A 72,089-nucleotide genomic window follows, 5' to 3' on the forward strand; every position below is an offset into this window, starting at 1 on the left:
TTCATTACCTACATTGTGCTATTTCATGTTATCCCTTTTGAGCGCAACATCGTTGTTAAAAAATATTCCTAAATTGGGCATGCCTAGGAGTTGGGCAATTGAAGACATCTAGGGTTTATGTTAAATGTGATTGTGTTCGATGAAAATGACAGACCTTTGAAACGTTGTATGTGTAACAGTATAACTTTAGACCGTCCCCTCGCCCCGACACGGGCGCGAACCAGGGACCCTCTGCACACATCGACAACAGTCACCCACGAAGCGTCGTTACCCATCGCTCCACAAAAGCCGCGGCCCTTGCAGAGCAAGGGGAAACCCTACTTCAGGTCTCAGAGCAAGTGACGTAACCGATTGAAATGCTATTAGCGCGTACCCGCTAACTAGCTAGCCATTTCACATCCGTTACACTCACCCCCCTTTCAACCTCCTCCTTTTCCGCAGCAGCCAGTGATCCGGGTCAACAGCATCAATGTAACAGTATAACTTTATGGCGTCCCCTCGCCCCGACGCGAACCAGGGACCCTCTGCACACATCAACAACGGTCGCCCACGAAGCATCGTTACCCATCGCTCCACAAAGGCCGCGGCCCTTGCAGAGCAAGGGGAAACCCTACTTCAGGTCTCAGAGCAAGTGACGTAACCGATTGAAATGCTATTAGCGCGTACCCGCTAACTAGCTAGCCATTTCACATCCGTTACATATGCAATATTATCGGCAAGTGACTTGATAAAAGGGAGTTAAGTTGTTAAACGGGGTGCCAAGTGTGTTGATATAATGGTAACATTGTCAAAATTCCGCTTTTAACAACCATCAGAATTGGTTAAATAAAGGTCATGCATGCCAACAAATTAGGCAAAAATCTGGCAAAATTTATATCAAACGTTTTACCATGCAACATTCACCTTGGTTGGCTGAACCATGCCATAGAATTCACAGCGGGTGATGCCTCATCGCGATTGGTTATTAATTTGCAACAATGTCAATGAGCATCGTCACTATCTTTCCTTGGCAGTACCTCAAACTTTCGTGATTACCAGCTGAGAAACCTGTATGCGTTGATTTTACTCCTGGACTCAGAGTTTGTCTGTGCAGTGTCTTAACGTCATCCTAAAACCTACTCTGAGCTGGGAGTTTTTGTCTTCTTGATGAAACAGGTTTTAACAGGATTCCTATGGTCTTTTCTGAGATGCTTTGTGGATACGGGCCAAGATCGTTTTTACACACACACACACACACACACACACACACATTTATAACCAGATGATCCTAGTACCTGTCTGATGCATTTAAATTACTAGACACCAAAAACCCTTCAGATTAAAATATGGGCTACCTAATTTGACATATCTTTGTGTGTTATTTAGTGCATTTATTGAGGTAACGGCAGTAATACGCGCATGTTGATTTTGTCTATCCTACCAGACGCGTTCATGACACACAGGTTAAAATACCAAAACCAAATGTGAACCACAAGTCAAAACACACATGAAACATTCATGGACATTTAGCTAGCTTATTGTTGCTAGCTAATTTGTCCTAGGAGATAAACATTAGGTTGTTATTTTACCTGAAAAAATAAGAAACCCGCACACTGCTCTTGTTAGTATCACTGCTCTTTATTAAGATTTACTTTTTTTGCTGGATCTTTGTAGAATTTTGACCCGTTTTTAGTCATACAAAATCATGTGTTCTCTACTCTGACAATTAATCCACAGATAAAAAGGGAAACCTAGTTTGTTTTCTTTAATCTCTCCTACATCTTTCTTCATGTACTTCTTCTGTGGATTTTATATCGCGGTTGACAACCAACTTTAAACTGCATTACCACAACCAATTGTAGTGTGGCCTTCTTCGTCTTTCGTCTTCTTTGCTGTTTAACGGCGTCTTCTTTGCAGTTTAAATTCAACATCCAATATGTTGAATTACCGCCCCCAACTGGACTATAATATAAATCCAGTTTACTTTGTATGTAACATCTGCTTCCAACTCACACCCTCAAACACGTAGATCCCCTGAACGCAGCTCACTCTCCAGATCCCAATCACCTGAATTCTGATCACCTGTTCACACACCTGTATGTCATTATCAAACACTATTTAGTTCAGTTCTTTGCACTCCATCACTGTGAGGTATTGTTTATTTTGTGACACGTCTTTCAGAACGCTGGGTTGCCTGTGATTTATGCATTCTGTGTATGATAGATTTGCCTGCCTCACTAACAACGCCTATTCCCTGCCTGTACTTTAGCCTATCGGATTGTCTGTTATCAACCTATTGCCTGATCTCCTGGACTACGTTACTAGCCTTTTCCCTGCCTGTAATGTTGCCCTTTTGGACCCCCTGTGTATGACCTTCTGCCTGCCCCTGGACCCAGCTACCTGCCTCCTCCTGTGGTCCTTTGCAATAAACACCTGCTGTGCCCTGCACTTGAAACCAGCTCTCTGTCTCCCCTCGTGTTCATTACATTGTGATACAAAGTGGAAAAGGTAAAACTTAACTAAAAACTAAATTTAAAAAACACCCTTCCAACTAACCCTAAACTCATTAAAAACTCATGGAACACCACCACTCAACAGACCCTGTAACTCTTCAGAAGTCAAATCTCGTATACTCAAATACTTTACATTTAACATTTAAGTCATTTAGCAGACGCTCTTATCCAGAGCGACTTACAAATTGGTGCATTCAATTGGTGCAATACTTCTCTGCAGCTGCCATCACAACATCTATTTTCTGTGATTTACGTTCCATTTCTGCGGTACAGTTGATAACTATTGCTAAGAATGCTAACTCTCTTTCAATCACCCAAGTGGATATATGCTTGTCAAAATCAATCAGTAGATGGGCGAGGTGAGACTTGCGGCGAGGTGAGACTTGCAGCGTGTCAAGCGTCTAAAATACTGGCTATGCGGACGCACGTTAGCAGTTTGGATGAAATTATTGAATAACATGTATGTGTACATTTATTTTGCAACGCTATCGCACACAATATGGTCAACATGTAAGTTTCATCAAATCATTTTTACACATTTCTGTCTTATACCCCAGGTGTCCTGAAATAGAGAAGAAAATAGCTTGATTGCCCATGTTAGTACGATCTTAAAACAATTAAATGTCTTAGGGTAGAAGATATAAAGAAATCGCATAGAATTTTTGGGGTGTGTTTTGAATAACAAAAGCAAAAGAAAAATACCCAAACGATCCCCAGAGGAAGAAGTTTAAGAAATACTGAAAGAAACCATGTTTCCTAGCTTGAAAGCAAGTGTAAGCAGACTGCGGCCAGTAAAGGACTTAAACTCAAACACTCATAAAAACATGAAAAGGATAGCCTATATCAAATAATGTATTTTTCGCAAATAAAATGCTTTCATAGAAATTATAGAAATGGATAGAAAGATTTCACAACAATTTAACATTTTGGAGATATTTTTTACACAAAGACACCTGGAACCAACTCAGTGGCCTTGTGGTTAAAGTGTCCACCCTGATTCCTACCAAAGACTCTAAAAATGTGACTTGATGCCTCTATGCTTGGCATTGTTACAATGTTAACTTTCACTGCTATTTGGATGACACACAGCTGTACATTTCGATGAAACATGGTGAAGCCCCAAAATTGCCCTCGCTGGAAGCCTGTGTTTCAGACATAAGGAAGTGGATGGCTGCAAATGTTCTACTTTTAAACTCAGACAAAACAGAGATGCTTGTTCTAGGTCCCAAGAAACAAAGAGATCTTCTGTTGAATCTGACAATTAATCTTGATGGTTGTACAGTCGTCTCAAATAAAACTGAAGGACCTCGGTGTTACTCTGGACCCTGAGCTCTCTATTGACGAACATATCAAGACTGTTTCAAGGTCAGCTTTTTTCCATCTACGTAACATTGCAAAAATCAGAAACTTTGTCCAAAAATGATGCAGAAAAATTAATCCATGCTTTTGTCACTTCTAGGTTAGACTATTGCAATGCTCTACTTTCTGTCTACCCGGATAAAGCACTAAATAAACTTCAGTTAGTGCTAAACACAGCTGCTAGAATCTTGACTAGAACCAAAAAATTTGATCATATTACTCCAGTGCTAGCCTCTACACTGGCTTCCTGCTAAGGCAAGGGCTGATTTCAAGGTTTTACTGCTAACCTACAAAGCATTACATGGGCTTGCTCCTACCTATCTTTCCGATTTGGTCCTGCCTTACATACCTACACGTACACTACGGTCACAAGACGCAGGCCTCCTTATTGTCCCTAGAATTTCTAAGCAAACAGCTGGAGGCAGGGCTTTCTCCTATAGAGCTCAATTTTTATGGAATGGTCTGCCTACCCATGTGAGAGACGCAGACTCTGTCTCAACCTTTAAGTCTTTATTGAAGACTCATCTCTTCAGTAGGTCCTATGATTGAGTGTAGCCTGGCCCAGGGGTGTGAAGGTGAACGGAAAGGCACTGGAGCAACGAATCGCCCTTGCTGTCTCTGCCTGGCCGGTTCCCCTCTCTCCACTGGGATTCTCTGCCTCTAACCCTATTATAGGGGCTGAGTCACTGGCTTACTGGTGCTCTTCCATGCCGTCCCTAGGAGGGGTGCGTCACTTGAGTGGGTTGAGACACTGATGTGATCTTTCTATCTGGGTTGGCGCCCCCCCCCCCTCCCTTAGGTTGTGCCGTGGCGTAGATCTTTGTGGGCTATACTCGGCCTTGTCTCAGGATGGTAAGTTGGTGGTTGAATCTGGAGTATTTCTCCTGTCTTATCCGGTGTACTGTGTGAATTTATGTATGCTCTCTCTAATTCTCTCTTTTTTTTCTTTCTTTCTTTCTTTCTTTCTTTCTTTCTTTCTCTCTCTCTCAGGACTACCTGGCCTGATGACTCCTTGCTGTCCCCAGTCCACCTGGCCGTGCTGCTGCTCCAGTTTCAACTGTTCTGCCTGCGGCTATGGAACCCTGACCTGTTCACCGGACGTGCTACCTGTCCCAGACCTGCTGTTTTCAACTCCCTAGAAACAGCAGGAGCGGTAGAGATACTCTCAATGATCGGCAATGAAAAGCCAACTGACATTTACTCCTGAGGTGCTGACCTGTTGCACCCTCGACAACCACTGTGATTATTATTATTTGACCTGGTTGGTCATCTATGAACATTTGAACATCTTGGCCATGTTCTGTTATAATCTCCACCCGGCACAGCCAGAAGAGGACTGGCCACCCCTCATAGCCTGGTTCCTCTCTAGATTTCTTCCTAGGTTCTGGCCTTTCTAGGGAGTTTTTCCTAGCCACCGTGCTTCTACACCTGCATTGCTTGCTGTTTGGGGTTTTAGGCTGGGTTTCTGTACAGCACTTTGAGATATCAGCTGATGTAAGAAGGGCTTTATAAATACATTTGATTAATCAACGAGGGGCTATGCATTCTATGAAAAATAATGAAGGCTGTGAAGGTGTGTTCTACGACGCGCGATAGCGAAGTGGAACTGACCTTCCACAGTTGCTGTAACGCTCGTCTTCCTCCTCTTCTGAGGAGGAGTAGTAGGAAGGATCGGAGGACCAATGCGCAGCAGCATAATAGGCTAATACATTCAATATGCTGTAAACTATTGTATATTTGTTGAACTGTTCCACTTTCTCATCCCTCATCACCCTAATTACTATAACACACCCCTCACTGTGGTCATTGGCTGCACTAATTGCAGTGTTTGTCTATACAACAAGGAGCAAGCACTCATGATATTACTCTGAAGAAAGCACTGTAAAACGTTGGTGGTTTACCCAATACATTACTGGAAGCTTATATATATTGTGTGCAACTCTCTATTTATATAGCTTGAAAATACAATCTACACAGGACTTTCTAATCAGCAGGGCTGCGTTCACTACATTTCTACGTTCTGGAACGTTCAATTGAACGGAAACGGGGCTGTACTGAACGACCAGTTGAAAAACGGGGAGGGTTTGGGGAATGCTGTCAGCATGGCCACTACCGTTTAAACACGTCACTCATTGCTTCAAGCCAAACCTCGCCACACCCACCAAACGGAAACAAACGTAAGTCGAAGTCTGTTCAAAAACGTTGTGGGGAAACGGGTCGTTCCGTAAAAACTGTTATACTAAGATAATACGATTATTGAAATGCTGTGCTGGTGTTATGAGTCGTCGGAAGTGTAATGGACAGTTTTAGCCAACTGAAATGTGAGACAAATAAAAGCGCCCCCAGCAGCTTTAATAGATCATAGCCTACTGTAGATAACTAAACATTTAACAGTTTTACGAACTGTAATTGAACGCCTAAATGTTTATTTTCTAGCATTTTAATATGATTTCACCAGATAAATCATACTTAGCAAAGCCCGAGGTAACAGCCAACTCTGTCACAAGCGTGTGAGGACTGAATGGTGCTTTCAGGACAACTGACAATTCAGGGAAAAAACGAGGCCAAATCATGATGTAAGTGATCTTCAGGTCGGAATTCCGAGTTGGATGACGTTCAAACGATTTTTCTAGTCGGAGCTCTTTTTTCCTAGCTACCAGTTGTCTGAGATTTCCGAGTTCCCAGTTGTTTTGAAAGTGGCAACACGGTTATACATCTGAACTTTGCATCGATCTTGTCCTGCGTTTATTATTTGTACTACCGACAATACACCACTAGAGGTCAGGTGATGAACGGTAATCATTGATGCAATCAAAAACTGTGGCGCACTACGAATACCGTACGTCTTTGTGGATGATCTCATTTTATGTAATGTGAGCAAAGAAAGCTTTATTTGGGGAAAAGGAAAAAACAAAGCGACACTCAAATAAAAGTAATGGACAGAAAATGAAAGAAATTCAGTCAAACTCGAGTCTAATTTCTCTCAATTGTTTCAATTTCACTATTTCAGTGCAAAAAAATAGGCTACAATGTTTTATTATCATGTAGGCCTACACATGTCCCATGCCTTTGGTGATTTACAGGCTAATAACGAATATGTAGCCTAATAATTACAATTAATTCCTCGAATCTCTCCGTGTTGCCTGGTGTGCAATTACGCAATGGACACAGTGGAGTTGAAGCTGCCGCCAGCAGGCAGCTTCTCTCTTATTGTTACATAACCCATCTGATCAACAGACCCAAGGCATCCATCCACTACACCAGGGCTCTTCAATCCTCTTCCTGGAGATATAGTGTCCTGTAGGTTTTCGCTCCAACCCTAATCTAGCCCACCTGATTCTAATAATTAGCTGGTTGATAAACTGCATCAGGTTAGTTACAGCTGGGGTTGGAGCTAAAACTTACAGGAGGGTAGCTGTCCAGGACAAGTATTTATGACCACTGCACTGTAAATAATACTCTACTGCTCGCAATGTTTACTCACTGGTATGGGGGGTGATATATGCCAGAATTAAGCCTAGGCAACCATACCACCACGTGGCTGTCGTTTACCATTGAACGTCTGACTGAAATGACATGATACCAACGTCTTCGCGACACCTGCGTGTAACTAACATGTCGTCATACCAACGCCTTACTAACGTCTATGTGACGCCTGTGTGTTAATGAAAGTCATAAGATGCATAGTTTATATTAATATATTTAATCTCAATCATAAATGTTCAAGCTGACATTCCGAAGTAGCCACCTTGAGCAATAGTGTAGCCTACAGCTTGTGTATTTCCTGTTATCGCTAACTGCCTAGAAAAGATTATGTCCAATCTATAGGTCATCTGTCTTTCCCTCAACACCTCATGGCATGTTATTTTATCTCACTGTATACATTCTAAATGTTGTTAACCAATCACAGACTGAGTTGTTACCAGTTCCCAGTAGGCTACATCAGACAACCAATAAGAGTTGTGTCCATGGCTTTCAGTCGAATAGAGGAGTGCTATTCGGGATCCTTGGGATGTCCATAGGTCAATCAAGTATAAATGTAAAATGGTTAAGTTAAGTTTTAGTTAAGGGTTATAGTTTAGGGTTCAGGGTAGGGACGTCCCAAGGAAACCGGATAGATGTGACCGTTCATAGAGTGAGAGACAGGCACGGTATTTGAGAACTCTGCGCAGACATTTGTTTTGTTTTTCTACAAGCAACAGACATGATTTTCAAGAGTGTCTGCCCCAGATAGTTTCCTTAGAGACGATGAAAAGAATTACCAAGATGTCCTTAATCCGATTGAGGAGTAAGTAGGCTATATTTAAGTTTATAATATCGTTAGAAAATATTTAGGCCTACTGTGTTAAGGCAAATTTGGTTAATTTGAAAATAATCACTATGTTTATAACGTATTGTTGAATGCACATAGGCAATATTATTTACTGAGTCAATAGGAGAGAAGCCTAGTGTACAATAATAACGTAATTTGATGTGCTAGTATTATTTATTTCATGGATGAATTAAATTATAAATGAAAATATACACACATGGTGCTATTGGATATATACAGTGCCTTGCGAAAGTATTCACCCCCTTGGCATTTTTCCTATTTTGTTGACTTACAACCTGGAATTAAAATAGAATTTTGCGGGGGTTGTATCATTTGATTTATACAACATGCCTAACACTTTGAAGATGCAAAATATGTTTTATTGTGAAACAAACAAGAAATAAGACAAACTGAACTTGAGCATGCATAACTATTCATCCCCCCAAAGTCAATACTTTGTAGAGCCACCCTTTGCAACAATTACAGCTGCAAGTCTCTTGGGATATGTCTCTATAAGCTTGGCACATCTAGCCACTGGGATTTTTGCCCATTCTTCAAGGAAAAACTGCTCCAGCTCCTTCAAGTTGGATGGGTTCCTGCTGGTATACAGCAATCTTTATGTCATACCACAGATTCTCAATTGGATTGAGGTCTGGGCTTTGACTAGGCCATTCCAAGACATTTAAATGTTTTCTCTTACCACTCGAGTGTTGCTTTAGCAGTATGCTTAGGGTCATTGTCTTGCTGGAAGGTGAACCTCCATCCCAGTCTCAAATCTCTGGAAGACTGAAACAGGTTTCCCGCAAGAATTTCCCTGTATTTAGCGTCATGTATCATTCCTTCAATTCTGACCAGTTTCCTAGTCCCTGCCGATGGAAAAACATCCCCACAGCATCATGCTGTCACCACCATGCTTCACTGTGAGGATGGTGTTCTCGGGGTGATGAGAGATGTTGGGTTTGTGCCAGACATAGCGTTTTCCTTGATGGCCAAAAAGCTCAATTTTAGTCTTATCTGACCAGAGTACCTTCTTCCATATGTTTGGGGAGTCTCCCACATTCCTTTTGTTGAACACCAAAAGCAATGTCTTTTTTCTGGCCACTTCCATAAAGCCCAGAGTGCACGGCTTAAAGTGGTCCTCTGGACAGATACTCCAATCTCCGCTGTGGAGCTTTCCAGCTCCTTCAGGGTTATCTTTGGTCTCTTTGGTGCCTCTCTGATTAATGCCCTCCTTACCTGGTCTGAGTTTTGGTGGTGGCCCTCTCTTGGCAGTTTTGTTGTGGTGCCATATTATTTCAATTTTTTAAATAATGGATATAATGGTGCTCCGTGAGATGTTCAAAGTTTCTGATATTTTTTTATAACCCAACCTTGATCTGTACTTCTCCACAGTCCCTGACGTGTTTGGAGAGCTCCATGGTCTTTATGTTGCCCCTTGCTTAGTGGTGTTGAAGACTCTGGGGCCTTTCAGAACATGTGTATATATACTGAGATCATGTGACACTTAGTTTAGCACCAGATCTTATTTAGGGTCTTCATAGGAAAGGGGGTGAATACATATGCACGCACCACTTTTCAGTTTTTTAGAATTTTTTTAAACAAGTTCTTTTTTGCATTTCACTTCACCAATCTGGACTATTTTGTGTATGTCAATTGCATTAAATCCAAATTAAAATCTATTTAAATTACTGGTTGTAATGCAACAAAATAGGAAAATAGAGTGAATACTTTTGCAAGGCACTGTACATATTTTACATTGTAATATACTACTGTCACGCCATGACCATGGAAAGCTGTTTATTCTCTGTTGGTTGGGGCGTGATAGTGACTAGGGTGGGTCATCTAGGTGAATTGTATTTTTATGGTGGCCTGATATGGTTCCCAATCAGAGGCAGCTGTTTATCGTTGTCTCTGATTGGGTATCATATTTAGGTAGCCATTTTCCCCATTCTGTTTGTGGGATCTTGTCTACGGATAGTTGCCTGTGTGCACCAATAGCGTCACGTTTTATTGTTTTGTTCTATGAGTTTCGATTTATAAAAAATGTGGAACTCTACGCACGCTGCGCCTTGGTCTAATCATTACGACGAGCGTGACAACTACCCCTACATGCCATTGTCCACTGTCAGTAGGCCTACACATTCACACTAACTGAATTAAATGGAGGATGCAAAAATACTTTTTACTGAAGAAGGGAACGAGGTACGACATACAACTTCGATCGAAGACCTTAAAATCATGCCTGACAAAACCAATGAAATCATAACGGTATCCTAACATAGTGTGGATACAGGAGTAGCCTATTCTACAATAATGTAACTATGTGCTTGTATTATTTATCTTATTGAAAATGTGGATGGTACGCTACTTAATTTAATGATTACAGTATTGTACAAGGTAGATACAGGAGTAGCCTATAGTCTACAATAATAATGTCATTGAATTTACTTTCGTATAATTTATTTAATTGATGAATGAAATTGTAAATGGGGATGAGTGACTACTTCATTCAGTGATTACTGAATGTCTTGCTATCTCTGGGAGTATGTTAATGAAGGCTTTTCAGCTGTTGAACTATGGCAAGGTCAAACTAATTTCTAAATCTATCTTTCTTTTAGTCAAGAAGTGATGTGCCATAACTACCCACCACCCACACTGCTCTCCCTCCACAAGCAACCACATCCTCTTCTCCTGTTCAATTAATTTGCCACTACACTGAAAAGTACTGTACATACTTACCTCTGTGCCCATCTCATTGCAACATGATCCATCCAAGGCCAAGCTATGTATGGATGGAGTTCCAAGAAAAGACATGAGAAGATGGCAAAGGAGATATATCTTGAGTAACAGGCAGATGTTTGAGTACAGAATGAAAAGGTGTAAACTTAACAGGCTAAACTTACTTGTTGAGTACACTCAGAAAGGGGTTCCAACAGGGTTCTTTGGCTGTCACCAAAGGAGAACACTTTTTGGTTCCAGGTAGAAGTCTTTTTGGTTCCATGTAGAACCCTCTGTGGAATGGAGCCCAAAGGGGTTCTACCTAGACACAGAAGGGGTTCTACTTGGAACTAAAAAGGGTTATCCTATGGGGACAGCGGAAGAATCCTTTTAGTTTGTAGACAGATGGCATCCCTAGAGGGGGGTGTGTACTGTCACACCCTGATCTGTTTCACCTGTCCTTGTGATTGTCTACACCCCATCCAGGTGTCGCTTATTATCCCCGGTGTATATATCCCTATGTTTCCTGTCTCTCTGTGCCAGTTTGTATTGTTTGCCAAGTCAACCAGCGGTTTCCCTTGTTCCTATTTTTCCCCCCAGTCTCTTTAGGTTCTAGTCCTCCTGGTTTTGACCCTTGCCAGTCCTGACTCCAAGCACTCCTGCCTGACCACTCTGCCTGTTCTGTCTTCAACCCTGCCTTCCAACTTGTACTGTTTGGACTCGGATCTGTTTACTGAACCCCTGCCTGGCCTGACCTCGAGACTGCCCTTCGTCTGGTACTGTTTGGACTCGGACCTGGTTTATGAACTCTCGCCTGTCCACCACCTACTTTTTGCCTACCCCTTGGATTAATAAATATCGGAGCTCAACCATCTGCTTCCCGTGTCTGCATTTGGGTCTCGCCTTGTGTCCTTATAACCTGATGTGATCAATACGCCTTCGAGGACCACCTTCAAGTATGGGCTGAGAAGGATGTGGAGGTATTTGACCAGGTAAAAATTATTGTCCGCTGTTAATTTATTTGCTGGTCTTCCAAGAGATATATATATATATATATAACAGATGTATTTGTAATAATATGAAATATAATTGCATTTATTTCTATTATCAATCAAGGTGAGACTGAACATGGACAGGGCGCAGGAGAAACAGAAGGAGAGCCACCGGAGGAGAATCAAGGGGACCAAGTGCTTCAACATCCAACAACTTCTTAGGGCTAGTTGTCTCGTCAGCAGGACACCTGACGACAACATCCGGTGAAATTGGAGGGCGCGCAATTCAAATAAATAATCAGAATATTAAACATTTATGAACATACAAGTACCTTATATCGGTTAAAAGCTTAAATTCTTGTTAATCTAACTGCATTGTCCAATTTACAATAGGCTTTACAGCGAAAGCATACCATGCCATTGTTTGAGGACGGCGCCCTACATCAACATATTTTTCAACCAGCACAGACTTCATAAAATCGCAAATAGTGATTTAAATAATCACTTACTTTTTGAAATTCTTCCTTTGTTTGCAATCGCAAGGGTTCCAGCTACAACATGCATGGTCGCTTTGTTAGATAAAATCCTTCTTTATATCTCAAAAAGTCTGTTTAGTTGGCGCCATCGATTTTCAGTAATCCAAGTGTTCAACATGCAGACAAAGGAATCCAAAAAGCTACCGCTAAACTTTGTTAAAACAAGTCAAACTACGTTTCTATTTAATCCTTAGATACCCTAAAATGAAAAAAACTATAATATTTCATACAGAAAGAAGTATGTTCAATAGAAAAGTAAAATTAGCAAGTGCACGTCCTCTTCGTCACGCGGACTGATTTCCTACTGTGACTCTTTGTACCAAAACTCAAAATTCTTCCTCGTTTTGGAAGAAACAAGCCTGAAACCTTGATCAAAGACTGTTGACATCTAGTGGAAGCCATAGTAATTGCAATCTGGGAGCTGGAATTACATAGGGCCCATAGCTTTCCATTGAAAGAGCATGGGATCTCAACAACAACAAAAATAAATCTGGTTGATTTTTCTTTGGATTTTCTGCTACTATATCAATTGTTATAGTCTGATACATTATTTTAACATTTCTACAAACATCAAAGTGTTTTCCATCCAATGATATCAATTATATGTATATCCTGGCTTCTGGGCCTGAGTAACAGGCAGTTTACTTTGGGCATGTAAGTCAGGCTCCAGTGGTCATGACACCACCCTGGAGTTTCTCTCACATCTCATCTCTCTTTCCTTTTCCAGGGACATCCCTTACCTCCCTCATCAACCCCACTGACATAAAACATTTCAGACATGTAATCCTTTCTTTTCTGTCTGCCATTAACATGATTGCATGTCTAATTAAATAAAACAATAACTGTACTTTTACATACCTGATATGCCTGTAACCTGTGTGTTTGCTTGTTATGGCTGTTTCCTACCATGTTCCCTTTACTCTGCTCCTGTTCTCCAGGACCTAGGGGTTCTGCCTAACACCCAGACATGGATCCACTTGATGTTCTCCATTCCCAACCACCCTCCAGCTTTTCATTACATCAGCTACTGTTATTGTCATGTTGTCATTATCTGCTACGAAAGAGCAAGAAAACTATCATACTGGGCACATAATGTGAGATGCACAGATTAGCGAAAAACACTAGCATTGCAAACACTCAGAACAAAGAGAGCAGCAGCGCCTGGACTTTGCAGTCTCCCTCTTCTGAGACTGACTGCCTGTTGAAAACAAGTGACAGGTAGAACCTCTCATCCACACAGCACCCACCTTCTCCCTATCCCACACACCAGAATTAAGTATTTCAGTCTGATTGCCATGTGAGTCTACAAAAATTATGTAAAAGTAAATTGACACATGTAATTAAAAAAAATCTACATTTATATATTTAAAATATTGCCAGATTGGTTTTCACAGCTGTTTCAAATGGTGTTAATTATTGTAAATTGTAACGTATCCCTCGATGGTATTTGTTTGTTCAACATTATTCATTGTTGGATCATAGGACATAAAATAGATATATATATATATTGAACCATAAGGGTTGTACTAATGAGCTATGATTTAAAAAAAATATCATAATAGAGGACTACTAAAATAATATTATTTCAGTGTAGATAAGGGATGGCTTGTTTAAATGAAAACCAGCCATACAAGCCAGTGTATAAATCAAATGTATTTGCATATGAATGGAGTGGAAATTAGATTACTTTGTGATCTGTAACATAAGTAACATTAATGTGGGGGGGGGGGGTCGAAATTATATTATTTGTTTACCCTGATACCTGTTTATTCATAAAAAGCAGAAGATGGTAAATAATTTTAATCGCATATGCAAATTAATAGCAAAACAAAAGCTTATTAACAGGAATAGATTTAGCCTAATTGGTAACAAATATGAAGTGGGGAAAAGTGAGAATCCTAGTCAGGCAATTTTTTTATCAAATCTAGATTAAATATAGGTCTTCATGTGTATCAAATCTGTAGGCGATTGTGGGCTAAATCAATGACAAACAGCTGAAATGTTGATCTGTGATCAAAACAGGCTGGGGTGTTTTCGGTTCCGTTTAGGCGTAAGAACGCAACTGCACTGAAATGAATAGCCTAAGCAAACAAGCGGTAGCATATGCTTTTTGCCTGTATCTATAACAAGGGTTAATCCTATATCCACACATACCCCCTCAATTCGAGACCTGATTTTAACCATAAGACACCACCACAGAAATTGAGGCCTAAGGATTGCATGGTGACAGTGAATTTTTTAACCTTTATTTAACTAGGCAAGTCAGTTAAGAACAAATTATTATTTACAATGACAGCCTACCAGGGAACAGTGAGTTAACTGCCTTGTCCAGGAGCAGAACGACACATTTTTACCTTGTCAGCTCGGGGATTCGATCCAGCAACCTTTTGGTTACTGGCCCAACACTCTAACCACTAGGCTACCTGCCACCCCATGTCTATTGTGTCTATTAAACTGGGAACCTGGGGGGGAAAAAACGAGGTAAAATCATGACATCAGTGGTTTTCAGGTCAGAGAAAGATGCCAGAGTTTCTGAATTGGAATTCCGAGTTGGATGACCACTCAAAACAAACATTTTCCCCAGTCTGAGCTGGTTTTTTCAGGGTTTCCAATTGTCTTGAATGCACTGAAGTCGGAAGTCAGAGATTTTCGAGTTCCGAGTTATTTTGAATGCGCGTCTAGAGACCTAAGCTCCCTCTTATTTCTGAATAGGGCTACCCCGAACAAAGAAGCCCTTGTGTCTGTATTGAAGTGAGAAATAGGCATATCTATACAGTAATGGTGGCTGGCTACGATATCAACTAGCCTAATAATTTTTGTATTGAGGTGATATGCCTATTTGAGCTAAATCGATAAATGAAATTGATTAGATTACTCCGACAATGAATTTTTTTTTTTACAAAATCATGTACATGTAGATGTTTGTAAGGTGTTCATGGTGAGATCTTCAAAAATAAACTAAACAGACACTTAAACTAACACTTGACTCGTAACACATGTAGACTTTTTTAAGGCGTTCATTGTTAGATCTTTCATAATAAACTTACAAGCAAGCAGACATGTGACCTGTCAATGCCACGTCTACGTGACGTGTATGTGTCACGTAACCTGAACGTGACATGAACGCGACTGCAGTTTGAAGCCGTAGGAAAAACTTGTCTCCATTGACAGTCCATGTTAATTCGTGGCGGTATTTTATGGCGCTAGGAAGACTTTAGGTGACTTGGTGAGAGGTATCAGTAGCTTCACAAAGCTTCATTCTGGCACGAATCACCCCCTACACACTGATGAGCGTAGTTTCTCTTTGGTAATAGGCTATTCACAGGACAAGAGATCCCTGATCTGTTATTGTTATTGAGCAATGTATCAAATATAGCCCTTTATTTATAATGGTACAGTTCAGTTGTATTTTTCCTGAATTATGTATATTGTATGTGGCCTATTGTCTCTAACAGTTTTTTCTTAGGGAAAACCTAATCCATTAAATTAGGTAATACTATTATTGATCACATTTTAACCCGATTTGTAATTATAATTTCCTCATCAAAATTATTGTAACTGTTTTTCTCAAAATGTGCTGCTGTTTTACAGCGAGACTGACTGTCCCATTGTTGTCTGAATATAAGAATGTACGTAAATCCGTGGAGCTGTTCTGCGCTAGGCTACGTCAGAAATCGTGCCCAGCCAAAACACAACAAACCAAGCCACGCTGTCCACTGCCAAACCAGTGGCTGCTGCGGGCGCCCACAAATACTGACCCGGAATCAGTTCAAGCAGCCGTCATCGGTCATCCTATCCCTTCCTACAGGGTTATAATCACTAACACTGATCTCTTATCAGGGCTAGCGTTGACTCCAGCTCAGACCGAACAAGGCTTGGCTAGCAGCGGTAGTCACACCCCTCTCTTGTATCAAATGGGTATTTAGGGTTTTTGACGGACGTTTGCAGCGACTACTACGGATTCAAGGCTGCCCTAGCAACCCGCTGGATGAGCCAACCACAGTGGCGCAAGGCTTGACCCTCTGCGGCTACTGGAGACGTGCCTGCTTGGAGAGCGGAAACGACAGTCATCCGAGAGAGCTGCGGAACAGCGTGGCTGGCGTTCCAAAAGCAGGACTATAAAAAAAAATAACACTTCTGGTACTTTAAAGGCACGGTAGCGTGAATGAATGATTTATGGAAAGAAGATTTGAGCACAGGAAACAGGTTCGGCGTGAGCGGCAAGCTTTGATGTTACAGTGGATTACACTGTAGATGTAGGCTCATTTTTATAATTGTTTTATTACATTGTGTTGTCACTTTCGGTGACCAATTTGACACCTGTAGCTTTCGTTCAAGCTCCTAATTTGGAGACTTTGGGAGTTACCAGATATTATTTTTGAATCGTAATATAAACAGTCGAAAAACACCACATTCAATTTGACTCTCTTCTTTGCTACTTTGATTCGTGCGTCACACAGCTCAAATCTCGAGTTGGCGGAGAAACGGAAGAAGTGATCGAACAGTCGTGTACACGGTGTTCCATGATGGAACATAATCATTCTTCACCGTGAGGATGAACCACAGAACCAGCCCCGCCAAGGCTTACGATTTTCTGCTCAAGTTTCTCCTGGTCGGGGACAGCGATGTGGGAAAGGGGGAGATACTTGCGAGCCTCGAGAACGGAGCCAGCGAGTCTCCATATGGCTACAACATGGGTGAGTGTCCAGTTTACAACAGTGTAAATACAAAGAAACAAACAATACATTTTCAAAAATATATTTATTGAAAAGGTTTAACATTACTTCTACACCGTGCTTCTACATCTGCATTGCTTGCTGTTTGGCGTTTTAGGCTGGGTTTCTGTACAGCACTTTGTGACATAGCCTGATGTAAAAATGGCTTTATAAATACATTTGATTGATTGATGTTATGATCACCACGAATCGAAATATTGAAAGGAAAATATATTGATTGCGCAACACAAACCAGTGGTCACACGCAGCCCATTTTATGCACAACTCGTTATGGCTGGTACAGTACATGTCATCTGAGCCCAGAAAAGCGCAGTGCTCGTCATTCCTTAGCTAGCCAGTGCACATTCTTTAAGTTTAGGCGGTTATATTTGGGATTAGTGGACTAAGACCATGGCTGGGCATGTCATCTTGGACGTCTGAGAGTAGGTGTGTCCCAAATGGTGCACTACTTCTGTAGTGCACTATTATAGTGACTAGGGCCCATATTACTCCGGTCAAAAGTAGTGCCCTATTTAGGGAATATGATGCCATTTCGGACCAGAGTATGGATGATCATCATGAATGGCAAGACGTTTGATGATGTCACCCACCAGTGTCAGAGCTTGACAGTCTTCTCTTCTAGGGGGAAAAACAATAGATGTTTTATTACTGGAGATATTGACTGACTTGTTGCACTCTGCCATAAGAGGTTGACTCTGTAATATTACAGTTATCTGTCAGAGAACTGGTTGTCTCTCCCCCATCTCTCTCTCTCTCATCTCTCTCTCTCTCGCCCTCTCCCCATCTCTCTCTCTCGCCCTCTCCCCATCTCTCTCTCTCTCTCTCGCCCTCTCCCCATCTCTCTCTCTCTCTCTCTCTCCCTCTCCCCATCTTTCTCGCTCTCCCTCTCCCCATCTTTCTCGCTCTCCCTCTCCCCATCTTTCTCGCTCTCCCTCTCCCCCATCTTTCTCGCTCTCCCTCTCCCCATCTTTCTCGCTCTCCCTCTCCCCATCTTTCTCTCGCTCTCTCTCTCTCTCGCTCTCTCTCTCTCTCTCTCTCTCTCTCTCTCTCTCTCTCCCTCTCCCCATCTCTCTCTCTCTCCCTCCCTCTCCCCATCTCTCTCTCTCTCCCTCCCTCTCCCCATCTCTCTCTCTCTCCCTCCCTCTCCCCTCTCTCTCTCTCCCCATCTCCCTCTCTCTCCCTCCCTCTCCCCATCTCTCTCTCTCTCCCTCCCTCTCTCTCTCTCTCTCTCTCTCTCTCTCTCTCTCTCTCTCTCTCTCTCTCTCTCTCTCTCTCTCTCTCTCTCTCTCTCTCTCTCTCCCTACCCCCATCTCTCTCTCTCTCTCTCCACACCTTAACAATGTAACACATGTGCCATAATGTACCTTATACCTGAACATAACAGGAGTGTAATGAAATCTTGGCCATATAATGTCTCACCAACCATTGCGTTTCACAATGTATAACTTAAGTGTGCTACCCTAAAGGTGGTAGGTAGATGTTGATTTCAGGCATGTCTGAGCTTGTTTCTGCAACCGTGGGAAAACTCTCTCTCTAGCGTTGGTTCGAAGGCACGTTCAAGCTTGTTTCTTCAACCGTGGGAAAACTCTCTCCAGTGTTGGTCGAAGGCAGCTCAGGCATCAGACAGCTATTCAGGCAAAGCCCACACCAATGCTTTCCAATAAGTCAATACCTCCAGTACTGCCCGAGCCACAGTTTTTCCACAGCAATCATCACACACACTGCAAGAAGAATAATGAGGGAAACAGAAGAGCTACTGCAGGGCATGATATAATAATTGGGTTGTGAGCATAAATGCATATTTCTGTTCTCTGTAAGTAAAAAAACAAAACAATAAAGTGCATCTTATGTTTGTATTTAATACAGACTTGCTCATCCTGGATATACAGATAGCTGACTCTGCCCAGGATGTTGTGGACATGTTAATGAGGTATATGAGAGCAGAGTGTACCTCAGGGACTGACTCTTCTAGTTCCAGGCCTGGGGAGAGAGTACCTCAGGGACTGACTCCTCTAGTTCCAGGCCTGGGGAGAGTGTACCTCAGGGACTGACTCCTCTAGTTCCAGGCCTGGGGAGAGAGTACCTCAGGGACGGACTCTTCTAGTTCCAGGCCTGGGGAGAGAGTACCTCAGGGACGGACTCTTCTAGTTCCAGGCCTGGGGAGAGTGTACCTCAGGGACGGACTCCTCTAGTTCCAGGCCTGGGGAGAGAGTACCTCAGGGACGGACTCTTCTAGTTCCAGGCCTGGGGAGAGAGTACCTCAGGGACGGACTCTTCTAGTTCCAGGCCTGGGGAGAGAGTACCTCAGGGACGGACTCTTCTAGTTCCAGGCCTGGGGAGAGAGTACCTCAGGGACGGGCTCTTCTAGTTCCAGGCCTGGGGAGAGAGTACCTCATGGACGGGCTCTTCTAGTTCCAGGCCTGTGTACCTCAGGAAGAATGTTGGGTAGGTTACTTTCTAAGTGTAATCTGTTAGGTTCTAGTTACCTGTCAAATTTTTATTAGGAAAGTAACTTTTGGATTATCCAAACTCCATTAAGTAATCTGATTACTTTTAGACTATGTTCCCCTTAAGAGGCATTAGAAAAATACAAACATTTACATTGAATGACATCTATATCTAAGATAAATCGATGTTAGAGTTGACATAGCTGGCCATAAATTTGTTGCATTTTACTTTATGCGTTGGTTATGTAGGCTTCATTGCTTTGTACTACAGATAATAATAATAAGAAGAAGAAGAAGAATAGGATTAGACTGTCTTTACATTAAAAACCAAAGTCTGTCAGATTTCCAGTCATTCCAATTCATTTCATAGGCCTACCCCTTGATCTAAAAGTATAGGACTTGGAAATATAGATGAGCCAAATTGTTTTACCGGAGCATAACCCAAAAACTATGGACTTATTAGCCTACTCTGTTGTTTATGACTTTGTTGTCATGGAGAACTGATTGGGCTTATTGCTTCCAGTTGAAAAATAAATGCTGCTCTCATGGAATAGAATCCTTTAAGTTTCAGCACTACCGAAATGTGCTATTTGCGTGTGAAAAATGTATGCCATATGCTGCATTTGCTATAGACCTAATGTTTACGTTTTTTGTTGGTGACACTTTTTGACAAGTCGATAGTTTGCAGCTTTTTTAAGTCTTATCAAATGTGTACGAGTTTTAGCATGTGTCTGTAAGGCCTAAGAATATTTTTGTGGAATCAGCACAAATTCGATTGAGCAATAAAAGCCCCACCTTAAAATAAACGTGTTTTTGACAGTATGGAGCACTATAACACAGTGGAGTTTAGAAGGGAGGAACTACCTCAAACTTTGATTCCATAGGCTGGGATCCGCACTATGCAGCTGTTGCCAGAGCGCATATTTCGCAGGTTGACGTTTATTGGCATGAGTCTCGTCCTGGAGCCAGAACTGAGCGGTTTCCACTAGATGGGAAAGCTGCAAAGTCAAAATTGGCTGTATTGTAAAAATGTATGAAAACAAAAATTCGCTTTTTGGTCTTAATTTAAGGTAACAGTTAGGCATTATTGTTAGCAGTGTGGTTAGGTTTAAAATCTGGTTTTATGACTTTGTGGCTGTGCCAGCTAGTGACCACCCACTGGGCACACCACGTCATTTCAACATGGATAATATTTGGCTGAGACGTTGATCAATGAGATTACAACCTATATTCACCCACGCAAAAAGACAGCCAAACGTTAGTTGAATTACCAAAGTGTTAACACTATGCGTTCAACCATCTAAAAGCACTACCAAATGTACGATTTTTGGTTTAGTTGTCACAAAATGTCTATAACTGTGCTTTCCACCATTTTTAAAAGCACAGGAAAATTCAAAATGGTAATACAATGTCAGATTTTTGGTTTATTTATTCAACAGATTGTGTTATAACTGTGCTTCATCTGATAGCAGAACCAAATTACCTGGATTACAGTTGAGATTACATTAAAACTACATGGTGCAAGTGATCAATGCCGTTCGAGATTCTGTACAGATTATCACAGTCCTGTGACGACCTATGCATGCTATCTTGAACATGCACACTTTATATGATTATATAAGGTATTATATATAGTTACGAGTAACCTCAATGTGGACATGTATGTTTTATTCAATTACGGTTGAATGTTACATTAGTTTGTAAAATGGCCTTAACATCAGGCTATTTACTGGATTACAAAAGTAATATTGTGTTTGGTTGACAACGCAACCAAATGTCAACATTTAACTGAAATGTATTTACTGTTTGGATAGTTCCATCTGAGCCACTGGCTTAATCCCATTCTTTAACTTTTATTTTAGGTTGAGTTGGAGATATGAATCCTTGTTAATAAGATATTTATTGTACTTCAAAAATGATATTGAATTGTGTTTGGTTGTCAACGCAACCACATATCAACATTTGAAGGAGTTTTATCTTCTGCCTGGATAGTTCCAGCTGTGCCACTGACTTAGACTGGCTTCAATTCCAGTTTGTCTACAAATTGTTAATTGATATGTTGGATTCCCTTCTCCATCTCAATCAAAAATATAACTTAAAGAATAGGACTAAATAAATTTAAATAAAGTTTGTAATTTAGTCCTTTTCTTTAACATGTGTATATTTACTAAATTATATATACTAAATTAAAATTAAAAACTTTTTATATCTGTAATTTTTATCATAGGTAGACTTCAACTGTGAGAGACGGAATCTAAAACAAAAATCCAGAAAATCACATTGTATGATTTTTAAGTAATTAAGTAATTAATTAATTAATATTTCCCTCCACTTTTCAGGGAAATCTGTTCACTAGATGTTGGAACATTGCTGCGGGGACTTGCTTCCAATCAGCCACAACAGCATTAGTGAGGTCGGGCACTGATTTTGAACGATTAGGCCTGGCTCGCAGTCGGTGTTCCAATTCATTCCAAAGGTCTTTGATGGGGTTGAGGTCAGGGCTCTGTGCAGCCCAGTCAAGTTCTTCCACACCGATCTCGACAAACCATTTCTTTATGGACCTCGCTTTGTGCATGAGGAAATTATCATGATGAAACAGGAAAGGGCCTTCCCCAAACTGTTGCCACAAAGTTTGAATCACAGAATTGTCTAGAATGGCATTGTTTGCTGTAGCATTAAGATTTCCCTTCACTGGAACTAAGGGGCCTAGCCTGAACCATTAAACCAGACCCAGACCATTATTCCTCCTCCACCGAACTTTACTGTTGGCACAATGCATTGTGGCAGGTAGCGTCCGCCAAACCCATACTCGTCGGTTGGACTGCCAGATGGTGAAGCGGGATTCATGAGTCCAGAGAACGCGCTTCCACTGCTCCAGAGTCCAATGGCGGTGAGCTTTACACCCCTCCAGTCGACGCTTGGCAGTGCGCATGGTGATCTTAGGCTTGTGTGAGGACGTTGCTTCAAGAGGCAGTTTGGAACTCGTTCTGTGAGCTTGTGTGGCCTACCACTTTGCGGCTGAGACGTTGTTGCTCCTAGACGTTTACACTTCACAAAAACAGCACTTACAGTTGACCGGGGAAGCTCTAGCAGGGAAGAAATTTGACACTGACTTGTTGGAAAGTTGGCATCCTATGATGGTGCCACGTTGAATGTCGCTGAGCTCATCAGTAAGGCCATTCTACTGCTATTGTTTGTCTACGGAGGTTGCATGGCTGTGTGCTCGATTTTATACACCTGTCGGCAACAGGTGTGGCTGAAATAATAGCTGAATCCTTTCTTAATTTAAAGTAATCCTAGAAGTAATCATCTAGTTGTTAAAAAGTATCTGTAATCTGATTTACAATATTTTTTTCTGGTACTTTTTTTTGTAATCTGTTACTCCCCAACCATGCTCATGGGAGGGCACAGGAAAGAGCAGACCTCTCTGGTAACCTCTTTGTTCTCTTTCGGTCTGGCTACTACACACTATTCTATTACAACTAATCTATTAGATATTGTGGGAAACCACTAGGTACGTTTATGATTTGGTGGCTTTGATGCTAGGTCTATTAGTGAACATGTATTGAGTAATAAGTGAATTTGTCCAAATATATGTATGATATCTTCAACTGAGGGGACTAGATACATAAAGTAATTTAATTTCTAAATGATAAAACAGATGTGTATAAAAATACCCTCAAATGAAATCCAATGGAATGAGGGTAGGCAAGTGAGTGTTGAAAAGATGTTGACAATGAGAAAGAGAGACAGAGGGACAGGGACAGAGATAATAGGGCGAGAGAGGAATAGAGACACAGGGCCAGAGATAATAGGGCGAGAGAGGAATAGAGACAGAGGGACAGAGATAATAGGGCGAGAGAGGAATAGAGACAGAGGGACAGGGACAGAGATAATAGGGCGAGAGAGGAATAGAGACAGAGGGACAGAGATAATAGGGCGAGAGAGCAATAGAGACACAGGGACAGAGATAATAGGGCGAGAGAGGAATAGAGACAGGGGGACAGGGACAGAGATAATAGGGCGAGAGAGGAATAGAGACAGAGGGACAGAGATAATAGGGCGAGAGAGCAATAGAGACAGAGGGACAGAGACAGAGATAATAGGGTGAGAGAGGAATAGACACAGGGACAGAGATAATAGGGCGAGAGAGGAATAGAGACAGAGGGACGGGGAGATGATGGGAGAGTCCGTTGTCAAACTACTACTAATTTGCTGGGAATATTCTAGAAGCTTGTACAGCCTCCATGATGTCTATTAACAGTAGAGTTCCCAACCCACTGACTATTACAACCTACCCAAACCAGAAACCGTGGACAGATGGCAGCATTCGTGCAAAACTGAAAGCGTGAACCATCGCATTAACCATGTCAAAGTGACTGGGAATATGGCCGAATACAAACAGTGTAGTTATTCCCTCCATAAGGCAATCCAACAGGAAAAAGGTCAGTATAGAGACAAAGTGGAGTCGCAATTCAACGGCTCAAACACGAGACGTATGTGGCAGGGTCTACAGACAATCACGGACTACGAATGGAAAACCAGTCACGTCGCGGATACCGACGTCTTGCTTCTGGACAAGCACCTTCTTCGCCCACTTAGAGGATAACACAGTGCCACCGACGCGGCCTGCTACAAGGACTGTGGGCTCTCCTTCTCCATGGCCGACGTGACATTTTAAGAGTGTTAACCCTCGCAAGGCTGCCAGCCCAGACGGCATCCCTAGCCGCGTCCTCAGAGCATGCGCAGACCAGCTGGCTGGAGTGTTTATGGACATATTCAATCTCTCCTCATCCCAGTTTGCTGTCCCCACTTGCATCAATATGTCAACTATTGTTCCTGTACCCAAGAAAGCGAAGGTAACTGAACTAAATGACTATCGCCCCGTAGCACTCACTTCTGTCACCATGAAGTGCTTTGAGAGACTAGTCAAGGATCATATCACCTCTACCTTACCTGACACTCTAGACCCACTTCAATTTGCTTACCGCCCCAATAGATCCATAGACGATGCCATCGCACTGCAAACTGCACACTGCTCTATCCAATCTGGACAAGAGGAATACCTATGTAAGAATGCTGTTCATTGACTATAGCTCACCATTCAATACCATAGTACCCTCCAAGCTCATCATTAAGCTTGGGGCCCTGGGTCTGACCCCGCCCTGTGCAACTGGGTCCTGGACTTCCTGACGGGCCAACCCCAGGTGATGAAGGTAGGAAACAACACCTCCACTTCACTGATCCTCAACACAGGGGCCCCACAAGGGTGTGTGCTCAGCCCCCTCCTGTACTCCCTGTTCACCCATGACTGCATGGTTACCACGCACACCTCCAACTCAATCATTAAGTCTGCAGACAACACAATAGTAGTAGGCTTGATCACCAACAATGACGAGACAGCCTACAGGGAGGAGGTGAGGGCCCTGGGAGAGTGGTGCCAGGAAAATAACCTCTTACTCAACGTCAATAAAACCAAGGAGCTGATCGTGGACTTCAGGAAACAGCCCCTATCCACATTGATGGGACCGCAGTGGAGAAGGTGGAAAGCTTCAAGTTCCTCGCCGTACACTGAAATGATCCACCCACACAGACAGTGTGGTGAAGAAGGCGCAACAGGAGGCTGAATAAATTTGGCTTGGCCCCTAAAACCCTCAAACTTTTACAGATGCACAATTGAGAGCATGCTGTCGGGTACCTGGTACGGCAACTGTACCGCCCGCAACCGCCGGGCTCTCCAGTGGGTGGTGGTGTCTGCCCAATGTATCACCGGGGGCAAACTACCTGCCCTCCAGGACACCTACAGCACCCGATGTCGCAGGAAGGCCAAAAAGATCATCAAGGCCATCAACCACCTGAGCGAGGTCAGTACAGGTGCATCAAAGCTGGGACCGAGAAGCTGTTTTTCAGTCTATCTCAAGGCCATCAGACAGTTAAATAGCCATCACTACCCAGCTTCCACCCGGTTACACAACCCTGCACCTTAGAGGCTGCTGCCCTATATAAATAGACTTGGAATCACTGGCCACTTTAATAATGGAACACTAGTCACTTTAATAATGTTTACATACTGCTTTACTCATCTCATATGTATATACTGTTTTCTATTTTACTGTATTTAAGTCAATGCCACTCCGACATTGCTCAGTCTAATATTTATATATTTCTTAATTCCATTCTTTTAGATTCGTGTGAATTCTTAGATATTACTGTACTGTTGGCGCTACAGTAGGAACACAAACATTTCGCTACACCTGCAATAACATCTGCTAAATATGTGTATGTGACCAATAGAATTCGATTTACAGACAGGCCTTCCCCATTCCCCTGGTCGGGGAGCTTTTCCAGGGTGAAATGAGTCTGTCATAGCCTGCCCTAAACAGAGAGGGTATACATCCTAACTGAGGACTTTACAGGGGGTCAGAAAGTTTTAAAGAAAGATAATGTTCATATTTTTTTTACAAACCCAGGAGCTTTTTGCGTTCATTGCATTACGAATTCCATTCTGTGAGCGGTGAGGCAGACAGGCTACCAGCACACAGTGTATCAGGAAACGGTCCATTATGTAAGGACAACAACCAGGTAGATGGAGAAAGTGTTTTACAGTGATTGTGTTCCAAATGGCAGGGCTCTGGCCAAAAGTAGTGCACTGTGTTCTTGTTTTTCTTCAATATTGTGTTTTTTCTGCTCTGCGACATTCAGAATGTGTCACTCTCTATTAACACACCTCCTGAGGGAGACTTGCCAACATGCAATATGAAGCACTTTGGAGATTCAGGGAAAGTGTTATGGGGTATAAATGTAAAACATCATCATCAACAGTGTTTGTTTTTATTCTCTTTAACTGATCTTTGTTTGACTGATTCCTAGAGGGAGCTGTATAAAAGGCAGTTAGTATGAGTCCCAAATGGTACCCTATTTCCTATGAGCCCTGTTCAAAAGTAGTGCACCATATAGAGGATAGGGATCTATTTGGGACGCAAACAGGGTTTTCCTCAGAGGACCTTAGTTAGCTGCTAATTACCTAATTTTCTCTCTTAGTGTTTCTTTCTTAATGTTGTCATGACAACAACACCAGCCGTCGTCATCTAGAGGGAATCAAAGGCCGGTGTGAAGTCATTCCTTTATTCCCGTGGGAAGTGTATGTGTGTCCCCGCACGTGTGTGTGTTCCTACTCCCATTTGTTATTGCACTCCTTTATTAAAAACACTTTATAAAATCACTGCGAAATTGTGTTGTGGTTGTGAAAACAGAAATATTTTACAGGTTTTCCTGATTATACTATAGAGGGGCAGTTATCAACTTAATCTTCTGGAGAATCCAATAAGGGACACATGGCAAGCTCCCTCGGAAGAATTTAAATTACATTTTGGTATACCTATTACCTGAGGTATACCAATTAAGAGACAAATATTTTCCAAACTTATTTTGAGGTTTGTCTCTACATTGCTACTTTAAGATGAAGTTCTGTCTGACTTTTGCTGCTTGAATGATGTGTTGGTTTCTACATTGAAAACATGGACAAAATCCACACACTGAAGAATGTGTGGGTATTCTCTTGGTGTTCTCTTGCACGACCAGTGAAATCTTTTGTATGTTTTTGTACACTACAATTTCTCCTGGTTGTATTGACATGGTTTGTTGTCTGTGGCCCTGCTCTGTTTTTGCTAATATCACAGGATATGATGAATCTGATGTGTGTTTTATATAGGAGCCACAGTTTCCTCCACCTCCCGGCTGGTTTGGCTTGTTTTAAACACCATGGAACAGAGGCTGTGTCCCACATGGCACCCTATTCCCTATATAGTGCACTACTTTCTACCGGATCCCTATGGGCCCTGGTCAAACGTAGTGCACTGTATAGGGAATAGGGCGCCATTAAGGATGCAGACAGTGTTTCCCCTTCAGCGCTCTGGCCAACAATTTCTGTTGCCGTCAGGCTACTAAATGTGGAATCAACAGGATCCAACGTTCATCTCAGTTTTGGGTCAGTTCTACTAATAGGATGGAATAAAGGGAGAGTGGAAGCATTTCTGTGGTCAGCCAGTCTCCATGGCCAGAGAAAGATGGTTCAGTCCCAAATCATACCCTATTCCCTATATAGTGCACTACTTTTATCAAGGGCCCATAGGGCTCTCGTCAAAAAATAGTGTACTATGTAGGGAACAGGGTACCATTTGGGATGTGCACAGAGAGTGAGCTGGGCGGTCTGGATGAGATGATGGCTGAGTTGGAGCGCTCGCAGGGGAATGACCACAGACTCCAGAAGCAGTGGAACAGTTGGAACACAGACAGTGGAGTGACCACAGAGATTCTAGAATCCCTCTGCTCCAACAGAATCCTTCCATAAACTGTTGTTGAGGTCACAGGCCACAGAACAGTTCCAAACCAAATTAGATCACTTGATTATAGTTCAGAACACACACATACAGGGAAAGAGTCACGCATGTACAAAGACAGAAATACTAAATTACCGCGTGGTGATATCAGCATGGAAGGCCAAAACTCCATCCCACTAAAACAGGCTGAAATTTCAGGCGTCTTTTCAAACAGCTCTTACACTAAAAGGGCATTTTCATAATTGTCACAATTTCACAGTGTTATTCCAACCTCATTGTGAGACAAATCACATTTTTGACTGCACTGGGCCTTTAACAGAAGGATAGGGAGGAGAGGAGAAGAGAGGGGGAAGGAGGAGAGCTATTGAGCCCTACAGTAATCATACTGAAAGAAAATGCATGCAATCAGTAACAGATGGCAGAGAGGTGAGATGGAGGGATGAAGGTTGACGGGGGGAAAGGGGGGAGTGACCTGCAGGATTCAGCCTTACTGTATCAGGCTGGTAGTAATGTAGTAGGTGACTGACTGGATGTGTGCCGAATGGCACCCTGGTTCCTCTATAGTGCACTTCTGTTGACCAGAGCCCATTGGGAATCAACCAACCTAATGCAGCTGTTTGCTTATTGTCTGGATACGTAGAGCCACACTAATGATACAATTACTCTGACATATCCAAACCTAGAGAGAGCACTTCTTTTTACACGGAAAGTATACTGTGTGTGTGTGTGTGTGAGTGACCAGGTCTGCCAGCCAACACAGGGCGCTAGGGCAGCAGGTCACCCAGAGAGCGTTGGGCCACTAACCGAAAGCTTTCTAGTTCGAATCCCCGAGCTGACTAGCTGAAAAATGTGCAGATCTGAGCTTGAGCAAGGCACCAGGGTCGCTGTCAATAATGTCTGATCACTGGCCGTGACCCCACTCTCTCAGGGAGTGCACTTGTACAAATATAAGCACCCCCTATTTGACCTCTGATGATGCATGTCAACAGACATAATAATGATTATCATAACCCCTTACATAACGTCGCCTCTCCACAGTGTTTTGTGTGTTAGGCTGTATGTGCTAGGCTTTGGGTTTTTCTCAAAATAACCCTTCAGACTCCTGAGGGGCCCTCATATGAAAACTGTCTCTGCCAGTTTTAACTGGAGCTGGCACCTCACACAGAGTTTCATAACAGAGTCAGAATCACATCCCATATCAACTATCATTCAATAGACATAAACAAGGATATACAGAGCCTTCGGAAAGTATTCAGACCCCTTGTTTTTCCACACTTTGTTACGTTACAGCCTTATTCTAAAATGTATTAAATGTGGGGGTTTTTCAGCAATCTACACACAATACCCCATGACCATGCGAAAACAGGTTTTTAGAAATTGTACGAACTGTATTAAAAATAGAAAAGATAACTTATGTAAATAAGGTTTCAGACCCTTTGCTATGAGACTCGGAATTGAGCTCAGGTACATCCTGTTTCCATTGATCATCCTTGAGATGTTTCTCCAACTTCATTGGAGTTGTCACGACGTGGACCTTCTGGGTGTATATTGTGGCTCCCCCATCTCTCACTCTCTCCCACCACAGGTTTTACAACGGTCATAAATTCCGGGTAGAAACTATCTTCCCTGCCATGGGGTATTGAGGGACAGAGCGTATGGAGAACAAAGACATTCCTCTTGCCCAAAACTCCCAATCCCCAAAATTGGAGAATGAAACAATATTTCTATTTTTGAGAATGTGGGAATTGGAGGAGATGGAGGAGGAGGAGTGCCAAGATGGAGGTGGAGGAGTGCCAAGATGGCTGCGAGGTGGCTTCAATAGAGCTTTTGTGATTAGAGTTATTGATGTTTTTACATAGGTAGATGAATTGGAAAAGATGACTATTAGCTAACAGGACAGTGTGCCTGACTATTGAGTGAGTCAACGTATGTGTAGATGTGTTTGTCCTTGTTAATTAGAGGAGTCTGTAGCTGAGCTCTTGTATGTGTTTGCGTGTGAGCACACGTGCATGTGTGTGAGTTTATGGACACATACTGTAGCCATGCTTTTGTGTGACTCTTCCTCAGGGTGTCAACACAAACTACAGTATGTCCAATCCAATTACACAACGTCAAGTCAGAGACGGACCGATCCAAACCCAACCAGACAGTTGAGGCAGCACAGAGGCCGGAACGACACCTAGAGGGATGCGTTATGGGTACAGGTCGTGAGGAGGGCGGTTGCCAGGGGTGACAGTTTGACTGGTGAACTGACTCTTGATGTGGAGGAAAAGCATTAAATGCCACCTGTCAGCTGCCATCGGTATCTGTGAGCGCACGCGTGGAGACACACACACTCACACACTTTATATTAGTAAATACAGTGCAATACAGTCCATTATGACGATGCAATACAGTCCATTATGACGATGCAATACAGTCCATTATGACGATGCAAATCACATTTTATTGGTCACATACACATGGTTAGCAGATATTAATGCGAGTGTAGCGAAATGCTTGTGCTTCTAGTTCCGACCGTGACAGTAATATCTAATAAGTCATCTAACCATTTCACAACAACTACCTCATATACACACAAGTGTAAAGGAATGAATGCAATGCAAATGTTACATTTGTGCTGCTCTCATTGGCCAACAGTAAAGCGTGGCTTTTCTGCCGTTTATTACTGTAATTATCAGGACCTCTTATTGAGCAGACACGCAGTACACTGCTGCTTCCTGACATGGTACGGCTCTGAGTACCTACTGAAGCTTCATCATAATACTCACAGGTTTAGTGTGCTTGTGTGTGTCTTTGTTTGCATGTATCCGTGCGTGCTTGCAGACGTGTGTGTGTGGTGTGTGTGTGTGTGTGTGTGTGTGTTGCTGCTGTCACTATGTAGCTGTCTGTGCTGTGCAGTATGAGTCATTCTCACTGGGTGAGATCCAGTGGGGATTTCATCATCACTACTGTAACTTAACCCTTAGATGGTCATGGATTTAGTTTGATTTCTATGCAAACACATTGTTGTCATCTTCACGTACACACACACACACACACACACACACACGTATGTGTCATTCTGTGGTGGTAGCGTAATGTCTGTGGGGTGATGGGTTAACATTGGATCTGGTCTACGGAATCCTGGCCTTTGAGAGACACACACACACAGCCTAGGAATCCTGCCCTTTGACCCCACCTACGTGTCTGATGAGAAAGCACAGCAGGGTCATGTAAAGTCTCATTACATCTCTGCCACTAAGCACATTAGTGTGTGTCTGTGTGTCTGTATGTGCACACCAGTATTTGACATTATGCCAATATGCCATCGTAATCAACAACGTAAGAAGATTTCAAGTACTTAGCTAAATGTTCCAGATGATGGAATCAGCACTTGAAAAGGTCCAGTGTGACGGATGAAGGGCGTGAGTGTGGTGGCGTGAGTGATTTGTGATGCTGTGTCTGATGAGGTCTCTAGGGCCAGGTATGGAAGCAGCCGTCACTGCCTTAGGAGTCGGGGGGCCCTTCTAATGTCGGGGGATTTTCAACAGGATCAGATTTCTATCCCAGTGTCACTTTGGAATGTCTAACACTCTAGACTCTGTTTAGGAGTCATCTGAGTGACCTGTGTGTGCGTGTGTGCGTTTAATCTGTGCATGCGTTCATCAGCGTTGCTTCACACGTCTGCCCACCTCCCTCACCACCCTATTCCCCGTTATAGTGCACTACTTTGGACCAGGCCCCATAGGGGATGTAGACATGTTCACTCACTCAGTGTTAAAGTTTAATCTGCTCCCTGCTGGATGACAGATGGAGAGTTCCTCTTCCACATGTTACCTCCTGATTCCTCCTGAAACATACAGAGCCCCATTAGTATCCTCTTATTCGTCTGTCTGTCTGTCTGTCTGTGTCTCTCTCTCTCTGCGTTTCTCTCTGTCTCTCTCTCTCTCTGCGTCTCTCTCTCTCTCTCTCTCTCTCTCTCTGCGTCTCTCTCTCTCTCTCTCTCTCTCTCTCTCTCTCTCTCTCTCTCTCTCTCTCTGCGTCTCTCTCTCTCTCTCTCTCTCTCTGCGTCTCTCTCTCTCTCTCTCTGCGTCTCTCTCTCTGCGTCTCTCTCTCTCTCTCTCTCTCTCTCTCTCTCTCTGCGTCTCTCTCTCTCTCTCTCTCTCTCTCTCTCTCTCTCTCTCTCTCTCTCTCTCTCTCTCTCTCTCTCTCTCTCTCAATTCAATTCAATTCAATTCAAGGGGCTTTATTGGCATGGGAAACATGTGTTAACATTGCCAAAGCAAGTGAGGTAGGTAATATACAAAAGTCAAATAAACAATAAAAATGAACAGTAAACATTACACATACAGAAGTTTCAAAACAATAAAGACATTACAAATGTCATATTATATATATGCAGTGTTGTAACAATGTACAAATGGTTAAAGCACACAAGTTAAAATAAATAAACATAAATATGGGTTGTATTTACAGTGGTGTTTGTTCTTCACTGGTTGCCCTTTTCTTGTGGCAACAGGTCACAAATCTTGCTGCTGTGATGGCACACTGTGGAATTTCACCCAGTAGATATGGGAGTTTATCAAAATTGGATTTGTTTTCGAATTCTTTGTGGATCTGTGTAATCTGAGGGAAATATGTCTCTCTAATATGGTCATACATTGGGCAGGAGGTTAGGAAGTGCAGCTCAGTTTCCACCTCATTTTGTGGGCAGTGTGCACATAGCCTGTCTTCTCTTGAGAGCCATGTCTGCCTACGGCGGCCTTTCTCAATAGCAAGGCTATGCTCACTGAGTCTGTACATAGTCAAAGCTTTCCTTAAGTTTGGGTCAGTCACAGTGGTCAGGTATTCTCTCTCTCTCTCTCTCTGCGTCTGTCTCTCTCTCTCTCTCTGCGTCTCTCTCTCTCTCTCTCTCTCTCTCTCTCTCTCTCTCTCTCTCTCTCTCTCTGCTCTCTCTCTCTCTCTCTCTGCGTCTCTCTCTCTCTCTCTCTGCGTCTCTCTCTCTCTCTCTGCGTCTCTCTCTCTCTGCCTCTCTCTCTCTCTCTCTGCGTCTCTCTCTCTCTCTCTCTCTGCCTCTCTCTCTCTCTCTCTCTGCCTCTCTCTCTCTCTCTCTCTCTGCGTCTCTCTCTCTCTCTCTCTCTGCGTCTCTCTCTCTCTCTCTCTCTCTCTCTGCGTCTCTCTCTCTCTCTCTCTCTCTGCGTCTCTCTCTCTCTCTCTCTCTGCGTCTCTCTCTCTCTCTCTCTCTCTGCGTCTCTCTCTCTCTCTCTCTCTCTCTCTCTCTCTCTCTCTCTCTCTCTGCGTCTCTCTCTCTCTCTCTCTCTGCGTCTCTCTCTCTCTCTCTCTGCGTCTCTCTCTCTCTCTGCGTCTCTCTCTCTCTCTGCGTCTCTCTCTCTCTGCGTCTCTCTCTCTCTCTCTCTCTGTCTGTCTGTCAATTCAATTCAATTGACTTTATTGACATGGCAAGTTATTATTACTTACATTGTCAAAGTATACATATCGAAAAATTTAAATAAAATATATATGTATATATATATATACACAAAATATATATATATTTATATATAAATAAATGGTGGGACTAACAGCAATAATAATAGTAGTAGTGGACATGGGATTACCATTAATAACAGCTACAACAACAATATTAATCAGAACAACAATACATTAAAGCAACAGTAGTAGACCAGTGTCAACATGACTGAGAAGACACATGACCTGGTACGAAAGACAAAACAAAACTAAGCTAAATGGGAAATATTATCAACATTACTTTGCATTTTTCACTGGCTGTCCCTCAGGTTGTGGCAGGAGGACACATATTTGGCTGCCAAAACTGCACATTTTGGCTTTTCACCCAATAAATATTTGATTTTTTCTTAATCTTTTATAGTTTCAAATTCTTTGTATTGAATTATAATTTTGGGAAAGAAATATGCTCTTAGGTCTGAGTATTTGTCACAGTGTAGTAGGAAATGCACTTCTGTCTCTACCTCTCCCCTGGAGCAGAGTGAGCACAGCCTGTCCTCTCTGGGCAGCCAGGTTTGTCTCTGTCTGTCTCTCGCTCTCTCTCTGTCTCTCTCTCTGTCTCTCTCTGTGTCTGTCTCGCTCTCTCTCGCTGTCTGTCTCTCTCTCTCGCTCTCTGTGTCTGTCTGTGTGTCTCTGTCTCTCTCTCAATTAAAATCAAGGGGCTTTATTGGCATGGGAAACATATGTTAACATTGCCAAAGCAAGTGAAGTAGATAATAAACAAAAGTGAAATAAACAATACAAATGAACAGTAAACATTACACTCACAACAGTTCCTAAAGAATAAAGACATTTCAAATGTCATATTATGAGCAAATAGTTAGTACAAAAGGGAAAATAATTAAACACATATGGGTTGTATTTACAATGGTGTTTCTTCTTCAATGGGGTTGCCCTTTTCTTGTGGCAACAGGTCACGCATCTTGCTGCTGTGATGGCACACTGGTATTTCACCCAGTAGATATGGAAGTTTATCAAAATTGGGTTTGTTTTAAAATTCTTTGTGGGTCTGTGTAATGAGGGAAAAATGTGTCTCTAATATGGTCATACATTTGGCAGGAGGTTAGGAAGTTTCCACAGCCTGTCCTCTTTCTCTCCCTCTCATGTAGAATGATCATGACAGTTCAGACATACTGTACAAGGCCTAGATACATTCAGAGTAGACTAAGAGAGATGGTATTAACATCACTTTATGTTGTTGGCAGGAATCGACTACAAGACAACTACGATACTCCTAGATGGAAGAAGAGTCAAACTGCAGCTCTGGTGAGTGAAGTCACTGTACACACACACACACACACACACACGTTACCCTGCTAAACTCATCCCATTTCCACGTCAGGGATATTGAAATGTTAAATGTGACTCTATGGCCTCCTAGTTCCTGTCTGTGTCCCAACTGGAATCCTATTTCCTATATAGTGCACTACTTTTGACCAGGTCCCCATGCGGCTGTATGTAGGGGATAGAGGGACATTTGGTACACAGCCCCTCGTCTTATCATCTATTTGATAAGTACGGGGGGCTGTGTACCAAACGGTACTCTGACTGTATCATGTTGATCAGATTAGGAGAAGAATAGAGTATTGTCCTGAAGGAGGTCAAAGAGAGGCAGACCTTGTTATAAGGAGAAGCGTAAAGGCAGAGATGAGTTCTGTACAGAGGCTCAATAAGAAACATGCACGTCTGATTACAGTAAGGGGGGTTGTAGCCAGATTTGTCAATAGGGATGAGGGAAGGACACACACTCTGTGGTCCCCATCGTGTGTCCTCTGCCATCCCGCCTCTCCACTCTACTCCTGACCGCTACGCTGAGAGCAGTGCTTTTATTTTTAGAGGGTTTCGCTTTTAGTCGAGTCAATATTGAATTATTAATCTGGAAATTTAGTTTGATGTCTAAGAGGATGAGATTATTTCATGCTTTAACAGAGGGGGTGTTAGAAATGCTCTCTACCCGCCTCCCTATGGCTACACGCTAATCACAGCTGGCTAGCGTGACATTGGGGAAACAGTGGTAAAATGCTAGCGCGGCTAGTGTAGCATTAGCAAAGAGCTAGTGAGGCATGGTGGAACATTGGTAAATTATAACGTAGTTAACACATTAGCAAAGAGTTAGCTAGCAGTTAGCGTGCAGAATTAGCCAGTTGTGAAAATTGGGAACTTGGCATGGATGTGGAGTAAGCCTAGGGATACACTGCAGGTAGAGTAACCCTAGGGATAACCACTATAAACCCAACCCTAGGGATAACCACTATAAACCTAACCCTAGGGATAACCACTATAAACCTAACCCTAGGGATAACCACTATAAACCCAACCCTAGGGATAACCACTATAAACCTAACCCTAGGGATAACCACTATAAACCCAACCCTAGGGATAACCACTATAAACCCAACCCTAGGGATAACCACTATAAACCCAACCCTAGGGATAACCACTATAAACCTAACCCTAGGGATAACCACTATAAACCCAACCCTAGGGATAACCACTAAACCTAACCCTAGGGATAACCACTATAAACCCAACCCTAGGGATAACCACTATAAACCCAACCCTAGGGATAACCACTATAAACCCAACCCTAGGGATAACCACTATAAACCCAACCCTAGGGATAACCACTATAAACCCAACCCTAGGGATAACCACTATAAACCCAACCCTAGGGATAACCACTATAAACCCAACCCTAGGGATAACCACTATAAACCCAACCCTAGGGATAACCACTATAAACCCAACCCTAGGGATAACCACTATAAACCCAACCCTAGGGATAACCACTATAAACCCAACCCTAGGGATAACCACTATAAACCCAACCCTAGGGATAACCACTATAAACCTAACCCTAGGGATAACCACTATAAACCCAACCCTAGGGATAACCACTATAAACCCAACCCTAGGGATAACCACTATAAACCCAACCCTAGGGATAACCACTATAAACCCAACCCTAGGGATAACCACTATAAACCCAACCCTAGGGATAACCACTAAACCTAACCCTAGGGATAACCACTATAAACCCAACCCTAGGGATAACCACTAAACCTAACCCTAGGGATAACCACTATAAACCCAACCCTAGGGATAACCACTATAAACCCAACCCTAGGGATAACCACTATAAACCTAACCCTAGGGATAACCACTATAAACCTAACCCTAGGGATAACCACTATAAACCCATCCCTAGGGATAACCACTATAAACCTAACCCTAGGGATAACCACTATAAACCTAACCCTAGTTAGCAGACGACCCAACAGTAGTAGGCCTGATTACCAACAACGACGAGACTACAGGGAGGAGGTGAGGACTCTCGGAGTGTGGTGTCAGGAAAAATAACCTCTCACTCAATGTCAACAAAGGAGATGATTGTGGACTTCAGGAAACAGCAGAGGGAGCACCCCCCGAACCACATCGACGGGACAGCAGTGGCGAAGGTGGAAAGTTTTAAGTTTCTGTCGAGCTGTATCACCGCCTGGTACAGCAATTGCACCACCCACAACCGCAGGTCTCTCCAGAGGGTGGTGCGGTCTACACAAGGCATCACCGGGGGGAAACTACTTTCCCTCCAGGACACCTACAGCACCCAATTTTTATTTAGCTAGGCAAGTCGGTTAAGAACAAATTCCTATTTACAATGACGGCCTACACCGGCCAAACCTGAACGACGCTGGGAGAACTGGAAGGGAAGGCGGTCAAAAGAGGAATTGGCTTTGGGGGAGACAAGTGAGATATACCTGCTGGAGCGCGTGCTACGAGTGGGTGCTGCTATGGTGACCAGTGAGCTGAGATAAGGCGGGGCTTTACCTAGCAGAGACTTGTAGATGACCTGGGGCCAGTGTGTTTGGCGACGAGTATGAAGCGAGGGCCAGCAAACGAGAGCGTACAGGTCGCAGTGGTGGGTAGTATATGGGGCTTTGGTGACAAAATGGATGGCACTGTGATAGACTGCATCCAATTTGTTGAGTAGAGTGTTGGAAGCTATTTTGTAAATGACATCGCCGAAGTCGAGGATCGGTAGGATGGTCAGTTTTACGAGGGTATGTTTGGCAGCATGAGTGAACGATGCTTTGTTACGAAATAGGAAGCCGATTCAAGATTTAATTTTGGATTGGAGATGCTTAATGTGAGTCTGGAAGGAGAGTTAACAGTCTAACCAGACACCTAGGTATTTGTAGTTGTCCACATATTCTAAGTCAGAACCGTCCAGAGTAGTGATGCTGGACGTGCGGGCAGGAGCGGGATAGGGTTATTGTAGTTATCCCTAGGGTCACAAGGCCATCAGACTTTAAACAGCCATCACTAACACAGAGAGGCTGCTGCCTACATACAGACTTGAAATCATTGGCCACTTTAATAAATAGATCACTAGTCACTTTAATCATGTTTATATATCTTGCATTACTCATCTCATATGTATATACTGTATTTTATACCATCTATTGCATCTTGCCTATGCCGCTCGGTCATTGCTCATCCATATATTTATATATTCTTATTCCTTTACTTAGATTTGTGTGTATTAGGTAGTTGTGGAATTGTTAGATTACATGTTCGATATTGCTGCACTGTCGGAACTAGAGGCACAAGCCTTTCGCTACACCCGCAATAACATCTGCTAACCATGTGTACGTGACCAATTTGATTTGATTTTAACCACAATAACCCTAATCCTAGGGATAACCACAATAGCCCTAACCCTAGGGATAACCAATAGCCCTAACCCTAGGGATAACCTCAATAGCCCTAACCCTAGGGATAACCAATAGCCCTATCCCTAGGGATAACCACAATAACCCTATCCCTATGGATAACCACAATAACCCTATCCCTAGGGATAACCACTAAGCCTAACCCTAGGGATAACCACTAAGCCTAACCCTAGGGATAACCACAATAAGCTGATTGCAAAGCTGCAGCTTGTGAGAAGAAGGAGAATATGAGTATCTAAACGGTGAAAGGTTATTATCCTTTATTTGTATTTCTTTCCCCTATAAAACATCTTCTCCCTCCATAGTAGGCTGTTGTGTAACTAATCTCATCCCCAGGCTCAATCTCAGAAGAAAAAGAGCTGGCTGGTGGATGAGATTTTTATGTACCAGATGGTTTGTAGTGTCATTATATTAAATCATATCAAGAAACAACAATTTAGTGTCTTATATGCGCGTGACGATGCACTCTCTCATCGAATTAAAAACACAGCTGGATTTCAAATCTAATAGTCAGAAGTCTAGGCCTAAGGCCAAAGTGTGTGCGTGTGCCAACCTAAACACTGCTCTGGCATCCAGGTCTGGAGAATGCAATCTGGAAACATGTTATTGCTCTCGCTCTGCTCTCTCACTACCCTCCCAGATTTAATTATTTTAAATGCAGGTTTAAAATACCAGTGTCGTTAATCCTGTCTTTGTAAGACCAATTATGTGGAATGTATAAATTGTCTGAATTTCACAGACAAATATACTATACATTTGAGAAGTGATTAGTGTTGCTAAACATAGATAATCATCGGTGATGGTCTGACAAGTGATTGGTTGGTTGTTGGCCAACAGCAATAGATGGGTCGTTTCAATGAAAAGAGTGTTTTTAAAAAATATATATTTTAAATAGAAATTGTGCACAAATATAGATTTTGTTAAATGAAGAGTACTTTAATATACAGGGCCAACATCCCGTTGAAAGTCTACAACCCGTTAAATGTTTCACATTTTGTTGCGTTACGAATTCAAATGGATTTATACAAAATACTCTAATGTCAAAGTGAAAAAAGGTTTTACAAATGAATAACAATTAAATAACTAAAATATAGTCGTTGCATAAATATTCACCCTCTTTCTTTAGACACTCCTAAATTAGTTCAAAAGTCAAATTTGGCTCAACAAAATGACATAATAAGTTACATGGACTCACTCTGTTTGAAATAATAGTAGTTGACATGATTTTTGAATGACTACTCCTTCCTCGATCCCCCATGCACACAACATCTGTAGGGTCCCTCAGTCAACTATTGAATTTCAAGAACAGATACCACTACAAAGACCAGGGAACTTTGCGAAAGCCTCATAAAGAAAGGCAGTGATTGGTAGATGGGTAACAATAACAAATCCGATATTGAATACCTATTTAAGCATGGTCAAGTTAATAATGATGCTGTGGATGATGTATTAAACTACCCAGACACAAAGTTGTTCTTCTGAACTGAGCTGCAGGATGTTATGTTATAGGAGGGCCACAACAGTAGTCTAATGTTATAGAAGGAGGGCCACAACAGTAGTCTAATGTTATAGAAGGAGGGCCACAACAGTAGTCTAATGTTATAGAAGGAGGGCCACAACAGTAGTCTAATGTTATAGAAGGAGGGCCACAACAGTAGTCTAATGTTATAGAAGGAGGGCCACAACAGTAGTCTAATGTTATAGGAGGGCCACAACAGTAGCCTAATGTTATAGGAAGAGGGCCACAACAGTAGCCTAATGTTATAGGAAGAGGGCCACAACAGTAGCCTAATGTTATAGGAAGAGGGCCACAACAGTAGTCTAATGTTATAGGAGGAGGGCCACAACAGTAGCCTAATGTTATAGGAGGAGGGCCACAACAGTAGCCTAATGTTATAGGAGGAGGGCCACAACAGTAGCCTAATGTTATAGGAGGAGGGCCACAACAGTAGCCTAATGTTATAGGAGGAGGGCCACAACAGTAGCCTAATGTTATAGGAGGAGGGCCACAACAGTAGCCTAATGTTATAGGAGGAGGGCCACAACAGTAGCCTAATGTTATAGGAGGAGGGCCACAACAGTAGCCTAATGTTATAGGAAGAGGGCCACAACAGTAGCCTAATGTTATAGGAAGAGGGCCACAACAGTAGCCTAATGTTATAGGAGGAGGGCCACAACAGTAGCCTAATGTTATAGGAGGAGGGCCACAACAGTAGCCTAATGTTATAGGAGGAGGGCCACAACAGTAGCCTAATGTTATAGGAGGAGGGCCACAACAGTAGCCTAATGTTATAGGAGGAGGGCCACAACAGTAGTCTAATGTTATAGGAGGAGGGCCACAACAGTAGTCTAATGTTATAGGAGGAGGGCCACAACAGTAGTCTAATGTTATAGGAGGAGGGCCACAACAGTAGTCTAATGTTATAGGAGGATGGCCACAACAGTAGTCTAATGTTATAGGAGGAGGGCCACAACAGTAGTCTAATGTTATAGGAGGAGGGCCACAACAGTAGCCTAATGTTATAGGAGGAGGGCCACAACAGTAGCCTAATGTTATAGGAAGAGGGCCACAACAGTAGCCTAATGTTATAGGAAGAGGGCCACAACAGTAGCCTAATGTTATAGGAAGAGGGCCACAACAGTAGCCTAATGTTATAGGAAGAGGGCCACAACAGTAGCCTAATGTTATAGGAAGAGGGCCACAACAGTAGCCTAATGTTATAGGAGGAGGGCCACAACAGTAGCCTAATGTTTGGGAAAGATTTAGTCAAGTGGTAAAAGAGGATGATAACAGTGCCCATGTCATGTGATGATGGTGAGGCGCTATACAAATGTCAGTCACAATAAGGGGACTTCAAAAAGGCCAATGGCACATCAAGGGAACTGTTGCCTTCTGCTCAGATGGTTTACATGGAAACTGAAATCAGGACACTGACTGTAGGTCTAGAACCTCTCACATAGTCTTAATATTAACTCCTACAGAATAAGTATTTCTTGCAGTAAAATTATACCCCAAATGTACATTTTGACTCGGGAACAGGAGTGGAGAAATATGATTTCTTTCTTTCAGCATCTTGAGAGAATGTGAATGTGCAGTTAAATACCGTCTGTACAAGTGCTGTCTTTATCAGAATCATAAAAGCTGATAGTATTTCAACTACATCAAATATGCATCCAATGCCGAACTAAAATCTTATCAGAAACATGTTGGGTCGTTTTCACAGCTGATAGAACTTTACCGACGGCAACTAGATTGAAGCGTTCATTCTGTAATTGATGACCTTATTCTGGTGAGTAATGGTTTATTTAGTCTTCTAGGGCAACATATAATGACAAAAGAGAAGCAATTGACAAACAAATAGCCAGTTAAAATGTCTGAAATGATAAGCAGAAACGTCTGCTCCTCCCCTCCGGTGTTCGACGTTGTCGGTTTACTAACTACCGGCCCTGGCTGCCCATCATTACGCACACCTGCGCCTCATCAGTTACACCTGGACTCTACCACCTTCCTGATTACTCCCCATATATATTAGTTCTCTGTTGTTGTTTCCCATCAGGCGTTATTGACTCTGTTTCCATGTCCCGACACTACTCCTGTTTTTGTATTGTTCACATTCTATTAAACTCTCCACCTGCTTCCTGATTCCCAGCGTCTATGTTACAGATGAACACCTCGGTATTATGGAAGCAGCAGTTGATCAAGATTTCTTTCAGATGGTCAGCGAACAGGGAAACCTACTTCACTAACAGGGAAACCTACTTCGCTAACAGGGGAAACCGACTTCGCTAACAGGGGAAACCGACTTCGCTAACAGGGGAAACCGACTTCGCTAACAGGGGAAACCGACTTCGCTAACAGGGGAAACCGACTTCGCTAACAGGGGAAACCGACTTCGCTAACAGGGGAAACCGACTTCGCTAACAGGGGAAACCGACTTCGCGAACAGGGGAAACCGACTTCGCGAACAGGGGAAACCGACTTCGCGAACAGGGGAAACCGACTTCGCGAACAGGGGAAACCGACTTCGCGAACAGGGGAAACCGACTTCGCTAACAGGGGAAACCGACTTCGCTAACAGGGGAAACCGACTTCGCTAACAGGGGAAACCGACTTCGCGAACACCACGACCAGCTGGCTCAACTGGGAACGGCTATGGAAGAAGTCCTCCACGTTTTGCAGCGTCTAAACGTTACCCAAGGGGCATCACCTCCCTCGGGCGAAGGATTATCTACCACCAGTCAACCTAGCGAGCCAGTATCCCAGCCCATCCAGCAGTTTGTCCCTCCTGGACAAACTGCTTTACCCAATCCTGAACCACTCTGGCTTTACCCAATCCTGAACCACTCTGGCTTTACCCAATCCTAAACCACTCAAATATATCCATCAAAATGCTGTGGCTTCCTACTCCAGTGCTCCCTCTATTGCTGTCTAGACATAATTGCAAAGCCTTATGTTTGGGGCGAACATGAGTGACTGCTTCCTTATTTTCAAGCATGGTGGTGGCTGCATCATGGTATGGGTATGCTTGACATCGGCCAAAGACTGGGGAGTTTTTCAGGATGAAAAGAAACGGGATGGAGCTAAGCACAGGCAAAATCCGAGAAGAAAATCTGCTTCAGTCTGCTTTACACCAGACATTGGAAGAGGAATTCACCTTTCAGCAGGGCAATAACAAAAAGCTAGATTTACACTGGAGTTGCTTACCCAGAAGACAGTGAATGTTCCTGAATGCACAAGTTACAGTTTTGACTTAAGTCTGCTTGGAAACCTATGACAAGAATAGAAAATGGCTGTCTAGCCATGATTCCCAACACCTTAACGAAGAATTTTGAAAATAATAATGGGCACATATGGCACAATCCAGGTGGCAAAAGCTCTTATGAGACTTACCCAGAAAGACTCACAGCTGTAATCACTGCCAAAGGTGTTTCTAGCATGTATTGACTCTGGGGGGTGAAGACTTATCAAGGTATTTTAGTGTTTTAGTTTTCATTCATCTAAACATTCACAATGTTTCTTCCACTTTGACTTTACAGAGGATTTTGTGTAGATCGTTGACACAAAAAAAATACAATTAAATACATTTTAATCCCACTTTGTAAAGCAACAAAATTTTAAAACATGTCAAGGGGGTGTAGGCTTTATACAGGCATTGTAGACCACATGGAGAATTAAATCATGTCAAAATTCCCCCCGTCAATCCTGTGTTACTTCTAGGAAGATTTCGACCCACTTAATCCAAACATTTCTCAAAGTTTCACCATCATTGTAAAGGCATTAGTTATTTTGTTGCTTTGACAAAGTCATTTCTGAAGATTATGATTTATTTTATGTGATTCATTCAGTGTGCCTCATTTTAAGGTCAACACTTATGTGAACTGAACTTTCAATGTAATATGGTTTTACTTCCTTTTTTATATTTTTTTAAAGAAACATAGTGTAAAAGTGTAAATCATAGTGTAAAAGCAAGAGAGCTGGTTCTACTCTTTTTGGTCATTTTCTGGTGTTTTGTGGTGGGAAAATGAGCGGGTCGAGCACAACACGTCAACGCTGTTACCAATGTTTTAGTAATTAAATGTTTTTGGGAAATATGCGTTCGATTGCCACTCCCTGTTGCACACAAGCTTCCATTCCCCAGGTCACAAGGAGATTTATGGATGATTTAAAATGCAATCGTCAACCCTGCTACGGTCAAACATAGTCACTTGTTTTTTTATGAAGTTGAACATGTGCTTTTAATGACAGAATGTTACAATTTGTTGAAATCAAATGTTTTTTTAAAGTTTTTTTTTTACCAAGTTACACTTTTCAAAAGGCACAGAATTTTTGTAACGACCCAGATGCCTTGCCCTGAATAAGGTTGTGAGATTAAGGGTGGAATGCTGTGTGATTTGATTGACAGGTGTTTGACCTGTTGACCCTTTAACCCTTGACCTCTAACCTTTGTGTGTTGTTTCAGGGACACATCTGGCCAGGGGCGCTTCTGCACAATCTTCCGCTCCTACTCCAGAGGAGCACAGGTGTGTGTGTGCGTTTAAGTGTGCACCTTTGCCAAAGAGAGTGTGTTTAGCATTTTTCAGTACGTTGTTTGATTAATGGGCCAGTCTACACAATCAGAAAACAAATAGCATAGTGTTTACAGCAGGGGAATGCTGCTGCTGTTGAACACTGCACAGTAAACCCTAATGTATAAAACATGTCTTTACTGCACAGTAAACCCTAATGTATAAAACATGTCTTTACTGCACAGTAAACCCTAATGTATAAAACATGTCTTTACTACACAGTAAACCCTCATGTATAAAACATGTCTTTACTGCACAGTAAACCCTCATGTATAAAACATGTCTTTACTGCACAGTAAACCCTCATGTATAAAACATGTCTTTACTGCACAGTAAACCCTCATGTATAAAACATGTCTTTACTGCACAGTAAACCCTCATGTATAAAACATAAAACGTTGGTTTTGTGAAAACCTCACTCAAAGGACACATTTAATCTCTGAGGAAAGAAATAGCTTGAGAATTCCAACATAAAGAACATAGCAGCCTGTTTTGAAAATGTTTTAGGATCACCACCACAGACTACCTGTAAAAACGGTGCTGTAGGCCTATACATGTACAAGCCTACTGGCTCTGCTAATATTATAGAATAGAGACATTGGAGTTGTTTGTACATGTTTTCAAATCCATCTGTATATCAGCAACTTCACTATTGACCCTGGCATCCTTTCCTGTGGAAACGGTTCAGAATGGGTGGGCCTATCTAAACAGGGTGGAGGGTACTGTGGACGGGCCTGTTCAAAAACAACAGTCGAATGATAAATTGTTAGTGGATCCAGTCCTTTTACCATGTAGGAAGTCAATTTAGTTCAACCACATCATCGATGTGCTACTACTGAACCATTCTGGCTTTACCCAATCCTGAACCACTCTGGCTTTACCCAATCCTGAACCATTCTGGCTTTACCCAATCCTGAACCATTCTGGCTTTACCCAATCCTGAACCATTCTGGCTTTATCCAATCCTGAACCATTCTGGCTTTACCCAATCCTGAACCACTCTGGCTTTACCCAATCCTGAACCACTCTGGCTTTACCCAATCCTGAACCACTCTGGCTTTACCCAATCCTGAACCACTCTGGCTTTACCCAATCCTGAACCACTCTGGCTTTACCCAATCCTGAACCACTCTGGCTTTACCCAATCCTGAACCACTGCTGATCAGCTACTGAGAATTCTCACCTCCCAGGCGATGAATGAAAATTACTTTGTGAATAAAGTTATTCTTTTTTTAACTATTACTAATCTGCCCATTTATCGACCATAGACTGGCTGTTACCATGGTGACAATGACACCCCCTGCCATAGCGAGGCAGAAGGATGTGCTTCTTGAACACTGTGTACACACCATAACTATAGTCATCAGAGTTCAAGTGTGTGTGTGCGGGCGGGCGGGTCGGTCAGGTCACAACAAATAGAAGACACACACACACACACACACACACACACGTCTCTGGCCTCTAACAGTTCTATAGAATGCATGCTGATGGAGAATTGGCTTGAATCCTCAGTGTTAGTTGCTGGTGCCACCGGTGACAGTAAAACCTAATAGCAGTTGGACAGACTACTCTAGCTAATTGCATTTATACTGTAATGTGCATTTCCCTTTTTACAGTTTACACTCTTCCCCCATTAACGGAATAGTATGCTTCATTTTCTCTGACCTCAATTTAATTTAAGTAGCCTACTGTACACAATAGTACATATTATAATGTGCATCTCCCCTTAGAGAGTGTGTTTTAGAGTGCATTCTAGATTCCATTCTTGTTTTATGTCTCTCTCTATTTTCACAATACCCCTCCCCCATCTCTCTCTCTCAGGGTGTGATCTTGGTCTATGACATCACCAACCGATGGTCCTTTGATGGTATTGACAGATGGATAAAGGAGATAGATGAGGTAAGAGACATCGATCAATCGCTCCCTCCGAGTAGGTAAACCACTGCTGTGTACAAAAATGGCACCCTATTCCCCAAAGGGTTCTGGTCAAAAGTAGTGCACTTTAAAGGGAACATGGTGCTATTTGAGGCACTCTCACTGAATCGCTCTATTGCTCTATGATGTAAGACACATTGCTCAATATCTGCTTGTGAGCGTGACTAAACCTTCTCAGAACTCCATCCCACGCCTCTCGCCTCTGCTCCAAAACAACTCACCCACACTCATCAACTAGCCACACAGAGTTAGACTTCCAAGATGGTCCATGTTTTGTGAATAGTATTATTCAACTTCAATGAAAATCACATATGGTAGAATACTCAACGATTTGATTCTTGAAGAGCTTTATGCCCCCCTTGTATTGCCACATTATTTTAGTGAATACAGGGAGGAACCCTATGCAACACACACACTCTTATCCAACCTGGTATACTAACAGAATCTGTACCTCACCACTTTCTGTTTCCCTTCCTGTCTACCCAGCATGCACCAGGAGTTCCCAAGATCCTGGTGGGTAACCGGTTACACCTGGCCTACAAGCGTCAGGTGACCACGGAGCAGGCCCAGCTGTACGCTGAGAGGTTAGGGGTCACCTTCTTCGAGGTCAGCCCGCTGTGCAACTTCAACATCACAGAGTCCTTCACAGAGCTGGCCAGGATTGTCCTGATGAGGCACGGTATGGAGAGACTCTGGAGACCCAACAAAGGTGAGTGAGGCAGTGAACACTGAGCCTAGAGCAACTTCTCTGTCTCTCTCTGTCTCTCTCTGTCTCTCTCTCTCTCTCTCTCACACTGTCTCTCTCTCACTCTCTCTCTCTCACTCTCTCTCACTGTCTCTGTTTTAACCCAACAGTGCCCTCTCATGGTGTATTATTGCTATTTGTGAAATATGAAATATTTTCTCTCCCCTTCTCTCTCTCTCCCCTCCCCTTCTCTCTCTTTCTTAGTGTTGAGTCTCCAGGACCTGTGCTGTCGTTCCATCGTGTCTTGCACCCCTGTCCACCTGGTTGACAAGCTTCCTCTCCCCCTGGCCCTCAAGTCCCACCTCAAGTCTTTCTCCATGGCCAACGGCCTCAATGCCCGCATGATGCACGGAAGCTCCTACTCTGTTACCGCCACCAACACCACCCACATCGCCACCAAGAGGACCGGAGGCCAGCTGCTGAAAAATAAAACATGTATCCGTCCTCAGCAGCTCAGCCCGGCGGCCGCACAGAGCTGCACCGGCAACAGCTGCAAGATCTCCTAGCAACCGGCCCGAATAGGAAGTCTTTGGGACAGAATGTTGACATCACAGGAACAGGAAATTGGTGTTGCTCACTACTGCAGCTCATCTAGGCTCACCAAGAGCCAGCCACATGAGCTTCAAGGGTGTGTTCAATGAGGGGTGACCCCTCACAGCCCCCCATAACCCCACAGACCAGGAAGTTGTCACAGGGACTGGATGTTATAGGTTTCCAGACCCACAAGAGTCCCACCTGAGCTCCATAGTGGAATGAAGATGTGGACGGAACCTGCCATGCTCAGAGGCTGTGGATTGACACTACGGTTCGCTAGCATTGGACCCAAAAGGAAGTTTTGACAACCCATCGTGTCTGAGCCATATGACTGTATAGTGCTTAATATGTTTCCATGAATACAGTATGTCAACATATGAACTGTTCAACTATATAGTACTATGTGTACACTTTGTGGATGATCTGTGGTTATTTTTGCTCTGTTGCCTCACCCAATGACACAAAGCATTCAAATGAGTTTCACACCTGTGGTCTAATTTCACAATGAAAGAAACGTTAGTGGACTGGTATTATAAATGGTATACTATATCGTTGCCTTTTAAACAAAATGCTGGACATAGCCTTTTAAAGATCTGGCTACTGGTTTTACACACCGTTACTTTTTACAGTAAAATACTATTTTTGCCGACGTCTGGAACTTCAAGTCGGCAATTCTTTGGAGAAACCATTTGTACAATGAATTTGTATGATATGTACAGTTATGACAATGTTGTTTGATACTGTTTGTTTGATGTTGGGTTTGTAGGTGTTTCACAGTGACACAGATGATGCTATTAAGCAATAAGGCCCGAGGGGGTGTGGTATATGGCCAATATACCACGGCTAAGGGCTGTTCTTAGGCACGATGCGATCCGGCCATGTATCACAAACCCCCAAGGTGCCTTACTGCTATTATAAACTGTTTACCAACGTAATTAGAACAGTAAAAATAAATGTTTTATCATACTTGTGGTATACGGTCTATAATAAACTGGGTGGTTCGAGCCCTGAATGCTGATTGGCTGAAAGCCGTGGTATATCAGACCTTATACCACGGGTATGACAAAACATTTATTTTTACTGCTCTAATTACGTTGGTAAGCAGTTTATAATAGCGATAAGGCACCTCTGGGGTTTGTGGCACATGGCCAATATACCACTGATAAGGGCTGTATACCGACACTCCGCGTTGTGTCGTGCGTAAGAACTGCCCTTAGCCGTGGTGTATTGGCCATATACCACACCTCCTCGGGCATTATTGCTTAAATAAACCACAACCTTGAGCCAATCAGCATTCAGGGCTGGAACCAGCCAGTTTATAATTTCAGATAGATAGTGGCAACACCAAAGACACAGCAGACGTAGTGAGGACGTCACTGAATGAACAAGCTGTTTTGTACAGTAAATATTACCACTACAATAAATTTCACAAACAGGAACTGTCTTCTTTGCTCAGATAATAATTAATTGGATTCATATAGCGTTTTTCCACATGCTCAAAGCGCTGTAAAGGGGGGTGAAAAATAGGCTAAGGAACCCAAGATAGTTAACTGGGTGGATAGACGTCACCAGGGATACAATGCTGCGGTCAGAGAGCAAACAGATGTTGACATATTTATTGAGGACTTGTGGTTGGACTAGGTAAAGGTTTGTGTGTGTGTGGTTCTGCAAAAAAGGAGAGACATCATGAACAGGTTTCATAACAGAACAGGGAAATGTGATAAGGAAAAACCTATTCAAACACATGATGAAAGTAAGGTAAGTATAAAACATATTTTTTGGGATATGACTTCCCTAGACATGGAAAATAGGAACCAAACACTCTTAACTTGGAACTTGGAACAGAAGAATTGCTTGACAGGATTTAAATACAAATGAATGGTGTATAAACTGTAGTGTAGCTGTCTTACACTGTAACTGTTTTTCTAAATGAGGTGTCACAGGCTCAGCCATGGAGCAAGAAGAAGTACTGTAACTTCATTGGAAAAACACATAGCTTTTCAAATCCATCAGAAAAGCAGAGAAATGTACCCTTGGAAATCTTTCCTGATAGTTTTGATCTTGTCTGCACTCTGTCTCTGGTTATGTGTTCTTCAATGAGCGTGTCAACAAGAGGATCAGTATTTGGTAAGTCCTCAGCAAAGAGTCCACACTGAAGATGTGTTCTGTATAAACCCCAGGCTAACACGATGCTAGTATCGGGTTTTGATAAGCTCTTACTGTAGTTTACTATAACAGTATGTGTAGCTTTTTAATGATAATGGCAGAGACTTGTAAATGAAAAATACAAACAAATGTGTTGTATGTCAATGCTTATCTAGACCACCTGGGGGTGGCAACCTGACAGCCCTAGTGGTGTTGGAAGGGTGACCCCCCCCCTCATGCCTCTCCTCCATAAGAGGAACTTCAAGAGACTGCCTGACTGGGGCTCCTGTATCTCCTGGACCCTACACCCAGAAACACTGTGAGTTACCCCAGCACCTGTGTCAATCTACGTAACATAATAAAATAATAATTTAAAAAATCCCCATCAAAATACATCAGTTTAAACTAAAGATAACTGTTCTTTTGCATGGGCTGCGACTCAATCCACCACATCCGCCTATGCCGGCCTTCCACATCTGTGGTGGAAGGTGGCCGAGCTACAGTGGTGTTTTTCAAACCTCACGAAAACCTCTGTAGCATCTGAACGGTTTGGCCTAAAACTATTATGGAGAGGGGAGACTCTCACGAACACGATGGTGTTCTCCGTTTTGCTCTACGACCCCAACAAGTGTCAAGGGACTCGTCTGAAGTCGTTAACGCTGATGCGCCAACTTCTGTCTGTAGCTTCCGAACACGGTGGTTTTGCTCTACATCAGCCACAAGTGTCACACAGGACTCATCTGAAGGTAACCCATACAAATGAATATAAGTATGGAGGTAGTTTTGTGCCATCAAAAATAAGGGGATAAATACAATGAACAAAAATATAAACTCAACATGCAAAAATGTCTACGATTTTACTGAGTTACAGTTTATATAAGGAAATCAGTCAATTGAAATACATTCATTAAGCCCTAATCTATTGATTTCACATGACTGGGAATACAGATATGCATCTGCTGGTCACAAATACCTTTACAAAAATGGTGGATCAGAAGACCAGTATCTGGTGTGACCACCATTTGCCTCATGCAGCATGACACATCTCCTTCGCATTGAGCTGATTAGGCTGTTGATTGTTTCCTGTGGAATGTTGTCCCACTCCTCTTCAATGGCTATGCGAAGTTGCTGGATATTGGCGGAAACTGGAACACGCTGTCGTACACATCCATCCAGAGCATCCCAAACATGCTCAATGGCTGGCATATCTAGTGAGTATACAGGCCAGGGAAAAATTGGGACATTTTCAGCTTCCAAAAATTGTGTACAGATCCTTGCGACATGGGGCTGTGCATTATCATGCTGAAACATGAGGTGATGGCGGCGGATGAATGGCACGACAATGGGCCTCAGGATCTCGTTACGGTATCTTTGTACATTCAATTGATCCATTGATGAAATGCAATTGTGTTTGTTGTCTGTAGCTTATGACTGCCCATACCATAACCCCACTGCCACCATGGGGCACTCTGTTCACAACGTTGACATCAGCAAACTGCTTGCTCACACGACGCCATACACGCTGGCTTTCATCTGCCAGGTACAGTTGATGAAACCGGGATTCATCCATGAAGAGGACACTTCTCCAGTGTGCCAGTGGCCATCGAAGGTGAGCATTGGCCCACTGAAGTCTGCTACAAAGCTGAACTGCTGTCAGGTCAAGACCCTGGTGAGGATGACGAGCTGAGCTTTCCTGGGACAGTTTCTGACAGTTTGTGCAGAAATTCTTCAGTTGTATAAACCCACAGTTTCATCAGCTGTCCGAGTGACTTGTCTCAGACGACCCTGGAGGTGAAGAAGCCAGATGTGAAGGTCGTGACCTGGCATGGTTACATGTGGTCTGCGGTTTTGAGGCCAGTTAGACGTACTGCCAAATTCTCTAAAACGACGTTGGAGGCTGCTTATGGTAGAGAAATTAACATTCAATTCTCTGGCAACATATCTGGTGGACATATTTGTAGTCAGCATCTCTGGAGAGACCTGAAAATAGCTGTGCAGCGACTCTCCCCATCCAACCTGACAGAGCTTGAGAGGATCTGCAGAGAAGAATGGGAGAAACTCCCCAAATACAGGTGTGTCAAGCATCATACCCAAGAAGACTCTAGGTTTTAATCGCTGCCAAAGGTGCTTCAACAAAGTACTGAGTGAAGGGTCTGAATACTTATGTAATTGTGATTTGCAAAATGTCTGAAAATTTGTTTTTGCTTTGTCATTTTGGGGTATTGTGTGTCGATTGATGAGGGAATTTGTTTTTTTAATCAATTTTAGAATAAGGCTGTACCGTAACAATATGTGGAATTTAAAGGGTCTGAATACTTTCCCAATGCACTATATATATATATATATATATATCCTGAGCTTTCTTATATCTCCTAGATATAGGACAAACACTTCAAAACCTTATTCCTTATGCAAAAATGTTTGACTGTCTTTTATGCCATTTCTGAATGTGTTGTTAAATACATTTCTTTGTGCTTTAGTTGTAAAGACCAAATTCAATCATTTGCCCCCCCCCCCCCCCCTTCACCACAACGACTTAGACCGTTAGAGATTATGCAATAACTTATTGCTTAACAGTAATACTTTCAGGAACCTCTTTTGCATTTAATTGTCAACTCTTTATATTAGCACATTGAAGCAAATACAGTTTGTTATTCACACAGCATGTGTCGTTCAGATTTGGTTGAATCCTTGTGTATATACACTCCCTGTGTTCAAAGACCTGTTCAGAGTAGTCCATCAGGAATTCCAGCGATCTAGATTTTCAGAAGGCCTTTATTACCGACATACAGCTTTTCATTGACAGGAACCAGCTCAGTAGTGTTAGTGAATGGAACCGACTGGCCCATTTCAACAACCCCTTTGGTTTCATGGGCTACAATCTATCTCTCTCTGTCTCTCTGTCTGTGTGTAAACATGGTACATTATGTTATTATGTGAATATATCCCGTACTGTATGTTATTCTGTGTTTTATAATGTATACATCTCTGTATTTCTGTGTGGATTTGCTGTGCTGTGGTGGACAATGGAGGAATACTCAACAGCTCTGGGATGGGGAACGTTATAGATGCCCGTGACTCTGTGTTTAGGTGAGGTGTGCTCACACAAAGATTGTACTTTGAGTAGGATTGTTGAACTTTGTGATCTTGTGAGGGGCATTTCTCATAAAGCTGATGTAAATGTCAAATGGTTTTAATCTAGTTAGGTCCTTGTAACTGATTCAGGATCAGCTCTCAGCTCCCAGTTCTGACAATACCCATCAGTTAGCTAAACAATAATCTGACCCTGAACCAGTTGGTAACTAAAAAAAAAAGTACCCTCGTCTTAATCTGTGTCCGCGGGACACTGACCCACTGAGTTTCAGTGCAGCAATGTTTTGACCACGACCGGGTCCTCTCCTAGTGCAACCCTTTAGACCTGTTGGAAACTACAAACATCTCCTTTAGGATGAATGGGGCTGTCACTGCTGATTTTCAACACGATGTTGGAAGCAGAACATCCGTCTACGTCCACACATCCTTCTCCATCACAACATCACTGGGCAGTCTGAATAAACAAGGCTTCAGACAGCTACCCTACAACAAGGTGTGTAACAAGGGCTGCCTACCAAACAGCACCCTATTCCCTATACAGTCCACTACTTTTAACCAGGGACCATAGGGGATATTTAGGGGACAGGGTGTCATTTGGGACGCACAGTGCTTGACTTGGACTGAAATCGGAGTCTGTACTTATTTCGGGTGCCGGTACTGTTTATATTTAGGTGCAAGGAGCACCACAATACTTTCGAGCGGATATTCTATGAGGAACAGGAGCTCAAGCAGTAGAAAATGAGGTGCCGGTACTCCGGCTCGGTGAGCTCCTGCACAACTCAAGCGCTGGACACAGACAATGACAACAGCAGTAAATCTTCTGAATCATCCAGTGATTTTTACATGAAGATACCCCCTCGGCTACACCGGAGATCATTTATCTCAATGGGACATAATGGTTTAGATAAAGGTTAGATAAGAGAACAAAAATCACATCACCCTTTAACATGGAATACCTCATTCCATCTTTTTTATCTGTGTGTTCTGATCCCAGAAGGCTCAATATACTGCAACTTCCTAGAGTCACTGATGAAGAACAGAAGAATACCAGCAGAGAAATGTAATGGACGGACGTAATAACTATTATTATCAATGCATTTGTTTTGATAGGATTTCTGAGCATTTCTCAAAGCACTTGACATTTCATGGGGTATCGTGTTTACTGATTCTGTTCCAGGCTGAGATCATATTATGGGGGCCATTTTAACAAGAGCAGCTACTACTTTCTCCGCCCTGACTTCCTCAGATACATCTGGAGCAGGTAGGACCGACTCTTGAGGGCCCTTCAAAGGTTAACTTGACTCCAGGGTCATCATGACACAAATGTAGTGTCTGAGGTAACTCCTGACAGGTTTTTGAGGTCCTGGAGGCTGAAGACAACCCTACAGCCATACAGTAGATCAACACAGGGGCGCAACGTTGGTTTTAGAAGTGGGGTGGGGGGGGGGGCATAACTATATGTGTACACTACCGGTCAAAAGTTTTAGAACACCTACTCATTTAAGGGTTTTTATTTATTTTTACTGTTTTCTACATTGTAGAATAATAGTGAAGACATTAAAACTATGAAATAACACATATGGAATAATGTAGTAACCAAAAAAGTGTTAAACAAATCAAAAGGTATTTTTTATTTGAGATTCCAACCTTTGCCTTGATGACAGCTTTGCACACTCTTGGCATTCTCTTAACCAGCTTCATCTGGAATGCTTTTCCAACAGTCTTGAAGGAGTTCCCACATATGCTGAGCACTTGTTGGCTACTTTTCCTTCACTCTGCGGTCCAACTCATCCTAATCCATCTCAATTGGGTTGAGGTCGGGTGATTGTGGAGGCCAGGTCATCTGATGCAGCACTCCATCACTCTCCTTCTTAGTAAAATAGCCCTTACATAACCTGAAGGTGTGTTGGGTCATTGTCCTGTTGAAAAACAAATGATAGTCCCACTAAACCCAAACCAGATGCGATGGCGTATCACTGCAGAATACTGTGGTAGCCATGTTGGTTAAGTGTGCCTTGAATTCTAAATAAATCACAGACAGTGTCACCAGCAAAGCACCCCCACACCCTAACACCTCCTCCTCCATGCTTTACAGTGGGAAACACACATGCAGAGATCATCCGTTCACCCACACTGCGTCTCACAAAGATAAATCTCCAATTTGGACTCATCAGACCAAAGGACAAATTTCCACCGGTCTAATGTCCATTGCTCGTGTTTCTTGGACCAAGCAAGTCTCCTCTTCTTATTGGTGTCCTTTAGTAGTGGTTTCTTTGCAGCAATTCAACCATGAAGGCCTGATTCACGCAGTCTCCTCTGAACAGTTGATGTTGAGATGTGTCTGTTACTTGAACTCTGAAGCATTTATTTGTACTGCAATTTCTGAGGCTGGTAACTCTAATGAACATATCCTCTGCAGCAGCGGTAACTCTGTGTCTTCCTTTCCTGTGGCGGTCCTCATGAGAGCCAGTTTCATCATAGCGCTTGATGGTTTTTGCGACTGCACTTGAAGAAACTTTCAAAGTTCTTGAAATTTTCCGTATTGACTGACCTTCATGTCTTAAAGTAATGATGGACTGTTGTTTCTCTTTGCTTATTTGAGCTGTTCTTGCCATAATATGGACTTGGTCTTTTACCAAATACAAGTACACCACATCAGTCACTGGGTTTATCAATAAGTGCATCGAGGACATCGTCCCTACAGTGACAGTATGTACATACCCCAACCAGAAGCCATGGATTACAGGTAACATTCGTACTGAGCTAAAGGGTAGAGCTGCCGCTTTCAAGGTGCGGGACTCTAACTCGGAAACGTACAAGAAATCCTGCTATGCCCTGCGACGAACCATCAAACAGGCAAAGCGTCAATACAGGGCTAAGATTGAATCATACTACACCGGCTCCAACGCTCGTCTTATGTGGCAGGGCTTGCAAACTATTACAGACTACAAAGGGAAGCACAGCTGTGAGCTGCCCAGTGACACGAGCCTACCAGACAAGCTAAATCACTTCTATGCTCGCTTCGAGGCAAGCAACACTGAGGCATGCATGAGAGCATCAGCTGTTCCGGACGACTGTGTGATCACACTCTCCGTAGCCGACGTGAGTAAGACCTTTAAACAGGTCAACATACACAAGGCTGCGGGGCCAGACGGATTACCAGGACGTGTGCTCCGGCCATGTGCTGACCAACTGGCAGGTGTCTTCACTGACATTTTCAACATGTCCCTGATTGAGTCTGTAATACCAACATGTTTCAATCAGACCCCCATAGTTCCTGTGCCCAAGAACACAAAGGCAACCTGCCTAAATGACTACAGACCTGTAGCACTCACGTCCGTAGCCATGAAGTGCTTTGAAAGGTTGGTAATGGCTCACATCAACACCATTATCCCAGAAACCCTAGACCCACCCCAATTTGCATACCGCCAAAACAGATCCACAGATGATGCAATCTCTATTGCACTCCACACTGCCCTTTCCCACCTGGACAAAAGGAACACTTATGTGAGAATGCTATTCATTGACTACAGCTCAGCGTTCAACACGATAGTACCCTCAAAGCTCATCACTAAGCTAAGGATCCTGGGACTAAACACTTCCCTCTGCAACTGGATCCTGGACTTCCTGACGGGCCGCCCCCAGGTGGTGAGGGTAGGTAGCAACACATCTGCCATGCTGATCCTCAACACTGGAGCTACCCAGGGGCGCGTGCTCAGTCCCCTCCTGTACTCCCTGTTCACCCACGACTGCATTGCCAGGCACGACTCCAACACCATCATTAAGTTTGCAGACGACACAACAGTGGTAGGCCTGATCAACGACAACAACGAGACAGCCTATAGGGAGGAGGTCAGAGACCTGGCCGGGTGGTACCAGAATAACAACCTATCCCTCAACGTAACCAAGACTAAGGAGATGATTGTGGACTACAGGAAAAGGAGGACCGAGCACACCCCATTCTCATCGACGGGGCTGTAGTGGAGCAGGTTGAGAGCTTCAAGTTCCTTGGTGTCCACATCAACAACAAACTAGAATGGTCCAAACACACCAAAACAGTCGTAAAGAGTGGACGACAAAGCCTATACCCCCTCAGGAAACTAAAAAGATTTGGCATGCGTCCTGAGATCCTCAAAAGGTTATACAGCTGCAACATCGAGAGCATCCTGACTGGTTGCATCACTGCCTGTTACGGCAATTGCTCGGCCTCTGACCGCAAGGCACTACAGAGGGTAGTGCGTACGGCCCAGTACATCACTGGGGCTAAGCTGCCTGCCATCAAGGACCTCTACACCAGGCGGTGTCAGAGGAAGGCCCTACAAATTGTCAAAGACCCCAGCCACCCCAGTCATAGACTGTTCTCTCTACTACCGCATGGCAAGCGGTACCGGAGTGCCAAGTCTAGGACAAAAAGGCTTCTCAACAGTTTTTACCCCCAAGCCATAAGACTCCTGAACAGGTAATCAAATGGCTATCCGGACTATTTGCATTGTGTCCCCCCCCAACCCCTCTTTTTACACTGCTGCTACTCTCTGTTTATCATATATACATAGTCACTTTGACTATACATTCATGTGCATACTACCTCAATTGGGCCGACCAACCAGTGCTCCCGCACATTGGCTAACCGGGCTATCTGCATTGAGTCCCACCCACCACCCGCCAACCCCTCTTTTACGCTACTGCTACTCTCTGTTCATCATATATGCATAGTCACTTTAACAATATCTACATGTACATACTACCTCAATCAGCCTGACTAACCGGTGTCTGTATGTAGCCTCGCTACTTTTATAGCCTCGCTACTGTATATAGCCTGTCTCTTTACTGTTGTTTTATTTCTTTACTTACACATTGTTCACCTAATACCTTTTTTGCACTTCACTGTAAGGTTGTATTCGGCGCACGTGACAAATAAACTTTGATTTGATTTGATTTGAAATAAGGCTATCCTCTGTATACCCCCCTACCTTGTCACAACACAACTGATCAAACACATTAAGAAGGAAAGAAATTCCACAAATTAACTTTTAAGAAGGCACACCTGTTAATTGAAATGCATTCCAGGTGACTACCTCATGAAGCTGGTTGAGAGAATGACAAGAGTGTGTAAAGCTGTCATCAAGGCAAAGGGTGGCTATTTGAAGAATGTGAAATATAAAATATATTTTGATTTGCTGAACACTTTGTTTACTACATGATTCCATATGTGTTATTTCATAGTTTTGATGTCTTCACCATTATTTTACAATATAGAAAATTGTAAAAATCAAGATATACCCTTGATAGGTGTATATACTTTTGACGATAGTGTATATATATGCACATTTTTTTCTGTCAGATAAACACTCCAAAACAGCCTACCGGACTGTTTGTAGGCGTCCACATGGTCCTAAAGCACACCGTTGCCTTGTTTTGTATCACATTCCAATGATTAAACTGGGGGGGACAAAAATTATATTTTAGAATGTGGGTGGGGACATGTCCACCCGGTACCCAGTGAAAACGACTCACTGAAGATGCATTATGTGGTTCTCATGAAGTGTCAGTTCACAATATGAAATGATCTTCTTGTCTTTTCTCTCAAGCAGCTGCCTATGGCTTCAGCACCTTGGACTGCAAGTACCCAAACTACTACTCCGACAAACAACACTCACCAATTGTATTTGTCGTCAATCATGATTATATAAAGGAGATGAAAACATGGAAGAAGTTCCATGACAAAAAATGTATCAAACTGTACAGTGGAAAGGGACATGTGGATAACTGAATATGAAAATATCATCCTTAGACTTCTATCATTCACTATACATTTTTTATCGCTGCATTTTCATTTTACATAGATGTTACAGATAAAACCCAATGTATCCTCAGATGACTCAAAACTCAGAGTAATTTCAGTGTTGAATGCACTGTGAGTGGTTCTGAAAGAGTGCAATGAGCCAAGGACATAGGAGGCATTGTAACACTCACTCCCACTCATGTTTGAGTTTGCTACCTAGACAGAACATTCTTTGAGTGATGCAAGATTGTGTTAAAATTGCGAAGAATGGTTAACATTTTTAAATTCTAGAATTAATCTGTTTCTGATAGTTTATTCGCTCTGTAAGAGAAGCTTTGCGTGATTCATTATTTAAACAAGACTAAAATACATGTCTTTCATTGTCGTACTTTTGAAAGCACACTGCAGCGGTCCATTTGATTTGAGTGCAACGGGTGTGTTACTTACGATACCCCGTCTTACCAGCAGGTGTCACTAAAACCTAACAACTTCGAACTGTGGACCGTTTTATTTATGTTTCCTTGACTACATACACAAACTCCTTTCCAAACCCTATCAGAGCAATTTAATGCCACTTGGATTGCGCGGCTTTCGAATATTTCTACACAGTAAACCCGATTTAAGACCTTGTCTTGTCTACTATGGACATCTTAATTCTAGCACCAATAAATTATAACTTTAGCCTAACTACTGATACAGAGTGCAAGGGTCTAGACTGGGGTCTAGACTTTTTGTTTTCTTTGTTCTAATGTATTATTGACTGTATGTTTTGTTTATTCCATGTGTAACTGTGTTGTATGTGTCGATTTGGTATGCTTTATCTTGGCCAGGTCGCAGTTGCAAATGAGAACTTGTTCTCAACTAGCCTACCTGGTTAAATAAAAGTGAAATAAAATAAAATTTAAAAAGAGTCAGATATTTGTTCACTCCCCTAATGATTAAGGATAGTATGGGAGCATGGTAATCTGATCCTGGATCTGTGTTTTAATTCGCGACGAAGTTCTCCACCAGAGTTTTGATGCGTGTGGAGGCGGAGCCAAACTGTTGGATCCGCGCGCTTCGCTCTAGGTCGCAGAGGGATTTGGCGAAAGATATGTCCTCCTAACGCAGGGACAATTCAGGCGAATTATCTTTCAGGAATTGTCTGTCTGGCGCGAATGACAGGATTTTATTTACTGGAAGCTAAATAAGATTTAACTGAATAATGTCAGTTAGACTTTCAATAATGTATCTAAACGTTGTCTGGATTATGTGTTGCCAGTAGCAGCATAACTTCTTCATACAGGCAGATTCCATTGAGTCTACAAGCACCTGACTCGCTGAGCACTACACCCTGGCTTCAACGCTTCACCAGTCCAAGGTCAAGGACCGCATAACATCTGTCAACATTTTCTGGTGAGTTTGTATTTTCCCTCTTCGTTCAGGTATTATTGAGTGGTCTTGCAAGACCACAAATCAAAAAGCACTTGATTAGGTGAAACGTCCGGGGACCCGGAGGAGAGATTTGAAAACCACTGATCTGTTTATGTTTCAAGATAGATGGGTACACCTGCTTGTCATTAGTAGCCTATATAGCTGGCTATCTCAGGTTTGTTTTAAGGCCAGTTTGTTTCACTAACTACAGGGACGCAATCTAGCTAACAACACTGTGTTTAGTTACAAATGTTTCTACATGTGTCTCCCTCATGGACAGCTGCTGATTTAAACTATGATGTGACGTTATGACACCATCTAAACCAGGGTTTCTTAAACTCTGTTTGATTAAACTCCGTTTTGTTTTTTGCCCTAACACTACACAGCTGATTCAAATAACCAACTCATCATCAAGCTTTGATTATTTGAATCAGCTGTGTCGTGTCAGGGCAAAAAACGAAACGTGCAGGGGGGTGTCGAGTTTGGGAAACCCTGGTCTAAACTGTGAGTACTGGGCTTGGTGTCAATCCATAGGACAGTAATTTGCTAGCTGGCAAGCAAGGTGCCTGACCAGTTTTAAATTAGTGGCTCATCATGGCACGAATGAAAGGCGTTAAGCTACTATTAGCTGGTCGGGCTCCCGAGTAGCGCAGCGGTCTAAGGCACTACATCTCAGTGCTAGAGGCGTCAATACAGACCCTGGTTCGATTCCAGGTATCAGGTACCAGGTATCACCAGGTATCACAACCGGCCGTGATTGGGAGTCCCATAGGGCAGCACACAATTGGCCCAGCCAAGTTCAGAGATCATATAGCCTAACTTCTGAATGGAGTTAAAATGGTTTCATGACTGCTTCCTTACATGATGTCATCTCCCTTCACATAAGTGTAGCCTAAAATAGCACGATATTATCATCAAAGCTGATGTGATCTGATGTGTACAATAACCTATCACAGTGTTGTATAGGCTAGATGTAGTTAGCCCCTCAACCTGATGGTAAACAGAAGCCCTGCTGTAGACAGAGACACCAATAACAGCTCCTCCTTCTAACTCGTTGTTGTGCCATTATGTCCCAGCACAAGCTTTCAGAAGAATGGGGGAAAAAATGTCATTGAATGGGATAGAGTAAAATAGAAAGAATAGATTATTGTCCTTGTGAAGGAAAATTATTTGCCAGGTGACAAAGAAAAAGTACCCACATTCAGTTGTCATGACAGATTTTCTTTTGTCATTATACAAATGAAAACGTATTTGTCACATGTGCCAAATACAACAGGTATACAACCTTACAGTGAAATGCGTACTTACAAGCCCTTAACCAACAATGCTTTAAGAACTTAAAAAAGATAAATAAACAAGTGTTAAGTAAAAAATTTAAAATAAAGTAACAAATAATTGTACAGCAGCAGTAAAATAATAAGCGATGCCATATACAGGAGGTACTGGTACAGAGTCAATGTGCGGGGGCACCGGTACAAAATGCAGTCTGTTTATTCTAGTCTCTCTTTCTCTCTTTTTTCCAAATCAAGTCAAATAAACTCTCGCTCTCTCTCAACCCCCTTCTGTCTGTCTGTGTTTATTTCTCCACTTTTTCTTTTCATCACTCATTTGTTTTTTCCCAGAAGATCTCCTGTTTTAATTGGGGCTGGGTGGCTACAGCTCTGTGTTCGTTGTCTGATGTGCCTCATCTCATTCACTTGCAGCTGCACACAAACCCCCCACCAAAATGTTTTTTATTTTTATATAAAGTACCAGTCAAAAGTTTGGACACCTCATTCAAGGGTTTTTCTTTATTTTTACTGTTTTCTACATTGTAGAATAATAGTGAAGAGACAAACTATGAAATAACACATATGGAAACATGTGGTAACCAAAAAAGTGTTAAACAAATCAAAATATATTTTACATTTTAGTTTCTTCAAATAGCCACCCTTTTCCTTGACGACAGCTTTGCACACTCATGGTATTCTCTCAACCAGCTTCATCTGGAATGCTTTTCCAACAGTCTTGAAAGAGTTCCCACGTATGCTGAGCACTTGTTGGCTGCTTTTCCTTCATTCTGCAGTCCAACTCATCCCAAACCATCTCAATTGGTTGAGGTCGGGGCATTGTGGAGGCCAGGTCATCTGATGCAGCACTCCATCACTCTCCTTCGTGGTCAAATAGCCCTTACATAGCCTGGTGGTGTGTTGGGTCATTGTCCTGTTGAAAAACAAATGATAATCCCACTAAGCACTAACCAGATGCGATGGCGTATCGCTGCAGAACGCTCTGGTAGCCATGCTGGTTAAGTGTGCCTTGAATTCTAAATAAATTAGTAACACCAGCAAAGCACCCACACACCATCACACCTCCTCCATGCTTCACGGTGGGAACCACACATGCGGAGATCATCCGTTCACCTACTCTGTGTCTCACAAAGACACGACGGTTGGAACCAAAAATATCATATTTGGACTCATCAGACCAAAGGACAAATTTCCACCGGTCTAATGTTCATTGCTCGTGTTTCTTAGCCTAAGCAAGTCTCCTCTTCTTATTGGTGTCCTTTAGTAGTGGTTTCTTTGCAGCAATTCGATCATGAAGGCCTGATTCACGCAGTCTCCAATGAACAGTTGATGTTGAGATGTCTGTTACTTGAACTCTGAAGCATTTATTTGGGCTGCAATTTGAGGCTGGTAACTCTAATGAACTTATCCTCTGCAGCAGAGGTAACTCTTGGTCTTCCATTCCTGTGGCGGTCCTCATGAGAGCCAGTTTCATCATAGCGCTTGATGGTTTTTGCGACTACACTTGAAGAAACTTTCAAAGTTCTTGAAATTTTCCGTATTGACTGACCTTCATCTCTTAAAGTAATGATGGACTGTTGTTTCTCTTTGCTTATTTGAGCTGTTCTTGCCATAATATGGACTTGGTCTTTTACCAAATAGGGCTATCTTCTGTATACCTCCCCTACCTTGTCACAACACGGATTGGCTCAAAGGCATTAAGAAGGAAAGAAATTCCACAAATTATTTAACAAGGCACACCTGTTAATTGAAATGCATTCCAGGTGACTACCTCATGAAGCTGGTTGAGAGAATGCCAAGAGTATGCAAAGCTGCCAAGGCAAAGGGTGGCTACTTTGAAACAAATTAAAATATATTTTAGATTCTTAACACTTTTTTTTTTTGGTTACTACATGATTCTATATGTGTTATTTCATAGTTTTGATGTCTTCACTAGTATTCTACAATGTAGAAAATAGTAAAAATAAAGAAAAACCCTGGAATGAGTAGGTGTGTCCAAATGTATGACTGGAACTATATATTTATTATTATAATTTAAAAAATGCTTTTTTTTACCTTTTTCTCCTGGATATTTTTTATCCCCTTAGTGCTGCTGCATGGCTTTGTCCTCTGTGATGTAGCATTAAGGGAACGGGATTAAGATGCAGTCACTTCTGCCTTCTACGACGCATTCCTAATGTCACCCTAATCCCTATGTTACGTACTACCTTAGGAGAATTGGCAATTGGAGTTCCAGACAGCTCCAAGGGAGAAAAAAAAACAGTTGAGGGGAAAGTGGAAGGAGTAAAGGAGATGTATTCCGGCATGGAATGATCCTCAGGTAACCATGGTGGAAGAGCTTCCTGAGTGAAATAATGGTTTTAGAATGACACCATCCTTAATTAGTTTGTAGTAACAACCTGTAATAACACACTTATACCAATAGAATATTTAGAGGGGATTTCATCCTTGATAAAGTCATTTTTGTTTATCATTTACATTGCTGTATACTTGGAATGTAGTTGAGTACTAGCCTAGCAGTGCATTGGCTCCACACTGAGCTTTGCAAGTGGTTTCATTGAATGGTAGTAAATTCTCAGCTCGTGAAGGCATGTCTCTGTTTTCTAATGGCAGGTTCTACTGTTCCAGGTTGGCGGACACAGAGGAGAACCCGAAACACACCCAGCCCTGAGGACAAGTAGACTACGCGACACACCCTGCCCTGAGGACAACTCCAGAAATACTGCATTTTAATTTAGACCAGGACAGACAACAACCAGAACCCCACACACAAACACACTCTGGAAACAAACCGACCAACAAAAAGGCAGAGGAACAACAACCAACTACCCCAATTTATCTCACCATCTCACCCAGCTGGTGCCTAGGCTCACCCAGTTAATAACAATGGTCTGGTCTGTTCCTATCTGATTGACACAGACTGACTGACTGTCTGGCTGGTTTGGGTGTTTTGTGACGCTCCTCTATACGTTCATCATCATTGTATCTGATTTTGAAGAGCTGAAGGACCCACCATGCACCTGACTGTGTGAAGTTGAGCCCTCGACTGCCAAGGACCACAGACTACTGACCTCGTAAGGGCCGTGTGTGCTCACTGGCCGCTTGTGTGGTGGTCGATCATGGGTAAGGAGCAGGACCTCCTGGTGGCAGTGAAGAGTGGAGACATCCTCCTGGCCCACAAACTCCTGGCCAAGGTCACATACAACAAAACCAGTGAGTACCTAGACACACACACACTCACCTGCTTTCCCGTTCAATTCCTGATGCTGCCTGTGTTTGTTTTCAGAGCATGTGTATCTGTTGGCTTGATGTAATGCACAGCAGAGGATAGTATGGGAGATTGAAACGGTGATTGCCCGTCCCTTATTCGAGTGGTACTATTCTCTGTATCAAGGGAAACTTTTTTTAACATGGCAGTATCAGGTTCAACCATCCACCACAACCAGTGATCGATTTAACGGTCAGACAATTTGAAGTTAAAATGAGTCAAACCCCACAACAACATGACTTAGTCTCCAAAAACAAGACGCTGGTACTAGGGCTGTGATTGTCATGGAATTTGGGATGACATTAATTGGCTGGCAACGTGACCGCGGTCACCGTAATAACCGTTCAGTGGGGGGACGTATCCTCTCCTCTGCTCTTGACTGCCATAGAAATGGAATGAATAGAATGGGCATCCCCATTCAAGTCAACAATGTCATAATGGGTGGACTGGAGGCCATTGCGAGTGTACCCATAGAAGCAAAGCAGGAGGTAAAAATGCTAAAATATGTGCTATGATTTGTTCATTCAACTCAACTGGCATTCCAAAAAGTTAATTCCATTGCACGAGCCACATCACTTAACATCATTTGAATGAACATTCTACATTACCATAGAAATGATTGCATCACAATACAAGGCAGCCATTGCTAGTGTACGTATGAGGTTCCAATTTCATTCTGTTTCTATATGTGTGCTGCTGCTGCATTGTGGGGGGTGTTGCCTAGGCAACTGAAGACTAGTTTGCTGTTTCAGCAAGTAGCAACAATGTTTCATCACGTTGTTAAGAGTCCATGTTACCGCAGCAACAGACTCAAACCGCACGAATACCCGGCTGTTCGTTCCACACAATTGTATAATTTTTGGTATTTTTTATTTTCATTACGGTGTTCATCCATAACCATTGGTTACACGGTTATATAGTAGTTGTGCCAGCCTTAGCTGGTACAGTACAATACATGTCTCGAATGCCACCATATTCCCTATATATTGCACTACTTTTGACCGAAGTCCCCTGGTCAAAAGTAGTGTACTGTATAGTGAATAGGATGCCATTTGGGATGCACCCTCCGTGTGGGTTTGGAGCTTCAGTGTTACTTATTTGTATAGATTCCTGTCAAACAGATCGCAAGATTAGCCCAGCGTATCATTGTTGCTAATGACAGTGTTCTCCTTAAACCCTTCCCTCTCTCTGCGAAACTTCTTTGTTGCTGTTATCTGCCTGTGCTGTGCTTTCATCATGGCTGCTCTGCTCGGAGGCAGGCTCAGAGGAACACGGGCTGCTCTGCTCGGTGGCAGGCTCAGAGGAACAAGGGCCTGGCAGAGACGCATGGCATGGGGTTAGCGTTATCCCTACACATCATGACACGCTGCTAATGCCTTTCAACAGTCAAACACTTATGGGCTAAATGTTTCAAAGCTCTGGAAAATAAATTATAGGCCTAGTTGTTGCATTCATTTCTTCATTTGCTGTGCGATTTTATTTTGCTTCACCAACTTTCTGGATGTAACTCTACCCTGAATGTAAAAATAGGCTTCTTTCTGGTGCGTTGCAATGCTTGCTTTACGATCCCTTCCCAACGATGCAGAGTATTCAAATAAAAATAGTAACACAAGGAATAAAATACACAGTGGAGCTTTTATACAGGAAGTACCAGATCAGTGTACAAGGTATTTGAGGTCGTACATGAAGGCAGGGTAAAGTGACTAGGCATCAGGATAGATAATAAGGTATTTGAGGTAGATATGTACATGAAGGCAGGGTAAAGTGACTAGGCATCAGGATAGATAATAATAAGAGTCAAATTAAAAACTGAGCAGCAGCAGCAATTGATCTGCCAGTGTGCGTATGTGTGTGGGTGTTTGTATGCACACTGAGTACTCCAAACATTAGGAACACCTTCCTAATATTGAGTTCCACCCCCTTTTGGCCTCAGAACAGCCTAAATTCATTGGGGCATGGACTACAAGATGTCGAAAGCGGTCTACAGGGATGCTGGCCCATGTTGACTCCAATGCTTCCCACAGTTGTGTGAAGTTAGCTGGATGTCCTTTGGGTGGTGGACCATTCTTGATACACAAGGGAAACTATTGAGGGTGAAAAAACCCAGCAGCGTTGCAGTTCTTGACACCGGTTCTTGACACCGGTGCGCCTGGCACCTACTACAATACCCTGTTCAATGGTACTTACCTTGTTTGTCTAGCCCATTCACCCTCTGAATGGCACTCATAGGGCTGTTGTGGTGACCATATTTCCGCCACACCGGCAGTCAGGAATCATGACCGTAGTAAAATTCCACGTGACCATTGAGTCCTCTAAAGCAGAACCCAACTTGCTAATAGCTATCAGGTCCTAATTACTTGGTACTCAGCTATTGTTCCTCTAACCACTCTGACATCCAATGCAATTGATAATCACATCAAACACATATCATCAAAACAGTAGGCCTACAGTACCTCACTATAGTACTTTTAAAACTCACCTCACTGATGATCAATTTGAAGACAGAAGTTCAACAGCAGGTTGAAACTGGGTGTAAAACATGGTTGTTGATGTTTCAAATCCTAACACAAGGAAATGGACAGCGCTTTCTAAGGTGATGATTCATTAGAAACACCCATATTAGAGCTTATGCATAGGCTTATGAGCACACGCACAATTTATATTTTTTATTGTGCTGTTATGCAATACATTGCCTACTGCATATTACGCATGGCAGAAAAACATAAAACCAAACAGATTTTAAGATGTCTTTGGTACATTATTGGTCTAGCCTATACTAAATTTAAAAAAATGGAGTAATCTCCTTTTGAGTTGTGGACTGTATTATTAAGTATATTGGATGGACTGGTTACCTTACCTCTCCAACAGGTCTATCCATGAGTCTGGGAGAGAACATATAGCCCAAGGCGATGCTGTTGGTTCATTGATTGTGCAGGGTGGCGTACAATTAGCCTACAATTAGTGAATTTGTATTTGATTATGAATGGCCTAGTAATAGGGCATTTAAAAAAATAAACATAATTTATAGGCTGACATTACCTTTTTAGCTACAGAATATCTCACCACCGTGAGTTTATTTCTCCTTTATTCCTTTCTCCAGCACGCAGAGGGGCTGTCGAGTTTTGTGATATTAGTTTCGTTGCGAAAACATGTTACTATCGATGTTCCCGAACACAGATTTTATTTGGTTTCACAAATTAAGCACTGAGCAGAGAGACCTGCCTCCTGTCGGGGCAGAGAGAGTATGCTCCTCAAACAGGAATATCACCTGTCGGGGCAGAGAGAGTATGCTCCTCAAACAGGAATATCACCTGTCGGGGCAGAGAGAGTATGCTCCTCAAACAGGAATATCACCTGTCGGGGCAGAGAGAGTACGCTCCTCAAACAGGAATATCACCTGTCGGGGCAGAGAGAATACGCTCCTCAAACAGGAATATCACCTGTCGGGGCAGAGAGAGTACGCTCCTCAAACAGGAATATCACCTGTCGGGGCAGAGAGAGTACGCTCCTCAAACAGGAATATCACCTGTCGGGGCAGAGAGAGTATGCTCCTCAAACAGGAATATCACCTGTCGGGGCAGAGAGAGTATGCTCCTCAAACAGGAATATCACCTGTCGGGGCAGAGAGAGTATGCTCCTCAAACAGGAATATCACCTGTCGGGGCAGAGAGAGTACGCTCCTCAAACAGGAATATCACCTGTCGGGGCAGAGAGAGTACGCTCCTCAAACAGGAATATCACCTGTCGGGGCAGAGAGAGTACGCTCCTCAAACAGGAATATCACCTGTCGGGGCAGAGAGAGTATGCTCCTCAAACAGGAATATCACCTGTCGGGGCAGAGAGAGTATGCTCCTCAAACAGTGGTTGATTCGTGGAGTGAAGTAAGTGTTATTTATTTCTCAGCTGCTTCTATTAAACACATGCTCCTCTATAAAACCCAAGTAGCCTACAAAACGGACCAATGGGAAGGCGTGAGGCCTCCATTCGCTATTGGAGTGCATACAGATGACGTATTATTTCCCCTGCCACTGTTCTCATCTATTTCATACTGGTCTTTTTCTAAATCTAAACAAATGTTATCTATTAGTAAAGACAAGATTAAATTGAGAGTAGTCTGATTGGTGTAAATATGATCACCTGATAAGAACATCTGTTTGGCAACCAACGGAGCGCAAGCTTTTTTTTTGTTACTTTCTGAAATCGTCAATAGCAACCCATATATGTTTTGATTTCTAAAACATTCTAAGGTTTGTATCATTCACAACTAAAGTTACTAAATAACTCAATCTAGCATATAGGACCTGTTTCAAATTATCACTTTTATGCTCAAAGTAGCCACTTCATATGCGCGGTCGCTCCGGAATGGGGAAAATTATCCTTTCTATTTTATTCAGTTAAATTATATTCTTCTTACTATAAAATCTTATAAAATAAAATGGCACAGGACTTAAGCATATCTTGTCGGCTAAATGAACAAGCCTATGGAATGGCGCATAGCCAGATAACATAGGCCTTGAGTAGGCCAACTCATATTCTGTTCTTCTGAAATGCATCGTCTTCATATCATGTTTCTTTAGAACCGACTAAAATAATGGATTTATTGTGATAGTGTGTATTAAATTGATTTGTTAGACTTGTTTAAATGTAGATGTTCCAATGGCGCACGTCAGCGGCTTGTATTTGTGGAGGCCTGGAGATGCTAACAGTGTTTGTTAATTAACTGTCAGTTACTGTGAGACCGGCAGTCTTTTGCATGACAATAACCGGCTGACAAAAGTGGATTTAAAAGATGACGTCAATAAGGGATCATAGCTTTCACCTTGATTCACCTAGTTATTCTATGTCATGGAAAGAGCAGGTGTTCCTAATGTTTTGTACAGTCTAGTGTGCGTGTAGTAGAGTCAGTGCAGATACTTCCTGTACCATTTAATTGACTATTTAGCAGTCTGGCTATTTAGCACTCTTATGGCTTGGGGGTAGAAGCTGTCTCGGAGCCTGTTGGTTCAAGAGCTGATGCGCCGGTACCATTTGCCAGATGGTACTACAGTGAACAGACTATGGCTTGGGTGGCTGGAGCCTTTGGCAAAATCTCGGGCCTTCCTCTAACACTGCCTGATATAGAGGTCTTGGAAGGCAGGGATGCTTGATACTGGTGTTGGAGTCGTGCGTGGCTACACAGTTGTGGGTGAAAATTGATTACAGGAGGGGACTAAGCACACACCCCTGAGGGGCCCCCGTGTTGTGGGTCAGCGTGGCGGAGGTGGTGTTGCCTACCCTCACCACCTGGGGGCGGCCCCTCGAAGTCAGTATCCAGTTGCAGAGGGAGGGGCTCAGTCCCAGGATCCTTAGCTTAGTGATGAGCTTGGAGGGCACTATGGTGTTTAAACGCTGGAGGTAGTCAATGAATAGCATTCTTACGTAGGTGTTCCTTTGTCCAGGTGGAAAAGGACAGTGTGGAGTGCAATAGAGATTGTGTCATTTGTTGGGGCGGTATGCTAATTGGAGTGGGTCTGGGATGATGGTGTTGTGAGCCATGACCCGACTTTCAAAGCATTTCATTGCTAGAGATGTGAGTGCTACGTGGCGTTCTTGGGCAGAGGGACTATGGTCTGGGTCAGGGAGAAATTGAAAATGTCAGTTAAAAAAACTTGCCACCTGGTCAGCACATAGTCTGAGTAGGCGTCCTGGTAATCTGGCCTCGTCATTGTTAACCTGTCTACACTACGGGACAGAAATAACCTATAGGGAGGTCAGAGACCTGGCAGTGTGGTGCCAGGACAACAATCTCTCCCTCAACGTCAGCAGTACAAAGTAGCTGATTGTGGACTACAGGAAACAGAGGCCCGAGCACTCCCCCATTGACATTGACGAGGCTGTAGTGGAGAGGGTCCAGAGCTTCAAGGTCCTCTGTGTCCGCATCACTAAAAGCCAATTTATACTTGATCAGGAAAATGTGGTTGGAGGCTTCGTATGGAGGGTGTGACGCAATTGCGTAGCCTGCGGAGGCATACAGAGGCATCGCTGTGCACATCACAAATGTTGTGACAATGCGGAGGGCTCCGTATAGCTCCGCATTGACATGATTGGTTGGTAGGTGAGGGCGGGTGGGAGGTCCTGTATAAACACACAACTCACTTCCTTGACCACTTTCTACACAAACGGTTCTGCTCTGCTCCAAGAAGCACAAAAAGTAGGTTTGCTCTGACAACACCTCTTCCCCTTCTGGAAGTTGAAAAGATTTGGGATGGGCAGACCCTTAAAAAGTTCTACAGCTGCACCATTGAGAGCATATTGACTGGCTGCATCACCGCTTGGTATGGCAACTGCTTGGCATCCAACCATAAGTCCCTACATAGGGTAGTGCGTACGGCCCAGTACATCACTGGGGCCGAACAGTGGCACGGGAAATAATACGTCATCTGTATGCACTCCAATAGCGAATGGAGGCCTCACGCCTTCCCAGTGGTCCCTGCCATCCAGGACCTATATACTAGGCGGTGTCAGAGGAAGGCCCTAAAACATTGTCAAAGACTCCAGCCACCCAAGTCATCGAGTGTTCTCTCTGCTACTGCACTGCAAGCGGTACCGGGGGGCCAGGTCTAGGACCAAGTGGCTCTTGAACAGCTTCTACCCCCAAGCCATAAGACTGCTGAACATTTCAGCATAAGACTACCTGTACTATTTGCGTTGACCCCATTTCAGTTTTTTTTTGTTGTTGTTGTTGCACTGGCTCTATTTACACTAACTTGACTCACCTACACACTACACTCACACCAACACATACACACACACATACTACACTGACACTCCCAACACACACACACACACACACACACATACTATACTGACACTCCCAAAACACACATACTACACACATACAACACACACTCACACTACATATGCTCACACAAAACACACACAATGTGTCCCTTCCCAATGTCATCACCATTGACGATACACACACATACAGTACCAGTCAAAAGTTTAGATACACCTACTCATTCAAGTTTTTATTACATTTTTTACTATTTTCTACATTGTAGAATAATAGTGAAGACACCAAACTATGAAATAACACATATGGTTACCAAAAAATGTAGTAACCGAAAAAGTGTTAAACAAATCTAAATATATATTTGAGGTTCTTCAAAGTAGCCACCCTTTGCCTTGATGACAGCTTTGCACACTCTCCCTGTCATCACCATTGACCCTAGTAGAGGGGTTGAGGATGTGGTCAATGTGAGGTCGTTCATCAGTGCAGTAGTGTTGTAAGACGGCTGTCCCTGTCCTGATTAGTGACTACTGAAGTTGAATTGTATGCCTATTGATTAAGATGTAAAGGCTCTATTTGTAAGTACGTGTGTGTGCGCGCGCATGCGGTGGTCCTGCAGTGGGGTCTTGTCAGGACCAGCCTCAGTATCAGGGCCAACCTATAAGTTATATTGTTGCCATGGCGCCCTACTAGCAGCTATTTTTAGTTTTTTAAAATATTTGAGTTTTTATTGCATATCTGGTGTTTTTGAGCCACAGATTTGCAGATTGACTGGCAGGTTAACACTTTTTTTTGTCTTGGTTAGCTAGCTAGCTTTTGTTTTGAAAAATTAATCTGGACACAGCGCCACATTTTTGTTTCACCTGGCTGCCAAT

The 72,089-nt window shown here is 42.9% G+C and overlaps 2 protein-coding genes and 1 long non-coding RNA gene across 4 annotated transcripts in view; all 3 read left to right on the forward strand.

Annotated features, from left to right (window-relative positions):
* Nucleotides 1–5,930: 5,930 nt before the first annotated feature.
* On the forward strand, nt 5,931–13,797 carry LOC139580397 (uncharacterized). The gene is made up of 3 exons (XR_011676029.1): nt 5,931–6,028; nt 10,782–11,873; nt 11,998–13,797. It is a non-coding gene; the product is annotated as an uncharacterized lncRNA (long non-coding RNA).
* Nucleotides 13,798–16,404: 2,607 nt separating this feature from the next.
* LOC139580398 (ras-related protein Rab-40B-like) lies at nt 16,405–48,891 on the forward strand. Of its 2 annotated transcripts, none has more exons than XM_071409028.1 (7): nt 16,405–16,615; nt 16,870–17,106; nt 34,645–34,705; nt 44,133–44,193; nt 46,060–46,137; nt 46,660–46,882; nt 47,123–48,891. In XM_071409028.1, the coding sequence occupies exons 2-7, from the start codon at nt 16,965–16,967 to the stop codon at nt 47,422–47,424; spliced, it is 867 nt and encodes a 288-aa protein (XP_071265129.1). In that variant the 5' UTR covers nt 16,405–16,615; nt 16,870–16,964; the 3' UTR covers nt 47,425–48,891. The 2 variants fall into 2 exon arrangements, with proteins under 2 accessions (XP_071265129.1, XP_071265128.1); XM_071409027.1 differs by having other exon boundaries at nt 16,478–16,665.
* A 15,329-nt stretch (nt 48,892–64,220) lies between these two features.
* The window catches only part of LOC139580400 (caskin-2-like), an 89,429-nt gene continuing 81,560 nt past the window's right edge, over nt 64,221–72,089 (forward strand). Inside the window, exon 1 of the mRNA XM_071409032.1 lies at nt 64,221–64,387. Within this exon, the coding sequence (XP_071265133.1) occupies nt 64,294–64,387 (94 nt within the window). The 5' untranslated portion in view covers nt 64,221–64,293. The remainder of the gene's footprint in view (nt 64,388–72,089) is intronic.

The sequence above is a fragment of the Salvelinus alpinus genome, chromosome 7 (genome assembly GCF_045679555.1).
Source record: "Salvelinus alpinus chromosome 7, SLU_Salpinus.1, whole genome shotgun sequence".
Taxonomy (NCBI): Eukaryota; Metazoa; Chordata; class Actinopteri; order Salmoniformes; family Salmonidae; genus Salvelinus; species Salvelinus alpinus.

Bases quoted from the DNA above. Each gene is read 5' to 3' on its own strand.
- LOC139580398 (XM_071409028.1), top strand. From the start codon at position 16,965: ATGAACCACAGAACCAGCCCCGCCAAGGCTTACGATTTTCTGCTCAAG. The intron at 34,706-44,132 runs GTGAGTGAAGTC...GTGTTGTTTCAG, and splicing joins AGAGTCAAACTGCAGCTCTG to GGACACATCTGGCCAGGGGC. The intron at 46,138-46,659 runs GTAAGAGACATC...CTGTCTACCCAG, and splicing joins GGATAAAGGAGATAGATGAG to CATGCACCAGGAGTTCCCAA.